The 71,592-nt window shown below is 52.2% G+C and overlaps 1 long non-coding RNA gene across 1 annotated transcript; it reads right to left on the bottom strand.

Moving 5' to 3' along the window:
• Positions 1–29,470: 29,470 nt before the first annotated feature.
• Positions 29,471–30,325, bottom strand: LOC122231841. The gene is made up of 2 exons (XR_006209096.1): positions 30,049–30,325; positions 29,471–29,572 (listed from the first exon to the last, which is right to left on the bottom strand). It is a non-coding gene; the product is annotated as an uncharacterized LOC122231841 (long non-coding RNA).
• Positions 30,326–71,592: the final 41,267 nt, after the last annotated feature.

Here is a 71,592-nt window from a genome sequence, read left to right as displayed (position 1 = left end):
AAAATAACATCTATTTAACTACTCTTTTTAAGTGGCTGTTATGTGCTTTAGTATAATTTCCCAGGAAAAGGCATAGCTAAAAAGCTTAGCTTTCCTTGAAAACATATCTCTCAAGCAACATCTTTGCAAAAATCCCCAGAATTTAATTCCCCCGACTGGAAAGCCCAGAGTGCCTGAATGTAAAAATAGTAGCCCTGTCATTTCACATTCATTAAGTGTGAAACTCAGAAATTAATAATGTAAAAATATGCTTTTTAATTAGTCTTACATTCTGCCCAATGTACTTAAATGGGATCAGCGGCTCCCTAATGATTTTTTTCTTAATAAAGTATTAGCCTGTGATGCACCGAGGTTGACAGGTATGATAAACTGGAAAGTACTTTTGGAGGCGTATGAATGATACCAAAATAGTACTCACCCATTTAAATGTAATTAACATCAGGGAGCTATATCACAAGAAGAGAAGCCTGGAAGATTTTTATTTCAGGGTTTTTTTTTTTTTCATTTCTTATTTTATGAGTAGTTTGATGATTACAGCAGTGATTTTATAATTTAATTACCTTTGCTGAAAGCTAAGCTCCCACTAAAAGCAGGTCAACAGGACCATAAAGCAGTCTTCAAAAATATTAAAAAGAAAGCAAATCCCCTTGGACGGGCTCTTCGGGCAGAATATATGCGTGTGCGTTGTGCGTGTTTACTTATAGGTGCACGTACACACCTGTACGTGTGTGTGTGTCTCTGTGTAAATATTTACATAAGAGAGATACACAGAGAGGTACAGGTGTAGGCGTGTGGTGCACCTACACGTGTCTAGCAGGGGAGTATTGTGCCGGTGGTGATGGAGACCGTTGGGAAGAAATTGCGGTTGCTTGTCCCTGGAACAGGCTTGATGTCAGGAATTTTTAAGCACTGCCGTTTGGGAGAGAGCAAAAGAAGACCCCAAAAAGTGTATTTGGTCAACACATCACAATTAAAAGTGACTGTTGAATAAGAGACTTGAGACGATTGTCACCTGACCCTCTGATGTGCAGCCTCCAAAAGACAGCCGTGACTTTGAACGGGTCTACTGTTTTAAGTCACCGAGAATAAGTGGGAAATAGACTCCTTAACACATGAGCGTGCTGACTGTCAGCGTTGTTTAGTCAAGGCCTTCCCCTCAGATCTTCAAGTTTCTGAGTCCCAAAAGACGGCCCCTTTCAGCTCGCTCGGTCGACGAGAGAACGCTGACGTGACATGTAAAATATGACAAAATCCCAAATGTCTTGAGTTTACCCCTTAAGCAAAGAGGGTCGGCTACAGACGAGGCTCCACACCCATTCTGGAAGGACCTCCGGAAGCCCACGAGACACTGGGGGCTTGTATGACAAGTGTCTGATGGACATCCGTGGGTGACCACAGCCCCGCCACACAGCTGAAGACGGCAGACAGTACCACAGAACCAACATTCACGACCATCCGCCCACGGGGCTGGCAGAGCCTCGGGAGTTTCTTTCTCTCTCAGCCTCGAGAGCAAAAGAGGAAACCACGCCACGAAGTGTTATTTGCCCCGCATGCAGGCAGCCTTTGTTGAGCCCCGATGGTACCTATATTTTCATTCGTTCAAGAAGCAAACCAGAGAAGGAAGACCACGCCAGTCAGTCGGCCACTTCCGTGGAACTGAGCTCAGTGGTCAGAAAACCTTTCTCCTTTTGCTGCCAGGGGACGTGACGCCGAGTTTCTCTGAATTTCCACGGAATCGTCTTCACTGATGCAGTCCTTTCCATGCACAGACATCAGTTTTCAATATTCGTTGGAATCCTTTAAAGAGAAGATATATACACAGGGAGATGTTTGAATCCTTGCTAGTGGGATGTGTTTTCTGTCCTTCACAACGACTGCATTACCAATAATTTCTCTAATGTATTTTTAGAAACATTCCCGGGGGGGGAGAGGGGAGGATTGTAGAAAGTGCGCTAATTTTCAGACTTCCTTAAATTCAGGTGAACAAATTCCAACTAGAAGCTTCGCGAGGACAGCGTCGCGGCTTTTCTTCTTGCTTACCGCAGGATTCCCAGCTCCTGGCATGGAGCCCGCACACACATGTAGGATGAATGCTGGATGAGCGAATACAGATGTCAGATACTAAGTTTTTTTCTGTGTCACCTCGGATCCACTCCAAACCTTGATAGGTATTGTTTTCTTGGTACTTTTCTGGCATAAACTAGCAATGCATTATTCAGCTTTTCAGCCTATTGTATGGAGTACCTAAAAAGCCACTGCCAAGGTAAAATTGCAGAGTCAGAAGATGAATAACTTCCGGGGACCTCCTGTACAGCATAGTGATTCTAGTTAACAATTCTGTATTATATGCTTCACAGTTGCTAAAAGGCTAGATCTTAAATGTCCTCACCACAAAAAAAGAGATGATAATTACGTGACCCTGTGGAGCAGCAATTGGTGGTAATCGTATGGTAATCTATAAATGTATCAAATCAACACACTGTACACTTTAAACTTATATAACATTATATGTCAGTTACATCTCAATAGAAACAAACTACAGAAAACCGCCTGTTTGAGGCATGATGGGATTGGACCCAGTCTTTATAGCCCTTAACCATTCAGACATCATCCATTCTTTTTTTTTTTAATGTTTATTTATTTTGAGAAAGAGAGAGAAAACACACTCATGAGCAAAGGAAGGACAGAGAGAGAGAGAGAGAGAGAGAGAGAATCCCAAGCGGGTTCTGGGCTGTCAGTGCAGAGCCTGATGCAGGGCTCGACCTCATGAACCGTGAGATCATGAGCTGAGCCAAAATCAGGAGTCAGCCATTTAACAAACTGAGCCACCCAGGTGCCCCAGAAATCATCCATTCTTAAAATTTTTTTATAACGTTTATTCATTTTTTGAGAGACAGAGAGAGAGAGAGTGCGAGCAGGGGAGGGGCAGAGAGAGGGAGACACAGAATCCAAAGCAGGCTCCAGGCTCTGAGCTGTCAGCACAGAGCCTAATGTGGGGCTCGAACTCATGAACTATGAGATCATGACCTGAGCTGAAGTCAGACGCTTAACTGACTGACCTAACCACCCAGGCGCCCAATCATCCATTCTTAAATCATCCAGTGGACACTGAGCCTTTCCTTCTGATACTGTCTGCTGGGAGTTTCATCATCAAGGTGCTTCTGGAGATTGGTGATAGACTTACCTAAATTCACGAATTATAGCTAATACCACAGGTTTCTCTTACTATAAAACAGATGGGTTTTTCTCTTACTGTGGCAGAGACGTTTGTCCTCACTGGTGATTCACTCAAACTTTGTTGGAGAAACACCAACGTGTTAATGAAATTTTGATGAGTGGTCATTTTAATTACATCCACTGTTTCATGACCGATTATGTCAAAATGAGTTTATGCATTTATTTATATGTTTTTGAGTTGCATAGAATGGATCATTAAAAGTGATTTAATAATCTGGAAGTCAGACAATGGAAATTACATTGAGTTCGTCCCACATTATTCTTATTGACTTCACTGCAAATTTCATTAAAGCAGCGTTACAAATCCAAGAAGTAGTGACTATTACGTAAAAAGGGTATGCACAAAAATAACAAAATATAAAATACGAATGTGTCTCCAGTGAGTTTCCCTAGTTCATTTGCCCTTCCTCTCTCCTTCCTTCCTTTCTACCCTCCTTCTTCTTTCTTTCCTTCCTTCCTTCTTTCCCTTCCTCCTCTTTCCTTCCTTCTCTCCTCCCTTTCTTCTTTCCTTTCTTTCTGATTTTTAAATCCAGCAGTGAGGTTGATCTATCTTCCTTATATCTGACTTCACTCTTGGAAAATGTGACTTAGACCATTCCCTTCAGAGGAATTCAATTTCTGTCTTCAATGAAGGACCTACCCTGAGGTAGATCGACATATAGGAATAGAACCAGAACCTTTCACACCATCTGGACAATCCTGGGGCCAGACAAATACTTTCTGGCAACTTTACTGTCAAGTCAATGGTCAACTTGACAAGGCAGACAGTCCAAGTGTCGCAGAAGGCTACCTACCCATCCGTCTCCCTCATGACAGACTCGGTGGGGCTATGGGTCCCCCTGCTCCCAGACCAACAAGACAGTAGTTCCAGGCAGGCAGGACTTGCCCACCACCAGCCTGGCCTGCAAGGCCACTCCACTTACCAAGGTGTGATGGTCTCAATGTGCACCCACTTCTTTTTGTGGATCTCCAAAGGATTCCAGTTTGCTTAAGTGTGAAACGAAATCGGAGGCATTAGTGGAGACTTAAAGACAAATCACTGAGCACAAAGGAATGTAGTTATAGCACACGTCACTAAAATCAAAAGACTTGCTTCTAAAGGACACAAGAGTCGTAACCCTGGGATGGCGGAGCAGGGGACAGCATACTGGGGATGTACTCCCTTCCCAGAAGGACGGCGACAGCTCCCATAACAGGTTTTCTTAATGGCCAATCCATGCACTGGCATTTGCGCAGAAGCCGGAGGGACCACATGTTTACCGACTGGCTGAAAGAACATTGCTGCAGAGCTGGGAACACGCAACCAAAAGAGACCTGGGAAATCCACCGGACATAAGTAAAATACAAACCATTGCAAATGGCCCAGATACATGAATTCCAAGGATCCAATCACCCTAAAGTTTTTTCTGCAATCTCGAGCAAACTGCAGAGACACAGGATAAAGATGCATCCCAGCCACCCTGGGTCTTTATCCAGACTTGCGTTGAGCTCCAGCCAAGGGGAGTGCCCCGCGAGCCCCCATTGTCAACCCCTGTGTTCTCCCATCCCACCCCACCCTAGACAGAACAAGGGAGAGCTCTCCTTGGCCCCAGATTTGGAAACAAAACCAAATTTCAGGTGGAATGTCAGTGGAATGCAAGATGACATTTAATCGAGAAAAGAAAACAAAGTCGTTATTAGTTTTCATAACTGTCTAAACAGTGCAGTAATGAACAGGAGTTATACAGTTGGCTCATTCAGGGCATATCCAGCAGGGCTCAGTAAACAGATTTTGTGCACGTGAAGACGAAGTTTACTGTTCTTTGGCAATCGGTTGACACAGGTATGATGAGTCCCCCAGAGCTGGGGTTGGCCGCGAGCATTCCTAGTCCCAGACAAATCACTGAGCACCCCTCCACTGTGTCCAAACTGTGTCCCCACTTCAAGCAAGGAGAGTTGGCTTAAGGAATCTCTCCTAAGATGCTAAACTCGAGGCAGGCAGAGTTTCAGCTACGGCCTGCTCCGAACAGGCCTGAGTCCGTGGGATGTGAAGGGAAGTGCTTGATGAAGTGCAGCTCTGTGGCCAGGACAGCAGGAGGTGGGCCAGAAGCATGGGGACCAGGAGGAAGGTAGCTGTCCGAGGGACGTCAATCTAAAGCAAAGTCCATTTAAATACAGCCAGAGGAAGATACGCTTGGCGATTTGGGCTGAATAATCCTGACTCAGCTGTTGGCCAACCTGGGGCACCGCATCCTTTGATCATCGGCATGATGGGCCTGGCAATTCTTCACACTCTTGGAAGAACTCCTGTGTCACTGTAGCAGGTGGTGATGGAGAAGCGCCAATGGATAGGGATCTGGAGCTTTCTGGGGTTCGCCTTCGGGAGCTCCCCACCCCGAAGGAGGCCCAGAAACTGAACCAAGAGCCTGACTGTCTCATGAGGGCCACCGAGGCAAGCTTGCCAAAGCCAATCTTTGCCCGGGGAAGGCAAGCGTTGTTTTCTACCCAAACGACCTCTAAGAGTAACCTGGAATAAAGGACGCCTTTGTGGGCTCGGGAATTCATTCTGATGACATGACTGCCAAGTGAAAGAAGGTGTCAGCCACAGGCTCCGTAGAGCCTGAAACCAAGAAGGGCTCGCATACTTGCTGAGCGGTACCCGATATTTGGGAGGCTCGGGTGATTTCCGAGACCCCCCTTCATACAAGCAGGCCTACCTCATAGCTGCCTATAGTTCAGTCATCGAAAGACACAGTCAGGGGTTTCTCTAGGTATGAATCTTCATGAAATAAATCCTAAATGCCGCCAGAAATAAGGGAAAAAGGGCAAACTTTTCATAATCCTTAACAATTCCACTAATGACCAGCAGATGGGGCCTGCAAAAATCCCTGGAATAAAGACTTGGGGGAGAAAAAGAACCTTTTAACCTAAAAAGCAATTCACTCAGAACCATTCCAAAATATAAACAGGACGTCTCTTTGTGGTTTAAAATGTCAATGAGCCTGTTTCTCGCTGGAACTCGTGCACAGTCTCCCCGAGATTCTCCTGAGTTAAAATTAACTAACTGCTTTAACAGGGTAGATTTTGCAAAATAACTCCTCCTCCCGTGTCCCTCTATAAGCAGGTTACCACACCATTCGCTGGAAGACAAAATAGTTATCTGCAATTCAGTGAACAGCAGCAAGCCCACGCCCCAGAATCTCCGAACAAAACACGCAGAGCCCTTCTGCTGGGTCCATGCACACACCCCTGCCCCCGGCGTTCATGCACACGAATGCTTCCAATCATTACTTTTCACTACATTGAATAACCTGCACCATCGCAGGCTGAGGACACTCAGGGATCAAGCCGCAGGCCACGCACAAGCTGGTGGGAAAACAGGACCTAAATACAAGGGATGGCCAGGAGCGTGTCCGGGAAGGGTCTTGTTGAACAAGGGCACAGACCCAACCAGGAAGTCAATTTCTCCCACTTGACTCAGCAAGCCGAGCAAACGAGCGCTGGAATTTCCTCATGGAGAAAAGAGAGAGCCGGTCCTGAGCAGTGAGGGGGCTGCAGCCGGGGCAGAGCTCTCCCAGCCTCACCTGGTTCCAAGACATTTTCTTAGCTGCCAGTCGAGCCCTTTTGGGGAAACAGATGAGCAAGGAGCAGATGGACAGATGCCACTGCTGGACAACTTTGGGCCACAAGCGCGTCCGTGACTTGGAGGCTGCCACATATGGCTGGGCACCGGGGTCCACTCTTAACCCCGAGAAAGAAAGAGAACGCTCCCGTCTCTGGCAAGGAGGAGCCACATGAAAGCTGGGATTTTATGCTTGCGATATAGATTGGAGCAATTAACAAGTATAAGTTGTTTCAAAATCAGCTTAAATCTGCATTTTATGTGTGCAAGTTCCCAGCTGTAATGGGATTATGATGTCAGCAGAGGGAAAGGAGTGCACAGCTGCAGCCGGCGATCGAGGTAGCAGGCAGCTGTTAAAATCGAGAACTAATGGTGATTAATTCTTATTATGTGTTTGAAGATTTCACAAAGAGTTCAAGATCCCACTCTTCCCACGGGGGATGAAGTGAAGGGAGAGAATTTCCGTGAAAAGAGACTCCGAGAAGAGTGTGTGCGTTCGCTGCGCTCCCCGGACCGTCGCGTCGCCAACCCGGTCGTCGTGTTGTCCGGCTTTTAACCCGATCCGGTGTTTTCCCCAGCCCACGTGCCCCTGGTGTCCCCGAGGTCACACTTCAAGAGGTCGGTGCAGACGGACCGCGTGTCCTGTCCCCCGCCGTGGCCAAGACAGGGCGTTCATCACATCCTCTACTTGGAACTGTTGGTTGCCATGCGAGCTGGGGACACAAGCCATACTCGCCGGTTCCTGGCGGGTAGCAGCTACATGTGTGGAACCCCAGAGCTCTAGCAGGATTTTAGGACACACTCTCTGAAAAAAAAAAATCTCTTTAACTTTCATCTCTGACCGAGAGTATATCTGGAGGGGCAGGTGCCAAGGCCCTAAGGCACTCATTCATTTCTGAGGTTTTATGTAACTTGCATTTCTATAAAAAGGTCTCTCCTCCTGTAGCTTTGAATACAAAATCAGATATTATGTTCTCAAGGGGGAAAATTACACCACCAACAACAGCAACAATAAAAACAATCTCCGATGCCACAAAATAAGAAAGTTACATACAATACAGCTAAGAAAGTAATGTCTAAAGTAACAGGATAATTTTACAATAAAAAACAATCAAAATAAGACAAAAACAATCTTGTAAACTTTTAGGTACAATATCTCTGGCCAAGTATCAGTTCGTAAAGATTTAAATTAAAGTTCAGAAGTAGGTAGTCTGAGAGTCAGAACACTCCGTTCTCCGGCCAGGTCAGCAATTAACCGGCTAGAAGGCACCAGAAAAGTCAGCTTCTTCATTTGTAAAACATTTCTATCACGGAGAGTGCCTCCAGCTTTAAAATACCTTCACTGTAAAGGGAGAGAAATGACCGGGCAAGGCTCTAACTAGACCCTGGGCTCAGAAACCACCCAGATCAAGCCAGACAGCTCACTGATACCTCCAGCGGCACTGGGTATTTTGTGGAAGCTTCCCAGGCCCCCTTTCCTGCACTTGGTGGAAGTCAGTCCTTTTTTATTTTTTTTTTTTAATCCAAGTGGACGTTGACCTACTACATGGGGAGGCAAAAAGAAACAACTCAGGCAGCCACTCAAATTGCAGGAGACAATGAGCAGAGGCTGGGAAGGTACTTGAACGTAGCTCGAAATCACCAATGTCGGAGGAAGGGACTGGGGAGATACCGCGTCTGTTCTCCGTCTATTTCCCCTCCCGCGCATTCTCCGTACAGCGGTGCATTCCTCCACACAGGTCAGAATATGCAGGCAGGCCGACATGCAAATGAGGCAGAACGATGACAGCACCCTTTGCAGCATTGGCCTTCTGGCATTGACATAGTCCTGGGGCTTCGGGATGGAGACAAAGAGCTCTTGTTTCCCTGCTTCCTATCTGGGGGAAGATCAAATTGCTCAGTCCTCCCTCCCCCTTGTATTAAAACAGAAAAAATAGGAGGGGAATTACAGAGTTGAAACCAGAAAAGAAGTTTAAAGCCCCCTAACAACACTTACTGCTGTGAAAGGGAGCAGGAATGAGGGGCGGAGGATTAATTTTGGGGGTGATGCAGTTGACCCCTAACCTATCAAGCTCCACGGAACTCACAAGTTTCTGGGCTTGGGGCCGTCCCTGCCCAGTGTCCCTGTAAAATGTTTGCGCTCTCCTAACTTTCCTTACAGCATTGCCTTGATAACTTGATTCTTACAACAGAGTGATGGTTGTTTGCTTTGAGTTCTTTCATCTTATTATTATTTTTATTTTTTCTTTTTTTAAATGGTATTTATTTATTTTTGAGAGAGAGAGAGAGAGTGAGCAGGGAGGGGCAGAGAGAGGGAGACACAGAATCTGAAGCAGGCTCCGGGCTCCGAGCTGTCAGCACAGAGCCTGACGTGAGGCTCGAACCCACGAACTGTGAGATCATGACCTGAGCCGAAGTCCAATGCTTAACCGACCGAGCCACCCAGGCTCCCTGAGTTCTTAAAAATGCAGCTGGAGTCAAGCCCTGTTCACGTTTCCATGTCCCCCTTCCTTCCTTCCCCCACGGCGTCTAAGGACCCTCCAACCCGGATCTGAGCGGCATCCATCCCAAGGCAGCGTCCGTGGGACGCCTCTTACTTGAAGGTTACAACTTGGCAAAAATTAACCAGGGGGGAAACAACAACAGAAGGCACACTTAACCTCCAGCTTAACTTGCAGGGGGCCTCGGTCCTTCGAGGCGGTGGTGACTCTGGGGAGCGGGCACCAGCGTGGGTGTCCGTGTCCTCCCTAAGGATGCCTTCCCAGCACAGGCCGGGTGTGCCGCTGGTCCTGTGGCCCCTGCTCTGGGCCGGGAGCTCACGGCGCACACAGGCTCCCCAGCGCATCCAGAGCTGGAGCATATGAGCTTTCCATTCAGCTCGGTGGCAGGGCCCAGCAGAGAGGCGGTCACAGCTGCTGTGCTTCGCAGACTCTAACAGCCAAAGGTAGGGGGTCCTGGAGGGGGGCCAGGAACTGCCTGAGAGGTCAGAGGAGGGGGAGGAGGGGGGATGAGAAGGGGGGAGTACGGAAGGAGGCTGTAATGGGATGGCAGGATGCCCGGGATTCATGGGGCATAAAGACAGGAGACGGCTGGGGCAGTGAAGGATTGTGGGGAGGCAGGGACACAGAGAAACAGGGGTGCGTCACAGAGAGCGGCCCAGAAAGACGGGTCGGATGGAATGGATTCGGGATTCAGGTCTACTTCCCAATCTGGTTCAAAGTATCAACAGAGATCTAGCGGCACCTCTGAAATAATAAATTGCAAAATGCTGATTGGATCCTGGGGAAAATGCACCTTTCTTTGCACAGACGGAGGCAAGCGTTTCTGAAATTTTCACGCTGAGTCTATGCAAATCTACAGATTAAGGCAAGATGACCAAGAGGAAGATACCTGACAAAATTGTATGGAATGTGTTTTAACAAAAACTGTTCACATTTCTGACTTGCATCATATCCATATGTAGAACCAATTACTTCTGCTTTTTAAAACCTGTTTTATTCCAATTTCCATCCCCTTGTTTCAATGAAAATAAACATTTGCCCCGGTGGAAGTATGCCAGTATGCCGCTGTAGGGCTGGTTCAGAACTTACTTAGGCTCCGGGGTCAAAAGACAGCCAACAAACAAAGGACGGTCCCAGAGGGGACCACAGTGGGTGTCCAGGGAGCAGAGAGCAAAAGAGGAAGAAGCCGGCCAGTGCGAGGGCAGGGGAGGAAGTTCTCAGAGGGAGGGAAAGCAGGGAGAGAAAGCACCGAAGAAGAGAAGCAGGAGACAAGTGGCTTCAAATGGAGGATGGCAGCCGTGCCGTCTGGGGACTGATGCGGAAGAAACTGGGACCCACCCAAAGGCCACCACCCTGCTCTTTTTTATTCATACTCACCACCTTCTAATAGACCACGTACTTCTCTTATTTATCCTATTTATTCCGTCTTGTCCGTCTGACTCCACTAGGAGGGAAGTACCGTGAGGGCAGGAATACGTCCGTCTTGTTCATGGATGGATCCCTCGTGCCTCAAACAGCACCTGATAAAGGGGGACCCTCCCTAAACCTGACAGTCCCATGCCCAAGGAATAAAGGAAGTAAAACGCGCGGTCCTCCTGGCCTTTTAAAGTACCACACTGCTTTTGTCTCTCGAGAAAAACCAAGCGTGCCAACTTGAGAGAGGTCAGCGATGGTTCCATCCACCCGGAAACACCAGGTGGCCACTCAAGATAACTTGGGAAATCTGAGCCGGTCAAGTTTATTGCCGTGTCACCAGCAACTACCTTTTGGGACTGAGGGAATTAGCAAACAAATTCCACAAACCACTGGCAGTTATTTTTAGCGAGGTAGTGGGAAATGAGAGCCTAGAGGAGAAATGGCAAGAATAGATGTGAGAGTGATTTTTTAACTCGAAAAGAAGATTGATCCTGATTTCTACCATCTGGGAGCCAACCCAAATCCCTAGGAAAATAAGGCTCCCTCAAGCCAAGGTAAAATTAAAGAGACATAGCAATCCATACTCATTAATGGTCCCATAAAGCATCAGGAATGGTGCCCTCTCATCCCGGCCTCTTGGCCAGTTGTAGGCTCCAGTCCTGCGAAGGAATATAGTAAATATATTTACATTGTTTATGAACATGTCCTGATTGCAGTTGAACAATTGATGGAAGTCACTCCCATTTGGTTTGTATAAAAAATGGTTGTTCAGAGCCTGAAAACATATCTGAGTGATGACAAATTGGATTTACTGATTTGGAGAGATAGCCTGTAGGGATGGGAACAGATGAAAAATACATAGGCAGTCGGGATATTGAAGTAGGTAAATGATTTAAAGCAGCTTTGGAAGTAGTTTGTTATAAGTGAGTTGCCAGGAGAATTTCCCACCCTACTTGTCGGCTGTCTCCTGCCTTCGGTACCCAATCGGAGCGAGCATGGGTGCCACCTCCCCTTTCCTCCTGCACCTCAAGATCCCTTTCTGCCTCTGCTCCTGACAGTCTTTACTTGTCCTGGACCTTGGGATGGAGTGCCACCAAGTTGCTCACGATGGCATCTTTGGTTCTGCCACCGGCTGCCCCTGGGACCGCCACCGTGACGGGGCAGGCAGGACCCGGAGAGCTCCCGCAGATTGCTGCTCTCTTCAGCTGCAGGAAGGTGCGGTGTTTCAGAGAGAGGAGAGCTCTTAGCATTCAGGAGGTGGCCCAGCTCCCTCAATTTACACGTGAGACTAAAGCCCTCAAGAGAGAGAGGAGTGAGAGAGCGCACTGCGTGCCCCAGCTCGTGACTGATGGAGAGAGAACCCAAACTTGTTGCCCTGTTCTCTCCACTCGGTAGAACTCTTTCCTCCAAAGAGAACGGGGTTATTCTGACCCACCCAGGTCCCTCACCTGGAATCAGAAGAAAAAGTATTCATCCATCACTTATTTTTAGCCTGCCTTGGAAAGTTTCCAGTTGCCAAAGGCATAGAGGTGACCTTCTATTTTGCTTCGACTGTTATACAACATTCTGAGAAAAGGACAAAAGAAAAACCCACATTCCACTCACCCATGGTTAATCTCTAAGAGCAATGCATTTCCCCACACGTTTCATTGCGGCTTGTCTGCTATGATAGATAGACAGACAGAGACTGGTGATATAGATGATTGATGATCAATATGGAGATAGATAGATGATGGATATAGATAGACACACAGAGAGACGGTAGACATATTGTCTGAAGATGCACAGGCCAAGTCACCCTGCTCCCTGTGGGTCACAATCCGCGATGACCGGTGGGACCCAGAGGCACCTTGGTGCGTTGAAAAGAACTTGGAGTCGTGGTCTGGGATCTCTGAGGCCCCTCTCTATCCAGCCTGAGTGAGCGCCCCACATGCTGGAACATCTCTCCCTACTTAGAAAACAAGGTATTTCACACGCGTTATACGGTTGAGCTTAGGAGATAATTAAAATAAGAATGCTAACCATAATAGTAACGATAGCGACAATGTTTCCATGATGTTCTGAGTCTTCATAGCACCCTTCTCGGGTGTATAGGCTTCCTAATGGATTCGTCGCATCCTTCCTATCAAAGGAAGTGGAGTCAGTGCTCCACGCTGACCACCGGCCCATCAGATATAGGGGCAGGGATTTAAGGGCAGTGCTCAGAGTGCTGGGTCACGGGAGAACTCTCAAGAGCCACGTGAACCACGACGTGCCTTCAAACAGCTCTCCGTTAGGTCAAGGAGACGGGTAACAGCGGGCTGTGATTGGAGCACCACTACGTGTTACCTCCAGCACCGTCCAGCCCTATCTCGGCTCGCAAGTTGACTTGACAATCAAAACTTAGCTCAAAACATCACATTTTTATCAGTTCCTTCCTTTAGCCCAAATACCATGTCCTGTGCTTTTCGTCATTACTGCATTGGACCCTCACACTTACTTCATGGGCTTTCACTTTTCGCCTTTATTTTCCTTGTAAGAAAACAGAGGAACAGGGAAGGTTTGCGATTGACCCAATGCCCCACAGCTAATGCGGTACTTGTCACACAGTAGACAGCAATAAGTATCATTGAGTGGCTAAATGAAGGCATCGGAATTTGAACCCAGAGCTCCCTGGCAGTCACAGACACAGCAGGGACCAGAGTAAAGGGACGGGGTGGAAGGCAGTGGTAAGACTTGGTGACTGGAGACCTCCTTGCCGAGAGGGGATAAAGGCGGAATGACTCTGGTGGCTTCCAGGCTGGGTGGTTGCTGCAGAAGGAAACAGGATGGTTGGGAAGCAAAGTGGTTTCTCAACACCTTTGACTCTTCTCAAAATGCTCTAAAACAAAGCATCTTTATCAGTGATTATCTTCTTACAACCCTCTTCCTGGGCTCTCTCTGCCTTCATGTGTCTCTCCTTCCTCGTTAAAAACTACCAATCTTATTGATTGTGAGGCATCTTTCAGTGACACCGGAAACTTCTGGAATCCTAACACGTGCACAAGGGGACACCTGCACACTGAAGATTTTGTGGGTTTTGTGGGGTGAGTGCATGATCTGGGTACTCCCATTTCCTATCAATGGCTTCCTTGGTTTCTTCGATCACTGGAGAGCTACGTTTACCTGGGCTGGGCTTTGGTGTAGCCAAGGAGGGAACATCTAGGTCATCTGTTCGCCCCAGGGAGGATCCTCTGCTCTGCCATGGCCAAAAGGCCCCAGAAAATGAGGACAACCCAGTTCCCTTGGAGAAGTGCTGGCTGAGTCAGCACCCAGGATATCTACCTCCTCGGGCTCAGTGTCCATAAACTAAGGGATTCCAGGGATAAATAGAAGGTGATTACTCCTTTTTTCACATTCCGACACCCCCCCCCCTTGCTTCTAGCCCACCGGCCTCTAGGAAGTGATCCAAGACCCCCACTTGGCCTTCAAAGGAAGACAATGCTCATAGCGTTACAGGCAGGAGGGGGGCATCTTAGGAATGTACAGAAAATGTGTCAGGCTTAACAATTATCAGGCACAAAACAGCTAATGGCCCGGTCTGCATTCTTATCCAGCCAAGGGGCCCCCAGGCAGTTACCCCCAGGCTGCTTCAAGCCAGGCTTTCTTATAGACTCACGGTCGCTAAAAAACAAAGTCAAACATAAAAGTCAAATAGCAGACCAAAATAGCAAGCAGCTATATTTTAGACGTTGGATAAAAAAGAGAAAATGCGCCGGCTGTGTGGAAGGTTTTGTGACAAATCCCACTTGGGGCCGCATCACGCTGGCAGGAAACTGTCCCACGCTGGCATTGGGACTCGCACCCTGCATTTGCACGTGACCTGGAGGAGGGTCTGGAGTGAGGCAGACGAGGGGCATCTGAGAGCTTGGGTCAGGGGAGCGGCACAGATGTACACGATGGACCCACTTGGCTGCATCCATCTGGGAGATGGCTTTTGGATGCAAAACAAACACGGAAAAGCTCCATTCTGCTGGGGAGGGACTTTTTAAAAGAATCGTTTAAAAAATTAATCACTTAAAATGAAAGTGTCGTTTCTATTCTGCAGAAATAAAAAAGGAACCGGAGTTGGAGGACTGGCCAGACTGTTCTTTCTTTGGACGATTCGGAATTCTTTCGAGAACCAAGTCACTATTTTCAAACTGTGGCAAAGAGGAGGAAGCAGTGTCGCGAGATGCTCCCAGGAAGTGTCCTCAGATGACAGAGAGGTCAGGTCAGCCCAGGAGGGGCAGGGACACAAGAGGAGCCACGCAGAAATTGACCTGGCCCTCCCTTCATTCGCTCATTCACTCATTTGCTCATGTGTGCATTCACTGACATTCATTCATCTTTCCCTTTCCCAAACTCCCCTCTTGGAAGCTCCCTACTTGCCCCCCAATATTCCATGCGTGCAGCCCCTCAAGAAGCAGGTGCCCGCTCTGGTATGACTCTGCCCCTGACTCGACGTCTGGCTCTTGGAGAAGCTCACAGAATTATAAGTAGTCGAGTGCCTTCTAAGTCCTGGGTGCTGTATCCATTTTTGTGAATATCATACCAGCGCAGACGTTACCGTGAATGTTATGGCATGAGGTGCCTCCAAAAACCGTTGAAGTGCAGTGGGTTCTCAGAGGACCAGGTGAGGACGGCCGCCCTGGGTAATGGAGAGCCTCCTTGGAGAAGGTCTCCACCCATTGCTTTTTCATTGAGGTAGCGTTTGTGGCCTCCCAGCAGCCTGTTAGGTGCCGATGACAAGGACGCAGTCCACACTGTGAGGCTCACATTCTGCAAGGAAACAGGAAGTTGCTCTGCAGGATTTTGGGGGCCATGATGGGGAAGAGCAGGGTGTGGGGTGTGTGCAGGGGCACCTGGGCCAGACCTTAGGGGGCCGGGAAAGCCCCCGGGAGGACGAACACGTAAGTGAAGAAGCAAAGTTCCGGGTGGGGGGAGAGGGGTTTTGCAAGATGAAAACTCACACACGCAAAATCGCATGGAATGATCTTGCAAACAAAACTCAATCACAAGTGTCAGTGAATAGAGCAATGAGGCTCACGTGTGGGCACAAATCATGGCAGGTGGGTCAGTGCTAGAAGGTACAAAGCCTGGGTATTTTAACTTAGTTCTTAGACATTGGGAAGCCCCTGAAAATGTCTGAGCAGGTACATTCCATAGTCAGACCCGGCAAACTTCAAAGAGGGAATGAAGGCAGGACGACCAGATTCTCGTACCAGGGCCTTTGGAAGAAGAATTGCCCCCGTTGACTGACGTAACAGCCAAGCAGACCCGAGAAGGAAGCCACCCCGTGAGATGTGTCCGTGACCGGAATCAGGCCCAAAGCACCGAGCATATCTTGGTGGCACTCCTGGCTCACGTTGGGGAGACTTCCCTTCTCCAAGCCTCAGCTTCTTCATCATCGAACAGGACAGAATGTTCTGGAAGGTCCTTCTCATCTTCCATAGGCTGTGATGGGGGCTGTTTCCCTGCAAGCAGCAGGTCAGCCGCGCCCAGAAGAGAAAGCAGAGGCTGTGGCCGCTGTGTGTGGTTCTGACATAACGTGAGGAGGGCCGCTCCCGCAGGGCTGTGGCGGTGCCCATGGCCACGGGTCTGATGCCAGAAGAGCCCGGGCCCAGAGGTGGCATGGGGCACACTGCAGGGGCTGTACCAGTGTCTCTGGGTGGGTGATGCTAAAGACAGCGAGAGTTCGTGGTGCAGAAATTGCTTTATGGAGTCAGTGACTCCCCAGAGCACGCTGGCATGCACAGTAGGTCAGCCAGTCAGTGAGTTCAGGGGCCGACGCGCAGAGACAGCTCAGGTGACTTAGGTGCCTGGCCTTTCGGTGATGAGGACGCTGGGGGCTGCACATGTGGATTATCTTTTAACTGTGACCTAAAGCGTTGCCGGTTGAGGGGCGTCCTTCACCTTCGCTGTGATGTGGCCCCAGTCCCCTCGAGCAGATGCCTCTGGCTCCCGGACTCCACAGTGTTGGGTTGTGTGGGGCTGGGGCTGGTTCCCATGGTGGGGGTGGGGAGGACTTGGGGACGGTGGGGGAAGAGAGGTCTGGAGGCAGGATCAGTCGGCCCCACCGTTGGCTGATAAACAAAACCGAATGAAAGAAGACAGAGTTCCGAGGCGATAATGTGCGTTCAAGCAGAGAAACTTGGAGAAAAAGCGGTTGCTCCTGCAATCTCGGGAGCGGGGACTCAGGCGCTAGAACCCACGCGCGGTGCGCTGTTCCGTCCCTGTGGTCACCCTCGTGTGTACCCAGGACGTACTTGGTACCGTTAGCGGGGGTCCAGGCTCTGCGTCAGGTGACCGCCTCGCGTGGCACGCACCAGACCCCCTGCGCGCTGCTCCTCCCTTGCCCGCATCTTCCGGTGGTTTTTCTCGGCCACGTGACCGCGAAAGGAATCACAGTTTTTCACTCGATGTCCGTGTATTTTTGATTTTGCGCTCCACGTGTATACAAAGCCCCAGTGAAAGCAATCGTGCGGAGAAATTCCTTGGAAAGAAAGCTTGCAGTTTGATGGCGCGGCGCCTACGCACGTCTTTCCTACCTCGCGAAGGCCGGGAGCGGGGACGCCCTCACAGCCTGGCCGTGCCGGACCAAAGCCCAGTCCTGTGCCTCGGCACCGTCACCAGCTCGCGACACTCGCGTGCGCCGATCCTCCTTGAGCAAAATCCGTGTCCTAAACTTTCTTGGGGCCACGCGGCCCGCAGGGCGAGACGCGCGGGCCCCCGCTCCCTCTGCGGGGGCCCCTCGAGGCGGCGGGGTGCGGGTGCCGGGAGCGGTGGCGCCGGGGCTCAGGGTAAGGGGCTGAGCAAGAGGCTCTGAAGACAGGCCCCGGGAGGCTGGAAGGGAAGCAAGGCGACCGGGCCTCACCGGAGACGAAGCCCCCGCCCGCCTCATGCCCTCTGGTTTGCATCATTTTCAAATATCAAAAGCAGGCACGAGCTTACGGGGAGCCCCGGGGAGAGCACTGTGCCTTGTGGACACTCCCCAGATGGCTCCAGCCACTAGACGTCTCTCTCTGGTGACTGTTTTACCAAAACCAAATCATCTCTGCCTGCGTTTTGTTATTGTTCACATTCTCCTTGAGAGCAAAGTGCGAGGCAGCTAAAAGCATTCCTTTGGAGATGCTATCTAATCAGCCAGGGACTTCCAGAGACCCCTGGAGCAGGGCGGGCTGTGCGCCTGCGTGGGGGCCGGCCCTCCCCTCCTTGCTGGACGCTCGTCAGGTGGCAGTGAAATTTCTCGGCTTGGCAACGTGGCCTCTTACGGGCATCGGTCCTGAATGCGTGACAGTGTTGCATTTTTAATTATGATGATGTTAAATGGACCTAATGGGTGACACTCTCCTGATTCGCAGAGCATTTTTATAACATTTATTAAAAAAGGCCAAAGTTTATTTTACAATCAGTAATAAACGGGAACACAAAAATGCAGCCATTGGCACAATGGCCCTAACACGTTCGTTTGATCCACAAACTGCATATTATTCTAGCCGGGTAAGTGACGGGAAAAACACAATTGAAGTCCTATACAACATTTGATCACCTTACTTAATAACAACAGATGCTCTGAGCGGCCGCGTTTTGAGAAGAGCCCTGTCTGCTGCTGGTTATGAAATGGCAGGACACTTGGCATCCTCTCACATCACACCATTTGAAAACCATAGAGTCACATAAATGGCCAATGAGAGGTAGGAAAATGTAGCTCCTGTCTGCACAGTACGAGCCATTTCATCCCAGCGATGCAAAACAGCAAAGCTGCCTTTCAAAAGAAAAGTCTGTAAAACTTGCCAGACTCTGTCGTGTGCAGCAGCAGAGGGAACACACACAGCCAACACCTCCATACGCTGTTGAAAAACAGACTTAATAAAGTGGTTTTAATAAAGAAATGCTGTTTTCTCATCTAGCGTTGTGTCGTGACTTGAACATTATTAAACGGGAGTAGATATACGTCCTTAAGCAGAGCAAGGCTGGACCGACCCGGGAGGAAATGCCTTCTCCCCGGCAGAGCCTATGCACAGACCTTTGATGAGGAAGGTGGACCGAGGGGCCGGGAAGCTGGGAGGTGGGGAGGGAGGCAGGAGGCGCAGCTCTATTTGCAGCAAAAGCCATCGGATGATTTTACGGTCCCCACAGTCCAAGAGTTGCCTTTAGGAAGGGAAAACATGACCAATTGGCTGCCCCCAGGTGCTTCCTTTTGTTAAGATTTGGGATGTCTCTTCAAGGTCAATGCTTAGAGATGCCTAAACCTCCCTCCAACGCCCTGTCCCTTCTGGCCCGTGGGACTCATTGCACAAGAGCCTGACGGAGATGCCCCAGCCCCACAAATCCCGTCCCTCTTCCGGATGACGGTCCCGGCTCCCCGCGCGACCTCCCAGCCAGCGGGGCTCCCATTGCGCCATTGTGTGGCACAGAGCGTGCCACCAAAGCCAAGACAGATTCTCCCCATTTCTCAAGGACAAATGGAGAGGAGATGTGATTATTTAGGCTATCCAAGCTCAAAATTGCTCGAACTCCAGCTGCTTATATGGAGGAGACAACAGATTAGAACAAGACTCACAGGCCCTGGGAACTGATCCTGCACATCTCGGGCAAGCCCGAGGGCCTTCTCTGCTGGCTCCTCCCCCTTCTTCCTGCGGCTGGGAAGGGGCCGTGTGGAACCCATCGGCCGCGAGCTTCAAGGCTTTGGGGGCCTTCAAGGCTTTGGGTTCTCCTGGGGCCCTCAAGATGCTTTGAACAGAATGTGAAAGAAACCAGAATCAAAATCCTGAAGGAAGGAATTTTGGCTTTGGAACACGGAGGGGAAAGTCACAGAAAAAGATTACTAGGGGATCTGGAGTGGCTTTGAATTGATCCCACCTGTTGATGGGCCCCGGCCTAATGTGGGCTTGCGGCTACGGGGGATGGCCGACACAGTTTTCAGCGAGGATCAGACACCGTGCCCGTTGTGACTAACGCACGAGGTGGGCCCAGCGAGTCCCAGTCAACTGGGCCAGAACCCTCTGTGACATGTGTAAGGCTGTCAACAATTTCGTCCACTTGGCCTTGAAGGATAGAAAAATACGAATATGGTCAGGTGCCTCCCTGCTGTTTGTTCACAGAGCCCAGAACAAAGAGAGAACTGACAGATGTTTGAGCGAGGTTCACCTGACTCTGCGACCCCCGAGTGGGGCCCAGGGTCCAGCCCCCTGGTGAGCCCCAGTCAAGGAGAGCAGTGACTCTCTCCTCCAACACGCAGTGCACGGACAGAGCGTGAGACCGAGGAAGGGCACCCACAAGGCCAGGTGAGTCCAGTCCTGCGGGACCACCTCGTCTTCTCTCCCCGTGTGGGTGGTTATCGCTGTCATTCAACATAAAACCACACTTGATGTTTGATTCAGTGAATCTGAGGAGAGAGACTGTGCAGCCACAACTTGGGGCAATCGCCACATGTTTTTTTCGAGTGTCATTGAACATAAACCTTCCTGGCTAAGAGCTGATTGGTTGGGTTTTATTTCAGCCCAGAGTGATTTTTTAAATGACTAATTTATAAAATCTTTGAAAATAAGAGTTTCTAATGGAAGTGCTTACACAACCATAACTCTGGCGTTGCAAATGGCACCATTGTCGTTAAGGGTGTGTTGTTGTTTGTTTTATGCTAATCTGCCTTCAATGCGACAGACTGTCACCTGCACGGGGGGTACCGTTCAGCACTATATTAGCCCATATGGCACAAGCTAAATTGTATCGAAGCTATGGGCTAATTACGGATGAGTTAATAAAGCCAGGCAGAGTGAGTCTGGCCATCCCCCACCCCCAGCCCTTGGAGGACCGCCCCCCACTCCCCAAAGTGAATTAGCCCTATTTGGGCTTTTCGGTTCTTCACAGTGCGGTCTTCGAGAACAAATCCATAGTTCCGTTTCCGATTTTCGTCCGTTTTTGTCCTTCCGTGCGCCCATGATTTTGACTTTACTCTTGAAAACAACTTTGGAGCCACTTGATGGTTCCCTCTCTCATCGCTGATTTTCTTCTGAAGGGTTTAGCTCTATTTCATCACAAAAGGACAAAATGCAGCTGGGGGCAGACACACGCGTTACTGAAGTTGCTCGGGTTTTGATAAAGGCAAATGAAACAACGCTGTACACATTGAGGCTGTAGGTCAGTCCCCCAAGCGTAGACGCTTTGGAGCCATTCACTGTAGTTTAGAAGCAGCAAGAACAAGCCAATTGTGGTAGCGTGTCCATCAGGTGTTTAATCAGAGGAAGCAAACACTTGATTTCGACGGGATGAATAATCTAGTTTGAACGCATTTCCTTTAACACCTTATTTTGGTTTCCTGGCGAGCGCCTCTGTAGGTCTTCACCCAAGAACTGGCAGGCTCTGCCTTCCTAGGTGGGGACGGCCACGTGTCATCTGCTGCTTCTCCGGGCTGCACCTTCACCGCCGGCCAGGGGAGCAGATCTCCCGCTCGCCAGGAGGGTAGGCCCCGCAGGCCTGTCCTCGGAGACCCACATCGCTCCCGCTCTGTTAATCAACTGGCACCGGGAACACGGGACACATTTGGCTTCTCCCTCCCAAATCAAGCCCAGGCTGCCTGTGATATGTCAGCCTGGGGAGTCAGATTTCTTGGGTGACACCCTCAGCCTCTCCCTGTGTACTCTTTAGACGCCTCAATTAACTGGGACAGTGACTCACCAAACATGACAATCTGCCCATTTATTATTATTTGCAAACAACCACACTTCGCATCCCCTGGAAAAGTTCAAACTCGGAGATGCCAAGCCGGCGAGGCTTCTCGATGCCTGAAATCCGTGTCTGGATCACCAGAAAAATCTCCTTGTCTGATATTTTTAATAAAGCACAACATTTGTTTTCATTCTCTTTCTATGTGCTCAGTAAGACCATTGGCGTCTAAACTAAAAAAAACATAAAGACCGGGAAGAATTTTTAAAAAAGGAAAAAAAAAAGGAAAAGGCAAGAAACTGAGTCTGGTTTGCTCACAAGGGGGGACAGAAGGAGCCAGCGCTCCGGCCACTGACCAGACGGCGTCGGGCAGGCAAGGTACCTTTCTTATGCCTCCACTTCCGGCCGGGGATGGCCGGGGACGTCCCCACCTGGGACGGTGGCAGGCAGGACCTACTTGAAGCTCAATCGAGTGGTACCATAGGATGTTATTGGTACAGTTTCTGGGCCATAAGAACTCAACAAGGAGTCGAAAACTGCAGAGACCAATCACAGTCACCAGGCAATGACCTGCGATGTCAAGACAGCACAAAGGATCCCTCCACAGGATCTGAGACAAAGGACTAGAACCGGAGCAGAAATGGCAGTTTTCTCCACGAGTCTGATCCACCCACCGCCCTGCTTCCTGAGGTTCACGCAGCAGGGAGAAGAAGGGGTCTGTTCTGCACCGAAGCCGGCATGGGAGCCTTTTCTGGTCTAAAGAAGACGCTGGCTGGCCGGTATTCTCGCCTGTGCGATGCAGGGGCATGAGTACCGAAGAACGGGCTGGAGGAATCCTGCCCTCACGCAGTCCTGGGGCTCCATACTCAGTGTCTGGGTGGCTGACATCGCTGTGTCTGGTGCTGGCACCGGGGGCACACAGGACAGGCGATCCGAGAGGGAGGACAGCCACGGAGGACGGGAGGCCAGGCCCGGCTGGCGCTGTGCACCTGTGCTGCAACCGTGGGTCGGACTGGGATCAAGTGCAGCCTCAACCCCTCTGGGCCCCCAGCCTCACTGTTGGGAGCAGCCTGTAGGAAAAGCGGGTGGGCACCCTCACGACGCACGACAGAAAATTCAGCAGGATCTGGGGACGCCTGTGCCCACTGCAGCTAGTGACGCATGTGTGAGTTGCAGGGGCGCCCGGCCACTCAGCCCCTCCAGAGCCTCGCCAAGACCGCACCCACCAGCGCTCCGTAGCTCTACACTGACCCACCCAAACCCACCCCGGTGCCCACGGGGACGAGGGAGCCGGACCACAGTTGAATTTCACAGACCGCTAAATCTCTCCATTTACACAAAAGCAAATGTTATGAGAGTCAATCAAACATCCCTGCTGAGCGCCGCCTCTGGGTCACATATGTCCATGCCCCTGTTCATTGGCCTTCAGGACTGTAGCTTGTTTGGGTGCAAAGGGGCTTCTGAGGGACAAAGCAGAGCCCAGCTGGAGATACATCCTGGGGGTGGGGGGGCCTTGGCACCCAAAGGTGAACTACAAAGTCAGGCAGTTCCAAAGGAAACTCAGACTGACCAGGATGAGAACACTGGACTGGTATCACGTGAAAAACGAAAGGCCCCTCCCTCTCCGTTCCCCGTGAGGGTGGCCTGGGCTTTATTCACCCCGGGAATTACCGAATTGCCCGCTGCATCAGCCACCCAGGTAACAAACTTCGCCCCCGAGTCTGGCACCCCTGGTTCCAAGTTTACAAACACTGGTTTATTTCATTGTCGCTCTGGAGGGGACCGTACCGTCCTAGCCTCTGTCCTTGGCCCACCATTGACACCTGTGCTTCCTCGTGACCCCTTCCATCCGGTGCAGCAAACCCACCCCAAGAGGCAGGGCCCCAGAGCCAGGTCAGGCACCTGCTGCGTGGGTAGGATTTGCCAGGGTCACGAAGTAAAGGCACTTCTTCCAAGTCAGCATGTACAGGAAGGACACTCAGCCCCTCCGGTCAGCAGAGCACGCAGGATGGTTCCGGAGTGCGCTTCAGAGGGGCGCCACGGGCATCTCATGTGTCATGGGCACTGTTGAACATCCTGTGATGCAGGGGACAGCCCCACAACAGGGCACGACCCAGCCCCAATTACTAATAGCACTGAGGTTGAGAAGCCCTGATTTATTGGGAGAAGTCAGTACCTCTACCTAATTCCAAGTCTTTACTTTCCCAACAGAGAAGCTGTCACGTCCTCCCAAAAAGGCATGTTGTCGAAGCTCAAGATGGAAAACACAAAGCCAACGAAAGGAAAGATGATCCCTGTCCCTCCCTCTCCCAAATACCCACAGAAGTAGCGTAAAACTCACTCCCCTGTCTGATCAAATACCCATATGGGAAACAAGGATGCATTCGTGTCCAGCCGGCACCTTCTGCCCACCGAGGCGGTGGCTGTCCTGCATGAGGACCACCATTTAAGTGCAGAGGCCACCTGCATTGTAAATCTCAGGGTCCCCAAAGACACGTGGGACCTAGACACACGGAGGACCAAAGAGGCAGCACCAGGCCGTAGTGCTCTGAAGGAGACCTGCCCTCAGTGCCTGGCGCGTAATGGAAAACAGGCCGGCGCACGCCAAGCAGGAGGAGGAAACCAGATTTACTGCCGAGCAAGATGAACCGGGGCCCAGGTCGCCATGGAGCCTCCGAAAGCACACCAGTGGCTCGCGTAACAAACGCCTGGCTGCCTCTAGCTCTCCACGTGGCCGGCTGCCAGTCACCCAAGACCTCCACAAAGATGGCTCTAGTACCTCTGGCAACGTGACCCTGTGGACGGGATCCAAGGCAAATCCCCGCCCAGGCCGGGGGCACCATTGTGAGGACACCCATTAGTGTTCCGCCTGGTTTGGCTGAAGCAAATGTAAAACATAATAGCTGTAGCCTTTACATGGTCTTGCCTGCGTGGGTAGCATTGTTCAGCATTTCGCATATGCTATTTAGTTTCCGCCCTTGAGGTAGAAACTATGAGCATCCCTGATTTACACATGAGAACACAGAGACTTAGAGAGGTTAGGTGACTTCTCAAAGGCCACACAGCTATTACGTGACAACCTGGATGGATTCAACCCCAGGGAGCCTGACTTCAGAGTCACTGCTATTAGCTGAGATACCTAGCAGTCTAGAAGGTCTGTATCTGGCAAGAGGCCGCTTGGCTTTCCAAGGCTCTGTTTTCTCATCGGCACAATGGCTTTGATACTCTCCATGGCACCTCGGAGGGCTCTTGGGTCACTCCACAAATGTGGCAGAACCCATCGAGCTCTATGACTATTCCTCCAAGGTATCGATCGCCACCCCGTCGGTCCTGCCCAGCTGGGGCCCGGAGTCCTCAGGGGAGCACGAAAGCCTTGTGTCAGATTCCTCCTCCTCCCTGTCCACACCTGGCATCTGAGATTCCGGACTGGGGTCCTGAGATTGGTTCTATCCAACAGGCTTTCTTGCAGCAGGAGGACCATTGGCTGAAAGGGGTGTACCTTTTAAATAAGAGATTCCCTTGCATTTATCTCAATGGGACGTCAGCCACGCAGCACGTGTTTTGTAACTTCCTCCAGAGACCCTGGTTCATGTAGGTAAGTGTTTCCACTGGCTACTTTCGGTTAGTTATTCCTACTACTTCTCCCTTTCTTCAAAGACATCTGAAGCCTGGACCATTTAACAGCATACTGTGTCCGCGATACATTTATTGATTGTCTGTTTTTAGACCGTTTTCTCACACAGCCTCCTGTTGTGAGTTGAGAATGGACTTTCGCTAGTAAAGTGCACCCTTTTCTCAAGTTCGACCACCAAAACACTTCTGTGTTACAAGACCTGTAGGATGTTCTTACCTTTATTTTATTTCTTCCTAGACACGCTGTTAGTCAGGGCAAAGTATATGCACTGCTTACTTTGCTCATGCTTTTTTACAATGCACCGAGGAGCACAGGCTATGCTGGGAATTTAGTGCCCCCCTAACATATATGATGGCCTTGACCTATTATGAAATAGGGATCCAGGACTGGAGAAATGATACTTGCTTTCACCTGTTATGAAAGCAGTACCTAGTGGCCTAATGGCTGGCAATCGACATAGGACAAATGTGTGGTTGGGTTTGGAAAATTCTCACAAACATCTTTTAATGTCCTGAGCGGAGACAGAGAATTTCCCAGAGGGCTCATCACTGACAACAGATTGATTTATATTTGCAATCGTAAAGGTAAAAAGGAGGGTAAACGTTGACGTCTGGGTTCAGCACCAGGAGCATTTGGGGATGGTGTGGGGAGCTTAGGGCGGGGGGGGTGGGGGAGGGCGGGTCACAGGCTGTAATGGCGCTGGGGCATAAAGGCCGTGGTTGTACTTGCCAAGCATTTAGAAGTTTACAAATATCCAGATGTTTTGAGTCATAAAGTTAGCTTAATGCTCCAAAGCTGCACTGAAGTTCACCATTGTCTCCAGAAGTTGGGGGTCCTGCAGCCCCAGCCGGAGCTATAGATGCCTTAGATGAGTATATCTGCATGGGATTTCTAGGTATCACTGGCTAATTTAATTTTACCATGAATTGTTATCATACCAAAAACATTACAGCTGGTGTTTTGCAAAGAAAAATAATATTTTAAACTATATTGGCTTTCCTAAGGTGGCATGTCGATCAAATCCCTTCAACTGTTTCACAACCTACTAATTAGATTAAGGCAATTTAATGACTCAGGCATATAAAATGCCTTACCTTAGCTCTCCCCCCTTCACTAATGCATACATAGACAGAGAATTAGGTGGGATAATTTTAAGGCCAGACCCATATAAGCTGGGAGATTCAAATTAAGGTTTAATTAACCTGCTTAGTACAAGAATCTCTGAACAGCGGGAGATTTTACACACTGTTACATGTGATCTGTAATAACCAGGCACAACAGGCTTCTCCACAGCCATTATGTGTACCGGGATATCCGCCTTGGCCTGCGTACTTGACCGAATGTCTGGAGCCTGCCGAAGCCAAAAGAAAAATATTTGGAGATATACTCACAGATCATCCTTAGGCTATGTGTACATACACAAAAGAGTCTGGGAAAAGAAGGTTGCGTTCAGTCAAGCTACCTATGATGTTGTAAACAGTTAGTTGGATTCGGCAAACGATTGACTGGTAAATACATGAGTTATCGATTGCCTGCTCAGACCGTTTCCCACATAGCAGCCCACAGCGAGTAGAGAGTAGAGTTGAATCTGTAACCTATACCCTTTACTCCAGTTTAACCAGCTGAGCACTCATGGGGGAAGCCAGATCATTTGCTTTCATCTCTGGGTTAGAAAAAAATATCTGGATGGGCTCAGACGTTGGTGTCTATGGGGATGAGCATTTTACCACCTTTTGGGAGCAGAAGGGCATGTTGGCGAGTGACTTACACAATAAATTATGGGGCTGATCCCTTCTTCTCTCAGCCACACTCCATATAAATGTGATACCAACAGTTTGGAATCAACTGATAGTCAAGGCATTTTCCCCCCTTTGCAGCCACACCTCTCTTTCCGCCTCTGAATGGTCAACTTTCAGATGCTGTTTTATAAGGAAATAATTCTGGGCAGACTGACACGCAATCTAAGTCGTATTGTGAGCGAGTATTGTGGACTAGGATGAAACGAATCCCTCATACAAGAAGATGAATGAAAAATGGCAGTGGGAAAGACCAGTCCATTGACTGGATCAAAGTCTCCTTCCTAGAATCATTGAAGAGCTCGTGGTGAGAATCCTCACATCTGTAGCTCTTCCTCCCCACCCATGTCTTACCACTACGTCTCCTCTCTTTGAACCGCTCTCCAAACCCAACATGGTAGATTCTCCTTACTGATGATGTCAAGTCCTCCAGTGGGATTTCCATAGGAATAGCCATGGACAGTTACCAAGGCTGGGTTTAGACCTATCACGCTTCCCTGGATGTGTCTGGAGAAGGCCACACAAGTTAGCAGGGCCTCTGGTATCCCAGCCTCAGGGGTGAGGAGGCAACTCTGTTTGCCTAAGTCAGCTAATCATCACTGGCTCTTCCTCTGAGCCCTAAAGAAGCAGCCAGATATGTAGATGGCAGGCTCACTGGGATGAATCCTTCCAGGTTTACATCGTGAGGATCTATGTAATAAATATAGCTGACCCTTGAACAACACGGGCTTGAACTGCACGGGTTCACGTATACGCAGATTTTTTCGATCAATACAGTACAGCGCTGTAAACGGATTCTCTCACAATTTTCTTAATGACATTTTATTTTCTCTAGCTTACTTTATCGTAAGAATACAGTGAACACTACATATAAAAAATGTGTTCATTGACTACTTGTTTTCAGCAAGGCTTTCAGTCAACAATAGGCTATTAACAGTTACGTTCTGAGGGAGTCAGAAATTATACTTAGATTTTCAACTCTGTGTGGATCGGCACACACGATGTCCAAGGGTCAAGTGTATATCAGCACTCGCATCTGTTCACTGAGCCGAAAATTCAAACAACTGCAGTTACATAGTGTGTAATGCGTTTATATGGACTATATTTTTGGAGAAGTTAAACAAATCTAGTTGATGAGGCAAAGCGTTCCTAGAAAAATCCCAGCTGATGAAATGGAAAGGATGATAAAAAAGAATAATCCCCAGTTTGCGAACCCCAAGAAAATAGCTGATTCAGGAAGTGATCCTTGGTATACGACACCTTTGGGGGAAAAGCTGCTGGGGAACTTTGCAATGGGGGCGCCATGCTGCCATAGGAACCCCTTGATCAATTTCAGTATCATTAAAAACGAACACCCAGACAATGTGGGCCTTGTGATGTCATGCTACGGGTGGTACTTGAAGGATCTCTGCTAGAAAAAGAAAAAATTGAACCTGAATCTAATTGAGTCTTGGAATGCACTTCCCGTTTACATGAAATATGGGGCTAGTATAAAGCGTTAAATGACACAAAGAGAAAAAGTCAGGCAAATTCATTCTGAAGGACAACTGAGCTGGCTTCTTCAACAAATCAAAGTCACAAAATAGAACAGAAGGGGAGGGTGATTCAAATTTAAAGAGACCTAAGGAGGCTTAACGCCCACATGTAAAGTGTGGACCTTGTTTGAGTCTGGATTTATTTATACAAAGTAACTTTCATGAGACCAGAGACCAGCAAAGACATTTGAGTAGGGGTGGGGTATTCAATGATGACTCCAAATGTATATTTCTCCTTGTTATTTGATAACAGCAATGTGTTCGTTTGAGAAAATGTCTGTTTTCTTTTTCTTTATTTTTTTATGTTTATTTATTTTTGAGAGAAAGAGAGACAGAGTGTGAGCCGGGGAGGAGCAGAGAGAGAGGGAGACACCAGAATTCAAAGCAGGCTCCAGGCTCCAAGCTGTCAGCACAGAGCTCGACATGGGGCTTGAACTCACAAGCCATGAGTGAGATCGTGACCTGAACCAAAGTCGGACGCTCAACCAACTGAGCCACCCAAGTGCCCCGAAATGTCTGTATTCTTCAGAGTTTCACAATGAGGTATGTAGAAGTACAATGAGATCACATCTGGAATATCCTTTTAAATAATTCAACACACACACACACCCACAAATGAAATAAGGCAAAATCCTGATAACTACTGATTCTTGCTGATGGGTATTAGGGGATTCATCATACGATTTTCTCCATTTATGAGTCTATCTGACATTTTTCTTAATAAAAAATTATGCTATTGCTATGGATGGGTGGATGGATGGATGGGTGAAAGGATGGGTGGATGGATGGGTGGATGAAAGGAAGGGGTTGGGCTACACCTCACATTTCATGTGCACACCCTCTCCGTCAGGGCTTATGGCCCATATTTACCAAACTATGGTAGCATGTCATACACAAAGGACCCCACCGTCAGGGCACACACTGTCAGCCGTAGTGCTAGTGAGCCTCGTCCTTCCCAGAGAGCTATGCCGGACGGCTCAGCAAAGCATCAAGCAGCTAAGCTTCTTTTGGGTGCAGCTTATGTCTAAGAATGCCCTTGAATCAGTTACAGCTTATCTTAGAAACACCAGGGGAGGACTCTAACATTTCAAGGTCTGTTCAATTATAAATGTATTTTTAAAAAAGCATATGGAAATTCACCTTTCTTCTGTACCCCCTTCGTCTCATTCGTGAGCCCTAAGAAATATCTGGAAGAGACAGAAATTTGTCAAAATGATGAGTGCTTTGCTAACTCTAGAACAAATGCTTTTCAAGTAGATGAACTATCAGTGGGCTATGAAATCAATTTAAAGGGTCTGACCAGCATTAAAAACAACAGCAACAATAAGCCGAGACAGAATAGATAAGGATCAAAATGCATTTCACATAAGCATCGTCTTCTCAAAGTTTTGTCTCAGTGATGTAAACATGAGTGCAGGGTCATGATGTAAAATATATTTCTTACTTAACTCTCTGGACTGCGCTTAAAGTGTTTGATAAGCACGTTTCTAGAAATACGCATGGTTTTGTGGACATACGTTTCACACGGTTTACTCTGTTAACTTCACGTGGGCATATCATGCTTATTCACTATTAAACGTCATTTCTAAAAACTGTGCAAGGTTTGAATAAGTTAAGGGAAAATACATAACACAACACTGGATTTCCCTGAAATTACGGTCACCTGTTTTGACTCGGACATCTGGAATGAATTACTGTCTCCGTCAGATGTCATTGTGAGGAACAAGAAAATTTCGTTGCATACAGGCGAGAAGGTAGAGTTTAAAATATTTGGCATTTCTTCAGCTATTATTAGGCAACCCCTCCCAACAGTGCAAGAGGAGCGTATACTGAACAATGGCCTCGAACTCCGCCCTTAAGGTCTGCGCCAGGACAGAAATGAATGTGCTCAGAATGGACGCACAAACGCTTTTTTTGATCAGCTCTCGGATGTGATGTCACAATGTGCTCTTCTGACTTCTGGAACTTCCTGCCATACCGCCTGGTTTTCATCTTGCCAACTTCAGCCATCTTCAGGACCTCCTTCCCTGCCTGTCCCAGGAGAGCTACCTCACAGGCGTGGGCACCTTGGTGTCAGAACGGCCTCCCTCGCTGCTCGCCCGGCCTGAGAAGACGCTGCCTCTTTATCCAGTGGCCAACCTGAGATGCTGCAGCACACCGGCCAGAGAGCGAGGGAGAGTCTGGAAAAGCGGCGGCCCACTGGGGCCAGAGGACAAAGAGCTTAGAACACACGCTGCCATGGCTGTCACAGCCAACCCGAGGAAAGCAGGAGGTGGCCTGGGCACAGCTGCCTGGAGACCCACCCACCGCCTCACATTTGGAAGGCTCTTACTTGGACATTTCTCAGCCCTTGCCTTTTATACCAACCTGCCAGACACGAGGAGTCGGTTGAGTCTCCACGGAACCCCGCTCTGCCTTCAGAGTTTTCCATAGGATCACTTTTAAACCTCAGTGTTTGTCTTTGCACTGGGTTGAATAGGGTCCCCCCAACATGCATCCACCAGGAGCTTATGATTGTGGGAAATAGGGTATTTACAGACGTAACCAAGGTAGGATGAGGTCATACTAAAATAGGGTGGGCTCGGGGCACCTTCGTGGCTCAGTTGGTTAAGTGTCTGATTCTTGATCTTGGCTCAGGTCATGATCTCATGGTTCATTAGTTCAAACACCGCATCAGACTCCGCACTGAGAGCATAGAACCTGCTTGGAATTCTCCCTCCTTCTCTCTGCCCCCATTCCACTTGTGTGAAAGAAAGAAAGAAAGAAAGAAAGAAAGAAAGAAAAGAAAGAAAGAAGGAAGGAAGGAAGGAAGGAAGGAAAGAAAGAAAGAAAGAAAGAAAGAAAGAAAAGAAAGAAAGAAAGAAGGAAAGAAAGAAAAGAAAGAAAGGAAATACGATGGGGCTCTAAATCGAATATGACTGGTGTCCTTATAAGAAGAGAGAGATTTGGACTTGGAGACACACACAGGGACAGGGCCACCTGAACGCGGGGGCGGAGATTGGAGAGGACCATCTGCCAGCCAAGTGACCAGGAGATGCCAAGAGCTATTAGCAGCCACCAGACGCAAGGACGAGGCAGGGAAAGATCCTCCCCTAGAGCCTTCAGAGAGAGTGTGGCCCTGGGGACACTTTGTTTGCAGACTTTGGGTTTTCAGAACTGCGAGAGAACAAATCTGTTGTTTTAAGCCACTTTATATCACCGGTTTGTGGCGATCGGTGGGGGCCGTCTTAGGAAACTAACACAACACACAGACTGACTCTAGATTTCAGAAGACAGGGTCAAGGAAGTCCCTAGGGAGTGCAAAATCAGCACTCACACACAAGAAACAGGGCTGCCGTGTTCTCTGAACCGGGGCTTCCAGTGAGGGAAGCACAGAAGATCTTTCTGTGTGACTTCAGGCAGGTGAGCCTGCTCTATTTGGAGAGTGGCCAAGCATGGTGTGGTCACCAATGCTTTTCTCGAACCACCTACATTTTACGCATTGGAGCATCTCCCAAGATGATGATCTCATTGGCTGTCAGTCTGGGGTTTGGAATTACGTTTACCGTGTGTGCGCGCATGTGTGTGTGTATGTGTGCGTGCACGCACATGTGCATATGCCATGCTCTTAGCTGGAAAATTAGAGAAATGAGTTGTATGAAAGAAATGAATAGGGGCGCCTGGGTGGCTCAATCAGTTAAGCATCCAACTCTTGATTTGGGCTCAGGTCCTGATCTCACAGTTTGAGAGATGGAGTGTGGAGCCTGCTTGGGATTCTCTCTTGCCCTCTCTCTCTGCCCGTCTCCCCCTACATTAAAAAAAAAGAAAAGAAAAGAAATGAATAAACAAGAGGAACGCAAGATGAACGTAATGGTTAGACCAGACCTAGACATAAATGCCCCAGGCTGCTGTTTCTCCACTCTTAGTGTCACCCACCGTAATGTGTGTACTTAACAGAGACATCTTGAAGACCAAAATATTTCCAGGACCAGATGGAAGCGGTCAGATGGTGAAATGGTGGCTGGTGGGCATTTACTTAAAGTCCCCTAATCCTATGGGCTGGGGAGGCTACGGAGGTCCAAGCATTCTGATGGGGGTGGGGGAGATATTCAAGCTCGCCCAAACTTAGTGGGCGTCCTGGAAAAAGCAGGAAAGGAATTTCATGGAAATCCGGAAACACACGGGACATCAGCAGGGGCTGAAGCCCATCAGGGCTTTTGGATTTCTAGTGATTTTTTTTTTTAACGTTTATTTATTTTTGAGACAGAGAGAGACAGAGCATGAACAGGGGAGGGGCAGAGAGAGGGGGAGACACAGAATCTGAAACAGGCTCCAGGCTCTGAGCTGTCAGCCCAGAGCCTGACGCGGGGCTCGAACTCACGGACCGCGAGATCACGACCTGAGCCGAAGTCAGACGCTTAACCGACCGAGCCACCCAGGCGCCCCTCTAGTGATTTTTAAAATGACACAGCAGGGGTCCCAGCTCCTGGGTTTGGTCTCCACCACTGGCCTGATGCACAGAACGTGAAAGAAGAAGCCAGTGACCACAGGACAGTAGCGCTATCCCCGTGGAGCATATCAAAGTTAGGATTTCCAAGGGAATAGTCTCATTATCTCAACTCAGCTAACCGAACCGGAGGTCTCTGGTCAGTAGAAAAACTATCTTTGAGTTCAGTGTCTATCCGGAGAAAACCAGCGACGGGCAGAGTGGTCGGGTTCCACGGCACGGTCATGGCTGCCTGGGAGAAGCAAGGGCTACAGGTAAGGGTCTGCTCCAGAGGGTCACGCGGGCAGGCAGCCCGCCCGCCCAGAGACGTATGGCTGACGCAGGTGTGAGATCAGCGCAAGCCCACACCTCAACCTGTGACTCACACAGTAACTCATTTCGCTGAGGCTGCGGGCACACACACACACACCCCTGGGCGGGTCGGTATACACACCTTGCACGGCTGCACCCAGACATCCTACATGAGTCCTTGGAACAGACGCCCAGCCACACGCAACCACCCATGGGTCAGCACTGTGCACACGCAGGCACAACCCCCCCCCCCAACCTACCCAATGCACACTCACTCTCAGGCCTGCAGACGTACACGCGTCAACCCTCCCCGGAGACATAAATGCAACAGACACGGCAACACAGAGACATCTGTTCTTGTATGAGTTGCGCCCATACACGGAGGCAGGAACTAACAGGTCCAGAAGCTGGCGAGGGGGCGCACACAACAGGTGCACGTGGGCGGGTCGAAACTGCGGGAGATTTCATTCGTTTGTGCATCTTTCCCCTCTCCCCACAGGTGGCTCTGCCTGGAAGATATTCGGCGGGGAAGGCAGCTTCTGGGCCTTGTGGGCACAGGAAGCCCGAGTTCACTATTGATTTCTGCCTTTCACGCGGCATCAGGACGGGCTCATGGCGCGGTCTGTAGGCGGTCCTGCACGCAGGAAGCCCAGAGCCCACAGGAGGGAGAGACAGAGGCAGTGGCTCCAGACAAGGGGTTGCTAAGAGGAACAGAAGTCCCTCCAGCCAGAATCCTGCCCTGCCTGGATGTGGGGCCGGGGCGGAGGGGTGCACAGCCAGCGAGAGGGGGCCTCTGGATACGAGCCTGGGGTCGGAGCCCGCATCCTGCCGTGGTCACAGGCTGGGCTCTGCACTCCGCTGCCTGGTTTGAATTCAGATCCACTTTCCCGTTCAGGGCTGGGGTGTGTCTTTCATCGGGCTGCCCGCACTTCCCTCATCTCCAAAAAGTGGGGAGCCCTAGGGTCGCACTAGAATTAGTTGAACTCATGCACGCGCAGCACCAAGCAGCAGAGGAGAGCAGCGGAAGGCGGCTGAGGTCACCCACGAGCGGGCCCGGCGCTTCACGAACTGTCTCCTACCCCTGGGCACCCTGCTTTAAATCTGAGATGCACTTCCAAATGGAATTTTTAAAAGTGAAAATCAATGCGCCCTAACAGAAAGCACAAATGTTCAATTACGAGATAAATGGAGCATTAAAGAACACATTACGTAACACGATTGGTTAATTGTGCAGGCGTTAAATATCTAGAAACGCCAGTGGACCTTCGGCTATGCAATGAGGCGTGGCTGCCTCCGACGAGAACGAGCTCGCAAGGCGACTCGGGGAATCTAGAAAATCAAATGCCTGCCACTTCTCAATCCTGTTTGCGGGAAGGGAAATGAATCCCCACGCTCCCATCCCGAGAAATCCCCCTGGGGGTCTCATTCCGATTACTGCTTACCTTAGTATCCGCTGCACCATTATAAACGGGCAGAGGCCACAGTCACAAAGTGTCATCAGTTACAAGAGCGGCCCGCGTGCCTCCCCTGACAACCTCGAGGTGCTGTTGCAGGTGGGGAGTTCGGGGGTCGGGCCGGTGAGGTCCCAGTGAAAAGGTGGGTGCTGCTTCAGGCCCAGAGTGGTCTCCCTTCGGTACTGCACACCTGACCCAGGCCCCCCACGCCCCACCGCAGGCCACACCCCTCTTCCTCCTTTGCTCCCGGTCAGAACCTCCAGGTATCGCACAGCATCTATGAAGCGCCTGTTGTCTGTGAGTGTCTGGGGACGAAGGCCAAAGCGTGCTGAATCTCAGCCACTCCGACGCCCTGGCTCAGAGCGCCCAGAGAAGCAGTGCTCACGGGCTGGCTGTGGGCTCAGGTTCCCGGCATGAGGACAGGTACCTTGTACCTCCTCCGAGCCCCCCACGCTGAAGGAGGCCGTGCTCTGGCTGCACGAGGGGCATTGCACTTGGTATGTCCCACGGGCAGTGGGACCAGAGTCCAGCTGCAATCATGGTGGCCGTCCCTGAGATTGCACCCTCCGGGCTCATCTGTACGAGCACACATTGTCCCCATGTCCTCTCATCTTTCCCAAGACCAGGTAGTAAGGCTCGCGGCACACTCACTCACCTAGGACCCCACCGGCTGCCACCCTCGCCTGGTCAGGAAAGAGAGCGCAGCCTTTGTGGGAAGCTACAGAACAAAGGGACCAATTGCCTGGATTTTGGAGGCAGCCAGTCTGCATTCAAAGCCCAGCCCTCCGATTTTACCGGTGGGGTGACCTCTCCAAGCCTCAGCTCCGAAGGAGCCGATGAGATGGGGCGTCAAGCTCTCCATCCCGCACAGGGGACGAGAGGCTGTCACCAAATGGTCTCCCCCATTGCTGTTGTTATTGCCAGAGTGTTCATCTGCTGTGGGCTGGAGCCCCAGCGGAAACAGGAAAGCTGGGGCCCCTGCTCTGGGGGGTGCTGGGTGTGGTGTCTCGTACCATGTCACCCCATCCTGGTGGTGAGAAAGGGCCCAGGCTGTCCAGGGATGAAGCAGGGACATCCACCGCCATTCAAGGAACCACCGAGAGATCCCCCGTGGAGTCAGGTGCCTGTCCAGAGAAAGCTCCAGTCCCCCCCACCCCCCCGCCGCTGCCCTGGGGCTTTTCCGCCCACCCATCTCTGCTGGGCCAGCGCCCCTTGTCTTCCCGCAGAGTGGGGTGTGGGGGTATGGGGGCGGGGGGCGGGCGGGATGTGGGGGGGCGTGGGGGATGTGGGGGGCGTGGGGGGTGGGGTGCAGCGATGTAGCTCACATGTGCCAGCTCCACACGCGCCCAGCTGGGGGTCTGCCGACTTCCCGGAAAGAAACAAATGACTTGGTTTCATCAACAAGGGTAGATGCTCATTTGAAAGAAATGATTCCCTCTTCACACCTTACTGTAATTTTCCAATTAATTGTGATTTAAATATGTAAATGTGGCTAAGTAGGCTGAGCAACACCTCACAGACGTCCCGAATAATGAAGCAAGGGCTCCTGGTGAACCCAGAGAAGGAAGTTTCCCACTGAACACGGCAGGATCCAGACACAGTGGCGCCTCTGCCCCAGTAGCCAGACTGATGTGCAAGCGGGTCCTGCGGTCCCGTGGGGTGGGGCCCAGGAGAGGGTCTCAGGAGCTTGGCCCGGCCCTCCCTCCGCTTCTGCGTGGCAGAGGAAGGGTGCTCCCTTTAGGGTGCATGTGAGGAGCTCTGGAGAGGCCCCTGACTCCAAAATATCCCTCTGCATAGCCCCGCGGCCTGATTAACCCCATTACTATTTCAACTCCTATTAATTCTGCCTCTGGATGCCCTGTCCCCAGAATCGGGTGCCCGGGGACGTGTCGACCTGGCCACTGCCAGGAGGGGGGCATCCTTCCCTCCGTGGATGGAGCCCAGGACAGGCAAAAGGATGCCAGGGGGCTCGGAGGCGCGGCAGACCCACCCTGGCCTGAGCGCGCATGCGCGTTCTCCTCCCTCCAAGTGAAACGAGCCAACGAGGAACCCGGGACAGAGAGGGGAGCTGGTTGGTGAGAGAAATCCACACGCGGCTCAGCTACCCGTCTCCCAGCCCAGGGCGGGTTCCGCAATCTCCGCTAGTCCCCAGGGCCGGATCGGAATGATCGGGTTTGAACCGCGGCTCTGCCCCTCCCCGGGATTACCCACAACACGGCGTTCCTCCCCCAGACCTCGCCTGCCTCCCTGCCTGTTACACACAGCGGATAAAGACGCTGACCTCAGGGGTGGTTGTAAAGATTAAATAGAATCAAGGACATGAGCGCGAACAAGAGTGACAAAGCCCTGCGTGTCAGCGGGTAGAGGGCGCTGTTCTGGGTGCAGGCCACCCCTCCCTCCATGGAGGACACAAACTTGTCCCTGAGTGGCAGGTGGGTGGGACAGCCCTCCTGGCATCCGGTTCGCCCAGACCCTGAAGTGCAGGTCATAGGATAAGAGGCCGTTAAACACCTTTGACATCACTGTATGGCGTTGCTTTTACCAGGGCATAGAAGCTCGGCTTCCAGCCCAAATTTACTTTTTATTCATTCAACATATATTTATGGGGTGCCTACACCACATCTTATTCCAAGCGATGGGACTACAATAGTGGGTAAGGTCGAAAAATTCCTACCCCCGAGGAGTTTGCATTTTCAAGGGGTTACTGCAGACCTATGCGGATGTTGGAACCCGAATCCTGAACTTGACCGTACTGGAGATGAGGTGATTAATTGTGGTCATAAGGGTGGAGCCCTGATTCTATAGGACTGGTGTCCTTATAAAAAAGGTGGGGGGGAGAAAAACTGAAAACCCAGATCTCTCTCTCTCTCTCTCCCCCTCTCTCTGCCGTGTGTGGACACAGCCAGAAGACGGTTATCCCCAGCTCTCACCAGAGAGTGAGTCTCACTAGAACCTCTCTGTCTTGGAGTTTCTAGCCCCTAGAACTCTGAGAAAAGTAACTTCTGTTAGTTAAACCAGCTACTCTGGGGTGTTTTGCTAAGGCAGCCTGAGCAGACGAAGACGGGGTCGGGGATGTCAGACGATGATTACATAAACAAGTACATAGTCTATCGGGTAACGCAAATTCTACACAAAAATTCATGACAGTCAAGGCGCTGTGTAGCCCAGCTCACTCGAGAAGGACACACCAGCCAGGCGGACCACGCGTGACCCCGAAAAGCAGCTCGCGTTTGGGCGTCCAGATGGAGGTGGGCAGGACCTCACCTCTTGGGACACCGATTCTGCCCCTGACAATTCTGTGATTCTTTCATTTATCAGGCATTAGTGGTGAATTCACCTGAAGTTTATCTTCCAGTTATAAATGGGAGAGCTAGGTGAGACATTGCCAGGCACCATCAATTTATGAAGGCAACTGCGATAACTGCAGATTAACGGGGGAGACTCACTTACCCACTCAATGTTAGACAGACTTTCAGTGGCCTCTTTACGTAAGAGAAGTAGGAAGAGTCTGTCAGTGCAGAAGGATATGTTTAGCTTTGCTACCCAAGAGGCAGACAGGGAGCCGTGGTGGCCAAGAGGTCACAGCAACGACGGTAGAGCCCCAGAGAAACTCTTCCAACACCCTCCGGGGACAGGTTGGAGGTACAGAATCAGAGATGTGGAATTATTGGACACAAACCCACACTGAGGGAGGAGCCTGGAACTCCCTGGGCCCCACCCATAGTGAAGCCATGAATCCTTTCCCCTCCAATCTGCAAATCCAGTCCTGCCTTTTCCAACTGGCCTCAGTCCTCTTGCCGTGGCTTCGTGTTATAGCAAAGGAGAAGGAAACCACCAATCTGGATGAGTGGCTGGCTCCCCTTCTGGCCCATATGGCCTTTTTGTGCACAGACTGGCCCACAGGAGGTTGGTTCTTCTTGCCTCAGAAAGAGCTGACGCCCAGCTGAGTCCCAGGTGCCCCGAGTTTGCGGAAAAGGCAGAATCTGCTCTCCCCGAGAGGCTGACCTCGTGAGGATTTTGGGTTCCATGCTGGGTGTGAAGGTGAGGACATACTCCTTGTGCTGAAGACGTCATTGTTTCCAGCCACCAAAGGGAAGACGGCTTCTCTTTGGCCTGACTGGTTTTTCAGCAGAACCCACAAAGCTTCTAATGAAACAGGTGACTCGTGTTAATGCCGTCAGACAGCCTAGGGAGGGGGGTTCCCTAGGGCATAAGCTATGCAAACGCTGACTTTTACTTCCCTGAAATTCCCTTCCCAGAATAGTCAGGAATATTCAGCTTTGGCTATAAACTATTCATTCTGGTTATTTCACAGAGTTTGCTGTCATCCTTTCCTGCTTGATGGACCACCCTACCCTGGCTAATATGGGCGTGCTCCCAAGTCCGTTCTCCAGAGACCGGAAGCACTAGGTAGGCTGGGACCAAGCGTGACTTCTCTTTGGGTCTGCCCCACTGCCCCCGCAAGGAAGAACTTGACACACCTGATGCGTGGATGATGCACGGATGGATAGGTGAGAAGGCGGCCCCGTGTAGTCCCTGCCCAAGAATGACGAGATGATGTCCCGGGTGAGCAGAGCTCAGGTGCCGTCATCAAAGGGGGACAGAATGATGTGGGATTAGCACTCGCAGGAAAGCACACAGCCCAATGTAAAAGATGGCCAGGCAAGCCATGCACCAGGGCTGCCTCCATAGACCAAGTCCATATTTACGGTGCCAGCAAAACCAGGTCTGGTTAACAACCGTGAACTGATCCAGAAGTTTCCAATAAAAAAAAAATTGAAAACACTGTAATTCCAACATATCAGTAATTTTTGTGTCAGAGGTCTTTACGTTGCTTGTATTTTTAAGTACATATTGGAAGAGGGATCCCTTCCAGGGCTCTAACATTCTAAAACACCCCTCATGCCCCCACAGATCGCTTTTTCTGTGTCGCCAGTCGGGCAATGGCAGGGACCAAGGGATCCCGCTGCAGAGACCCTTCCGAGAAGGCTTCTGCAGGCCTGGGTCTTGAGAACTGCACCTAGGGCACGCCAAGAGACCTGCCAGGCAAGTGTCTTCTCGAACATTAACTTACTATCGCCTCATAAGAAATGGGTCTATTTTATACATGAGGGAGCTAGAGGCTCAGGGAAGGTGGAGGATTTGTTGTGGAAAAGAGCAAGGGGGGGTTCAAACCCTGGTTGATATAAGTTGTCACACACCAGGCTCTGCCACTGTGCTAACACTGCCTCTCCCTCTCCTGGATGCTAGGCTGCCCTTCCTGGGAGCCTGCCCAACTCCGCATCTCCCCCAGCCTCCACCCACTTGCTGTCCACGAGGCTGATACACAACACAAGTTTCTTTTCCACGGCTCCGTAGGCTGGACGTCTGAGACCAGCATGCGACGGGCGGTCAGGTGGGCACCCTCTTCCAGGCTGCAGATCTCCTAGTGTCCTCACATGGGTGGCGGAAGGGGCCAGGACGTTCTGTGGAGTCTGTCCTATGAGGGCGCTAATCCCATGCACGGGGTTCCACCCTCATGACACAAGCACCTCCCACAGGCCCCATCTGCTGAAACCATCACCTTTGGAGTTAGGATTTCAACATGAGACTTTTGAGGGAACACAGACATTCAGGTCACAGCAGAAATGTCCCCAGGACTCCTGTTTCCAGTGAGTCTCCTACACAAATTCCGATGTGATGGCCGGTATTCTTGCTTTCCAAACTTTTGGAATGCGGCCCTCTTGTTTTCTTTGCACCTTTGTTATCCTCCGCTCTGGCCCCAAAGCTGTTTCTCTGCTTAGTTAAGCTCTTGCCTCCTGACTCGGTGACACTAAGCCCTTTGTTCCTGCAGTTTTTCTTCCTGGAGGGGCTACACGGATATGTCCCTCCTTCAGGCCCAGGATTAAGTGTTTGGCTGATGCCCATGGGACTCTCCCAAGGTAATTAGCAGGGATTGGCACAGAGTGGAGCCCAGTGTCTACTGAGTCATCTATGCCCTCACTCTGTTATCAGTTATTCAATAAAGTAGGTCTCTGTTTCAACGCCACTGCCTGACAGTTCACCTTTGTTTGTCTGTCACTTGATCCAGACAACTGTAAAAGAGTCATTATACATCAAATGCCACCCATTTCAGTCGGTGCTTTGGTGAGCCATCTTGAAACAAAATGGCAGCCGACCAAAACTTTGCGATGTGGGTTTGTTAGCCCAATGGGATCAGGGAACTGCACTGCAGAGAAGTGGAGTATGCAGCCTCCTGAAGAGACATCTCTGATCCTCTAACTAATCAGCCTGTCTCATGTCTCTGAGAGCCACACCAAGGCCACAGAGGAGGTAGAAACCAAGTGACTTCTCTTCACATCTCATGCACAGGCCCTCTCTTGGGAAACTTACAGACCTAGTCTGTTGGAGAGTAGTTGATTGTTTCACTCATCCGCATATTTAATTTCCACGTTTGAATTCCCTCAAGGCCTGTACCACTTGGCCACCTACTTTCGTGACACCACTTTTCCCCGTCCACCATTTTAGTCCGTGCTTTGTGTAGAGTGTGATGTCTTGTGTCTGTGGAATAATTAATCAGCTCCTTCTTCTTTTGGTCCTTTGGAATCTCCCCACCTTTCACCTTAGAACCTGCCCTTCCTTTGGCTTCACGAGTCACGTGGCCGACTTCTTCTCTCCCTGAAGGACCTGCTTAAAGCTTTCTTCCTCACTGGACTTCCTTGTCCCTCGGCTTCCAGACCAGGTTCTTTGGCCTCTTCACAACCTGTCCCCCTTCACACCACTGAGAACAGGGGCGATTTTTTGCTCACTGGCTTCCTCAGCAGATGCCGGGCTCCATCAGGGCAGGAGCTACGTGCAACCAGTGTGCGGCGTGGTCTCAACACATGGAGACTCTAGTAAATATTTCTTCAGCCAACGAATAAATGTTCAAATTAAAGCCATTAATTCAGTGTGATGATGCCAACAGCCCCCACTTAATAATCTGTCTGAAAGCCTTTCCTTCGATATTTTCCAAGAGGGAAACATAAAGAGCCCGGAGGCTCCCGGGGAGGCAACAGCCACACGCATGACAAGGCTTGTTAAAGAGGCCACGACTTACAAAAACAACCAATTCTGGTGTTACTTTCTTTTTTTCACTTTTCTCCACAGAACAAAAGTCGCATGGAATGAGGACCCAGGGTCTCCTCTATAAACATGTTTGGATGTTTCTCACTCAGGTCAACATTGACAGTCATTGGAAGTGGCACGTTGAAACACAAAAAGCACGAGGCATTAACAGATCCAGCCGCTAAGGGCCCTGCACCCTTTATAGGAAAAGTCCTTACATAAACACAACAGGCCTAAATTGTGTAAATGTCAGGGCTTTCGAAGTCACTCACTCCCATGCCCTTGATGGGCCTTTCTCCAGCATTCTGCCTCTGTGTCCACAGAGGACATGGGCCGGGCGGGCAGGAAGCGGGCATCCTGGCTCTCGAAATGTCTCAATCCAGGAGGGAAGCCAGGAGGGACTGGGCGCCCAACCCCGAACCGCACTCATGTGAATTACACCTGCTAAAAGGCTGTGCTCACACACTTGTTGGCCCTGTATCCACCGTGAGGGGGTCACATTAGACGTGTCCCCTGCACATCGTGGGTGTTTTTCTCCAGAAAACTACTTTGTCACATTGCAGCCCCCTCTGGGTGCGTGTGTGCAGCCGACTGGGCTTTCTACCATTCCAAAGCTCTTCTGTATGCACTGCCTCACTGTGACCCTCTCAGGGCACCCGTGGAGAGGCTGAACAGGTATGGACCGGTGTATCGATGGAGACATTGAGGCATAAACTGATCAGGGATCCTAGGTCAGGGGCTCCCCTCCAGATAGCATGCACCCCTCCATTTCCACCTGTCAGTCCTCTCTGTCAATGAAGACCCCCACTCCCTGCTCCACTCAAGCCACTCTTGAGACCCCGTGTCTTTGAATTAAGGTCTCGGTAGAACGTCATTTCTCAAAGACCCAGCTCACGTCTGGGAGTCTGGGAGCCATCGGGGTCTAGGCTTGAATGTGTGCCTCGTCCACTGTGGACACCCCTCTGTTGGGTCTGGAGGTATTGCGAGATGGACACACTGAACAAGGTTTGACACAGCGAGGTGTCTTTCAAGGCAAAGGGCTGTGATCTTGCCACCATGATCCTGAAGCCATGAGTGACTTCACTGATGGAAGCCTGGGTATCTTCTCTGGTGAAGCAGAGAAAGGGTATCTGTACAGGCTCAAGAGCAGTCCCCTGAGCAGCAGCAATGTCAAGTGAAGATACAGTCGTAGGGGTTCAGGGGCCTTAGGACCATATTTATGTGTTGGGTTGGTGGAGGCAATGGGCCCATCCTCTCCAAAGTCTATGAAAACCGGAACAGGAGCCTCTCCTCTCGGCCATCCTCTGCCATTTGCATCCGCCAGCTTCCCCCCTGACTGCCTCCTGCCGGCAGCCTGGCCTTAATTTTCCCGGGTCCCCGCCAGGAAAGCTGGAGAGGGTACAGCCAGGGTGGCAGGACCACCTTGAGGGTGGGCCTCACTCAACTCTCCCAAGCCACTGGGGGTGAGTGATGTTCACTCCGTGAGTCACCAAGGTGAATCTGAGAAGCCCCAGGAGACATACTATCCTCAGTCTATACGGGGGTGACTAGTATCTCCCAAAATTTAAGTCTACCTGGAGACTGTGTACCTGACCTTATTTGGAAATAAGGTCTTTGCAGATGGAATCAAGTTAAGATGAAGTCATACCGGATGCAGGTGGTTCCAAAATCCTGTGACAGGCGTCCTTGTAAGAAGAGGGAAGTTTGCACAGAGACCCACAGAGAGGGGAAGGCAATCTGAGTTCAGAAGCAGAGATCACAGTGACGCACCTGTAAGCCAGGAGCACCAGGGACACCTGGAAAGCTGGACGAAGCCAGGAAGTTCCTCCCGTGGAGCCGTCAGAAGGAGTGCAGCCCTGTGACGCCCTGATTCCAGACCTCTGACCTCTGGAACTGTGAGCGAATAAACTGCCTGTTATTGTTAGCTGAGCAGTTTGTGATATTTTGTTATGGCAGCTGCAGGAAACTAATACAGGGTCCTCGGCACTTCACCCCCCTTTAGGACCAAGCATGGGGCTTTGTCCAGGAACGCCTGAGGGCAGGTCACCTGTGCGTGTGTGTGTGTGTGTGTGTGTGTGTGTGTGTGTGCATGCGCACGTGCGCATATTCGGGCCACAGGACCACACAGAGGATCACAAAGGCCGGGTTGCCTGGTTCACATTTTCATTCATGTCACCCCCGTCCTGTCCTACATACAGTGGCAGGCAGGGTCACAGAGGTAGGCACTGTCATCTGGAGAGTGGCTCCACCCGTGCCCTCTTGTTCAGGGAACTGGCTTTTGAGCTTCTCCCAGATGGACCCGCGGAGCTCAGCTCCCTGCAGCTGCCTGCCCTGTGATGGCACGGGAGCCACAGCTGGGTCTCTGGGCCGGAATGCCACTCACGCTCATTTTGCAGAGGCAGCCATGGGCGGCCCCAGACCCAAAGCCTGAATTAGCATGATGATCTTCCAGAAGGAGGAAGTTCGGAGATGGGGAGACAAAGAGAGCAGCAACCCTGTGGCCGAGCCTGTCCTCCCCTCTACTGCCGGCCCTGCCCGGCCCAGCCTAGGAAGGCTGGTGCTGTCTGCCACCAGGGACCGGCCACTGTCCCGAGAGGGCTAGGTGCTCCAGAAAGCAGAAGACAGACCCGAACTTCAGGAAGCAGAGTTCCTTTCAGAGAGCGCTCTGGAGGCCGCCACCTCTGGGCTGCTGAGGCTTCCTGTGTGGAAGCTGTCAGGCCCTGAAGCCACCCTCGGGGGCTGGCCTAGCTGGAAGAGCCCAGACGTGTCCCCTCTGCTTCTTCAGAAGCTGTTTAGACAGCGACCACAAGGCTGCCTTGCTGGACGAAGAGGCTGTCCTAATACAGCTCAACCCCACCCATGGGCCAACCATGTGTCGGGCATTTCCAGGGGCAGGAGCTCCAGGTAGGAGTCTGTCTGCCTCTGCAGAGCTCGAGCCAGGCTGGCGGAGCCTGAGAGCCAGGGCAGGGACTTGGATGTGGAGCAGGAGACAGCCCTCACCCACGCCACCCTCCCGAGGGTGCCGGCAATGTCCCCAGCCCCGTGCAGCGCCCCGAGCAGGCTCTGCAGAATCCTTCCCACCTGGGGGTGGGGTGTCGGGGCAGAAGTCAGGAGGAACAAGCACATAGGGACAGAGACGAAGTTCTTCACTGGAAGAGCGGCCACCACCATTTGGGGGGAGCCCTGGATCATGGGGTGGAGCAGGTGACCTCTAGAAGGTCTCCCTGCCCTCCACCTTCTTTCCATCTCATTGTCATGTGAGTCACAGTCCGTATCTCCGAGAACTGACTCCAGGCCTGGCCATGCCCACCCGTTTCTGAGTCCTGGAGGGCAGGGCCCAGTGCCCCCGAGCCTTGCCCCCTGGGGCTCTGAACATCCTCTGGCCCAGGGACCCCCCTGATGGCACATGGAGAGAGGCCACAGGCCCTGGCACAGTGTGGGCTTCGTAAACATATGATGTTTTCCTAAAAGCTGCTCTTACGGACTGAAGGTCTGTGTCCTCCCCAGAATTCATATATTGAGATCAATCCCCAATGTGACCTCTGGGACGTGAGTAGGCCATGACGGTGGGTTAGTGCCCCTATAAGAAGGGACACAAGAGATTGTGTCCTGTCTCTGCTTTCCGTCACGGGTGACACAACCATAGGTCGGCCACCTACACCCGGGAGAGGTCTTCACCGCACGGCCAGCTGGGCCGTCACCCTGATCTGGGACCTCCAGCTTCCAGAACTGTGAGCAGAGTGTCTGTTATGGAAGCTTCTGGCCTCTGACGTCTTCATGCTGCCCACGTGGGCTCCGGCAGCCCGCCCCGCCTGGGGAGCACGGAGAGCACAGGATTTGGCATCAGGAGAGTCACCGAGGCTGAGCCTCTGGGTCCCCACGGGACACAGGGGACAGCCCGGGGCAGACTCTCTGGGGAAGACAGCGCAGCCTACAGTAAGCGTGCTGCAAGTGTCCCCACCTCTCCCTCCTGCCCTGCTTGCCACATGGGACGCCTGTCCTCTGGGTGACTGGGAACCTACCCTCGTGTCGCTGCTTCCCGGCCGGAGCCTGCTCTTTGCCGGGGCTGCTGAGAAGGAGGCCTCGTCAGGGGGGCTTGTCATCCGGCAAAGGCCCGAGGCCTTCGTCTGTTTCCCAGGACCACGGGCACGATTCAACAGTGCACAGTGGTCCTTCCACCTGGCGGTTCTCCTTTGCTCCTCCTTCTGGGGCTCGAGCAAATTCAAGTCCCTGAATGTCCTCTTCCTCGGCCCAGGACAGCCCGGGAGGCCTTCACTTCCCGTTGGGACCATTGACTCATTCTAGGGACCTGTCTGTGTCCCGCTGAATTTGTGTGTTGAAGTCTAATCCCCAGGGTGATTGTATTTGGAGGCAGGGCCTTTGGGAAGTGATTAGGGTCGCGCGGGATCATGGGGTGGGGTCCCCATGGTGATAATGGTGCCCTTATAGGAGAAGACACTAATGCAAGCCCTCTCTCTGTCTCTCACACTCCCTTTGTCTCTACTATCCCCCACCCCCCACCCCACCACACACACACACACACACACACACGTACGTTGAGGAAAGGACCCAGGGAGATGGCAGCCATCTAGGAGCCAACAGAAGAGGCCTCAGAACAAAACCTACCGTGCTGGCCCCTTGATCTGGGACTCCCAGCCCCCTGAGGAGTGAGTCCGCTGCTCATCCCCGCCCCGCCCGTGGCACCGTGGGAAGAGCTGACCGAGGCAGGACCCTCTCTCGGATGCTTGCCACCCAGGTGACTCGATCCCCTGCACCCGTTCCGTTTCTGTGAGGTTTGCCCATCTGGTCCTGAGAGCAGCCAGACGCTGGGTCTGATCGGAGCTCTTTGGCCGTCACGGCTCATTCAGGCCTGAGCAGCAATCCCGGGCCCGAGCTCACGGGGGCACACGCGGGCACCCCCCCACCCCCGACGCCAGCCTGTGGGGGACCCCAGCACTCCTGCTCCCTGGGGCCCAGCCGGCCCGGCTGGGTCTCCTTCCAGCAGCAGCCCGGGCAGCGGCCCCATGGAGGAGAGGCACGGGCTCCTCGGGGAGGACGGAGGACATTAGCGCAGGCAGAAGGCGGGCCGGGCCCCTGGCACGGGCTGCTGTACCAGCTGCAGCTGTGGCACCTGTCATCTGACATCCCGACTTGGATGAGCACCGGGTGCCAGGAGGCCCCGGCGGCCCACTGCCCCCTCCCCACCACGCCCGGACCCCCAGGCCCAGCCTCCAGCCAAACAGGTGTATGCCAGCCTGTTGCGGGTCCTGGGAGAAGCCGTGGGCCCGGGAGAGGCCTCCGAGGGGAGGACAGATGAAAAGAACAAAGGAGGTGAGGCCTTGGGTTGACAAGCTCATTGATAACAGTTTAGGGGGAAACAGGTCTGCCTAGTGACAACAAATTGTTCCTAATGGCTTCTGCTGCCCGCAGGCCCTGGTCGGAGAGAACAAGCAGGGAGCCTGGTCCATGGGAGGCAGCGTTCCCCACCACCCCCCGCACCGCAGGACAGCCACCTGCCTGCCCCCTTGTGCAGCCTGTATGTGGTGAGAAGGAGTGACAGGGCGCCCAGCCCCGGGCGGATAATCACACATGTGACAATAGCTTATCAGGTCCGAAACGCTAGCCTTGCGTGGCCACGCTGAGTGTGTCCAGGTACGCCCTGCACCTGCTGGGCACGTGGGATTTTTTTTAACCCTTTTTGCACATGCAGGAACTTGAATTCAGAAAGCCCCAGTGTTCCCAAGGTCACATCAAAGGAGAAGGTAACACCCCAGATCTGAACCCAGATGGTCCAGCTCCAAACCCCATGCACCTGTCACCGGGCAGCTCTGTCTCATGTAGAAGGAAGGTCCCGGGGGCAGTTCCCCTGCCTGTCCGGAAACTGAGAGGTGAGCCATGGACCAGGTGTCTCCATGAGGTGCCACCAAAAGCCATCTTTAAGGAAAATGATGAGGCAAAGCCAAACTATCTTAAAGTGTCAGAGGCCACTTTCCAAAGTTCACTCTGATTGATCATCGTGCCAGCCCCACCAGTGTGGCCAGGTGCCTCCAAGGAACGTCCGCCTGGACTCTTGTCCTTGTCGCAGAAAAGGAAATCCAGAACAAAGTCGTGTCCACATAATAGGTACCCAAACCTCTCCTTGGAAATTGAGGTCAGCGGCTGCCATTGTCTGATGACCAATCGGTAGTTAGAGTTGTCTCCACTGTGTGGGGGGAGGCATTCACTTGTGGGCAGCTGTGGGGAGGCGTGGGGCCAGAGGACCCACCCCCAGCTGCTCCGCTCCCCACCTAGCGGCACTGGAGGCACACAGGCCCCCGTTAGGCCACCATACCAGCCAGAGGCCGCCTTCTGTCGCCTCTCCCTCACCTCACTGCCTCTGGATGGGATGGAGGGGGCAAGAGATGTGGGGTGCAGGGACCCGAACCTTCAGTGACTCCCTGGGCTCTAGCTCAGACGGGACAGGAGTCGGTGGTGAGGACGTAGCCACGGGGATGTTTACCTGATCAGTCATGTTTGCGTGTCTGGAAATAAATCCCTATGCTGAGAATCAGCAGCACAGTGGCCGTGGTTGACTGGTTTTGCCCCACGTGAATTGTAACCAAAAGCCCCTCCTTCTCTTTGACTTAATCATAGTGCATTCATTCACTCGTTTGCCGGCCACGAGGTCTACCCAGCGAATACCCCACCCCTTACCTCCGTTCAGCATGGATTAATAAACACGTTCACCTGCTGTATTTGTTTCCTGGGGCCACTGTGACAGATCGTCACAAGTGTGGTGGCCTAAAACAACCAGGAGGTACCATCTCACGGCATGGCGGCCGCCACAGTCAGCCTCACTGGGCTGAGGTCGAGGGGCGGCAAGGCCGTGCTATGGCGGACACTCAAGGACGCACCTGCTCCTTGCCGCATCGGGCTCCTGGTGGCCTCCAACACACCCCGGCTTGTGGCCGCATCACTGCTGTCTCCGGCTGTCTGGTCACATGGCTTCCCTTCCTCTGTCGGTGTCAGGATTCCCTGCCACCCTCCTACAGGAACATTTGTGCGAGCGTTTTAGAGCCCACCGAGGTAATCCAGGGTAATCTCCCCAACGCGAGACCTTTAATGTAATCACAGCTATAAAGTGTTTGCTACATAAGGTAATGCACAGGTTCTGGGGATTAGCAAGTGATGTCTCCAGAGCGATTTGGTCTATCACAGCCAAGAGTGTAGGGTGGATTAATGGCGGTGCAGACGGGATGGGGTGAGATGCACCTGTCAGGTACGGTGCTTTTGAGGATTACGTTACGTTACGTGTGTTTCCCAGTCCTTGAGGACCAGGAAGACCGGGGCGAGAGGGTGGTAACTCCGGTCTACGTCCGGGTAAACCTACTGGTCCCTGAACCAGAGTGCCTCCTGGTGCTGGGAGAACAGACAGACACATTCGTTTTCCTGTTTGTTCTTTTCTATAGTTTCCAACGTTTCACTCCAAGCGGGTGTTACGTTTTTCTGTTTGTCGTGGTCTGGTCGCATCACATCCCAGCACACGGGCCAGGCCCGGCCGGAGCAGGTGTCCCACGTAGACGTTGAATGAATGGACCTTTGTGATGAGGAAAGGATAAAGTACGGTTAATGGTGACAAGAGCTGGTGGGTGGCTCCCCATCTGGCCCCAGGGTCTCCCTGCCCACCCCCCGCACACTGACCCCGCTGCTGGGCCCCTTCCTCAACATCTACACATTTGCGTCCTGTTGCTTCCTTCTGTGCTCTTTCTCTCCCTCCCTCCCAACCCCCCTCCCCCAGGCAGGTGCTGTGGAACAGCTGCCAGATCAGGACAGGAACTCAGCCTCTGCGCCCCGGGCTCCCCAGGAGCTCCTGAGATTTGTGGTACGAATGACAAGGACAGAGAGGCCACACCCTTGGTGGCAGCTGGTGTTTGTTACACGTGGCCCATAACCCAGCTCACGTCCCCGTGCCTCTCAGGCTTCAACGTAGGAGGAGGGCTGTTTTAGTCCCCATGTGCCGCTGAGAACAGGGACACCGGGAGAATTGGGTGGCTTGCCCAGTTGGGCCTGATTGGGTCACTTAGCCGGCAAGGGGCCAGGTCCGAATTTGAACCCAGAGCGGTGTGGTTCCTAAGCCTGGAGTCCTCCAGAAAACCAAGGCAGGCGACAAATCTTCGGCAGACCAAACTGGGCTGCGGATGACATGTTCTCAAAGTTGTGTTTTCATTCTTTTTGTCTAAAACCATCAAACAAGGGAAAGAAAGACAAAAATCTGTTCCAAATGGCACTAGCTCACCGGCTGGACTGTCTTCAGAGTCCTCCAGATGCTGAGCTGAGAACATTCCAGCCACACCTGCGGCACCCACCACCCTGCAGGGCTGCCCACCCGGTCTCGGTCGCCCTCCTAGTGCTTCTAGATTTGCTTGCCAGCTTCTTCATTTAATCTGATGCCAGATCTTCAGGCCCCGCAGTTCCAGGGGCTCCGAGAAGTCCTGGGTCTGCATGCCGCACAGGGCAGGTGGCGGATGCATCCTTCCCAAGCCTCCGTGCCCCGACAGCAGCGGCCCCTCCTGGCCGGTCCCATCCCCGACTCGGCCATTTGGCACCCGCGATGGGGCCCCGGAGCACAGCGTGTGCCAAGCAGGACAGGGCATGGGCCCAAACCTCCCTGGCACAGCCCAGACTTCTGGATGGAAGCTGAATGTATCCCTTTGATGTTCTTTCACTCACACCCTTTAAGAGCACTTAATTCACCCCGAAAGCGAAGTGGGTTATTTACGACCCCAGCCACCGTGCGGTGGTGAGGGGATGCCAGCACACAGATGATTGTTCTGGCATCGCCATTTCTCGGTGATGTTTGCTCAACAGCATTAAGCTGAAATATCGTTTGCAGGGATCACTGCCCATCAGGCACTTAATTACATACAAAATTAGATTTCCTCGTGGGTTCGCTGAAAGCCCAGGGTGTTAGGATAATTACTAAGAGAAAAGATAGAAATGCAAGCTTACCCCCCAGACGGTCCCCCCAAAGAGCGACGAGAAGAAGCACGAGCTGACGCACCTTAGACGTCCGTCCTTTCCAAAGTCAAGGCATTGGGTAGTTGGCAAGTCGCTCCGGCCCTCCCAGGCGGGAAGGCTTGTGTCACGAGAATCTCCGCCCTTCCCAAAGCCCCTTGTGGTCCTTCCTTCTTGGGTTTCCAAAGGAGGCCGCTGCGGCTCTCTAATTTTTTTAATGGGTAAAAAGAGGTTAAGCACAGACCATATTTCTGGAATTTGGAAGCAGAAAGACCTGGGTCTGCGTCCTGGTGCACCAGCTAAGCGACCTTGGGCAAATCTCTCTGAATCTTAGGTGCCTCTGCCGGAAGATGAGTAATGTGGTTCACCTGCCAGGATCGCTGCAAAGCTTCCCCGAGACCATCTCTCAGGGCGAGGCTCAGCATCTGCACACAGCAGGTGCACGAGAGGTGGGAACAGTTATGACCAACGTTTTGTGAAGGATGTTCTAGGAGCGAAGGACCCTGCGCCTTCCTCCGGGTCCCAAACACTCGTAATTCAGTGGAGGGCTCTGTGCCCGGATTCCTTGCTTGTTCTGGGCTATGGCTCTCACTCCCTTCCATGAACTGGGACAACCCTTTCCAGCTTCCAGCTTTGAGACTCCAACTCACAGCTCCTCTGCCTCTGGCTGAAGCAGCCCCCCTGTTGGGGAAGCCACCAAGTGATTGATTCCTTGCCCCACTGGCAAAAGGATGCCATGAAGAAGGGAAGAAAGCGTCTGACGTGGAGGAACGGGGCCCATCCCCCTGCCCCGAGACCTCGTTTTCTGCCTCTTTCTATTACCTCCCAGAAGTTTCCCCAGACACAGCCAGGATCCCCTGCACAGAGACCTTCCAGCCCTTCCCAGTCCAGTCCCGAGGGTCCCCCTGAGGGTCTGTGCTGGCCTGCAGCTGATTTTAGGGGTGCAGGGCTGCGTTCCCAAGGTGCGTATGTCCCGCACTCTTGGCTGAGGCCAGATGAAGCTGTACGCTGTGTAAGGGCCAATCTGGGTAAGCAGGAGAGCGCAAAAACATGCTACCTCTGGAAGGCTGGAGGCAAGATTCATTTAAACAGCCCGTACTGTCATCGGCGTCACCAAGCTGAAGCTCGTCTTGTTTACCGGATGAAGGTTTCACACTGTGTCAACGTTCTGCCAGAAGCCGGCATTAAAATGAGCAGTTAGTACAAGTCAGTCGTAAACATGGCAGATCCGTGAGACGGGCAGAAGCCACTCGGAGATCCCCGGTGCAGCTTTTAAGCACTTGGCATGCTGCTAGCTCAAACTGGAGAGGGGGCCGCGTGCATCATTTGGGCCCGAGTGCAATGCACTTGAAATAATTACTTTAATCAGCAAAAGTTAATTACTTTAAATCATAAATTAATGGCGGAGCATTTGGCAGAGTCTGATGTGTGTGATGAGGCTGTCAACTGAAAACTCAGGTGAACCTGCGACCCTGTCTCAACATCGCGGGCAGGAGCTGGAGCTGGGGCCCACCTACTGTGCGTGCCGCTTCTGCGCCATTAGGAAGAACTCTTGGTAACCGGAGAAGAGCCACCTTAAACTGTCACCTATAAAAAAAGGGGCCATAAACAAGCAGACTGCTGCTAAGCAGGTGCTACTGGAGAAGCCGGCCCTTGACAATAATAAGATCTTAAAATGGCATCTGCCTTTATTTTATAGCACAATTGGAAAGATGGTTAAAAGTAATAAACCCGGCTGATATGTTTTATGAGTTGGTAGTTAGCGGTGTTTACTGTGGATGAAGATTTTGGAGAAGATACTGTCACCCCCGAGCGCCCCCCTCCCTCCCCAGCATCGAGATGCCCGAGCAGCTGGGAGGCGGAGGGTCCTCTGCACAGAAGCGCTGCTCATTCCTTGTTCTGCTCCCTTGCACTGGCATTTCAAAGAAGCCAGAGTGATCTGGAGAAGAAACAGGAGGCTCTTTCGAAGAAACGGGGGAGCCTTTATGAAAACATCCTCTGCCGGAATTAGCTAGGCGTGACCGCGTGTCGGGGGCGCAGACGCCTTTCAGAGCCTTGCGGACGTTAGGGCACCTGGCAGGCCAGCCCACGACCTCCTTCCAGTGTCGAGGGACATTTGTAAGATTTACACGAGGGGAGAAAGAGCCTGCTGGGAACCGGGTCCAGCGTGTGACTGTGGAGCCCCCGTCCCTCCCGAGAGCCACGTCTGGGGAACGGGAAGGGCAGGGGCAGAATCCCACAGGGTTTGGGGGCACGGATTCTGCACGGAGCCCTCGCCCACGGGGGCCAAGCAGACGATGGCAAGGCCTGGTCTCCGCCTCATTCATCAGGGACAGGGAGCGAGCGCCCCGTGCGTAGGCTCATTCCAGACACTGAAAGTAGAAGTCGAGGCAAGCCAGACCCAGCCCAGCCTGGTGACGCTTAGGGTCCGGTGGAGGAAGCAGACGCAGTGACAAGACAGGCCGTGATAGGAGAAGAACAAGGTTTGGGTCCCAGGGACACACGTATGTGACTCTGCACTGATTTGGGAGGGGCGGCACATAAGGTCCCCAGCCAAGTCCCTGGGGCGCAAAGAATAGGCAGGATTCGCTCCGAAAGTGCACTTTCCACTGATGGTCAACAGGGGTTTGATTTCAAGAGTTGCCGGTGACCAGGACCGGCTAAGAGCCCTGGAGGCACACGCAGGGTACGATGATCCTTCTGGCAGGGTGTAATTCCAAATAAAGCTAGAAGGTACAGCACAAGATGTGTGCAACTGTGCTGCGCTGAGACCAGCTCTGTTTCTAGGTTCCCCCGATGGTGAGAGCATGCGCAGAGCCTGCCATCGGACGATCCAGGGCTTCTAAGCACTCCCAAATCTCGCCGGATTCCGAGGGGTTGCAGGGCACACCCCACCCCCCGTGTCCAGGTATAACCCCTTGCTCTTGCAGGTAAAATCCAACCGGTCCCTGCCATTCACTCTCCTGTGAGCATTGCCTCCAGAGCGAGGCAGGCGCTCAGAGCTCCCACTCTACGGTGCAAAGTCCACCAGAAGGGGCTGGGATGTCCATGCTGGCAGGTCATGGTTCCCGGGGAGACCCCAGCAGGCCCTGAGGAGCTCACTGCAGATTAAGAGAAGGGTATCTTGGCCGTGGGGCTGGACCTCTCATGGGCTCTTAGGTGGGGTGATGGAAGGGGCCTGGACTTGGCTTCTGGCTCTGAACGACATTAGCCAGGTTTGCCTTTGCTGGCCTCAGGAAACTCATCTGTCAAGGGGATTGGATGGGAGGTAATGGAGGCCATCTCAGGGCTCCCAGTCTTGGAGATAAAGACTGGCTCTCCAACCCAGAAAGAAGCAGCCCCTCGGCATGCTCTGTGACGAGCTCGGGATTCCTCGTGCCGTTTTCCAAGAACCCACAGTAAAGTCCCGCGGGATGGTCTCCATCATTCATCTCAGGTCTTGGGAAAAGCTAGTCCTCATGATTTCCTAGACAACCAAACACATCCTTCGAGGTGGCATGCCACCGCTTACCACCGTGAGACTTGGCTTTGGCATTAAGAAGACTCGGCCTCAAGTCTGAGTTCAGCAGGTCTTGTGTGATGTGACCCAGGACGAGTAATTTCACCCACCAGCTTCCATATCTTCATCCGCATGTTGGAGATGACAGTACTAACGCCAAGGCTATTTGTGATCACTGGAAGTTAGAGACGCAACGAGGTGCCTAGCACACTTCCAGGGATATGGCGGGTCCTCACTATTCGCTAACAAAAAAGTAATCAGCAAGCGAGAGCAAAACTGCTCTCATGACTTGGCCTCCTCAGAACCTGCTGTCGCGGCCAGTACCATGGGCTGCGAACGTGGCACATCCCACCCAGCGGCACCTGTGCCACCATTGCTTGTTATCATGGGGCTCGGCTGGGCTGGGCATGTGCTGACAGTAGGGGGGTGCCTGGCCTGACCTAAGTGTACTGAGGCAGGTGACAAGAGAAGAGTGGTCCCTAGAAGCTTGAGCCACTGGGAAAGCCATCATGGGAGGGAAAATCCAGATACTGGATCTGGTTTGTAATATTGCCTCCATTGGGTTCGTTGGCCTTTGAAGGATACCCAGGGAGCTGGGCGTTGCTGATGTGTGTCTGTTGCAGTAAAAACAAAAATAATCTCTCAGTACAGACCCCACGTCTTGAAAGTGTTGACCACGGGGAAAAAAGCATTCTCTCGGCGGAGCACAAGCATGGGCTGCTGTCAGAGGTGGGCTGGAGGGGCCCATCACCCAGCCTCAGTGCAAGGTGCTCAGAAACCACAGAGGGGCGCTTCCCTAGATGCAAGACATCCAAGAGTTACTAAATAAAAGATAACATTGCCGAAAACGAAGATCATTAACGTCGGGGACTGGAGTACTGGATGACTCGGGCTACTGCAACTGCTCAAAATTCCATTCCGCTCCTATCCGTCACAAATATTTTGGCAGAACCATCGTTAACCCAGCTCATCTTCCAAATATTCTGGGTCAGATTTAGTCTTTGGTCTCACATGGGAAATTTCTACTTTCATCGAAGTTTGTCCACAGCTCACAGATTCCCTCTCACACGGCAGGGTTTCAATTAAATGTGGCCTGGGATGAGAGTCCATCTTCCTCCTGATTTTCTTGGGATCGTGATAAAACTCTACCCCTAATAGGATTTTCTGCCACGATGGAAATGCTCTAATGTGCGCTCTCGGGTACAGTGGTCACCTGAACACTTGGAATGTGGGAGGTGTGACAGGGGAGGAGGATTTTAAAGTTTATTTAATTTTTATTAATTTAAATTTTTTCAATGTTTATTTTTGAGAGAGAGAGAGAGACAGACAGAGACAGAGACAGAGACAGAGACAGAGCAGGAACAGGGGAGAGGCAGAGAGAGAGGGAATCTGAATCAGGTTCCAGGCTCCACTGAGCTGTCAGCATAGAGCCTGATGTGGGGCTCGAACCCATGAACCGTGAGACCATGACCTGAGCCAAAATCAGACGCTTAACCGACTGAGCCACCCAGGCGCCCCTAATTTTTATTAATTTAAAATTAAAGAGCCACACGCGGCTAGTGGCTCAGTATTGTACTGATGTCACCATAATCCACATTAGGGATGGAGACTGGAGTCTTGGATTTTGAATCAGGGCTTGAGGGCGACAGGTTGTGAATGAAGTCAGGTCTTCAAATGACTGGGTGGTCCCTGTCACAGGTAACTTCTTACCTCAAGGGCACACACTGTACCATGCACCTCACACACAGCGTTTGGCTCTAGAGAACACCTGCTGATGACCAGAAAAATGCCTTTCATCCCAACACATGAGCATAGGTTGTCCATCATGTCAAGAAATGGGCTTTAGGTCCGACGACATACTCAACAGGTGTGGGTACATGTGCGATCCACATCCTTAGACCTTTGTTTTTTATTTCTTTTCTTTTTTTATATTTATTTTATTTATTTATTTAGTGTTTATTCCTCTTTTTTTTAATATGAAATTTATTGTCAAATTGGTTTCCATACAACACCCAGTGCTCATCCCAACAGGTGCCCTCCTCAATGCCCAACACCCCACTTTCCCCTCCCTCCCACACCCGAAAAATAAATAATCCGGTGAAGAAATGGGCAGAAGACATGAATAGACACTTCTCTAAAGAAGACATCCAGATGGCCAACAGACACATGAAATGATGCTCAACGTCACTCCTCATCAGGGAAATACAAATTAAAGCCACAATGAGGTACCACCTCATGCCGGTCAGAGTGGCTAAAAGGAACAAATCAGGAGACTCTAGATGCTGGAGAAGATGTGGAGACATAGGAACCCTCCTGCACTGTTGGTGGGAATGCAAACTGGTACAGCAGCTCTGGAAAACTGTGTGGAGGTTCCTCAAATAAATTAAAACTAGGTCTACCCTATGACCCAGCAATAGCACTGCTAGGAATTTACCCAAGGGATACAGGAGTGCTGATGTATTTCTTTTAACATTTTTTAATGTTTGTTCATTTTTCAGAGGGTGGGGGAGGGACGAAAGAGAGGGAGACAGAGGAGGCTCTACAGCAGAGAGCTCACCACGGGGCTCAAACTCATGATCCTGGAGATCACGACCCAAGCTGAAGTTGGACGCTTAACGGCTGAGCCACCCAAGCACCCCCACATCTTTAGACCTTTAAAACCAAAACACAGGCCACCGAGTTATCCTCAGGTGAAAAGCAACAAAGGCAACAGAATTTCATCCCAAATTAAATGCATAAAAACTATGGTCATGATTCTGAAGAAGATCAGAGGAAATTAAATATGAATTTTGCATATAAAAAAGGCAACATTTGCAATCCCACAAAAACATGTCAAAATGAATTCATGGCTCCCAGCAGCGCCCAATCCCCCAAGGGTTTAGGTCCATTTTCTCCCATTGAAAATCCCATAATAGCTTTGGACGAATGCACGTTGGAGGATGCCATGTGAGACCCAGCAACTTTTTCCTCCCTGTCATCAAAGGTTGGGGAGACTGTGGCCCACAAATGGAAGCAAGAGAACGCATCCACCTTGTCAAGGAAACCTCAGAAAAGTCAGATAGTAAAAGCACCTGTGGCCCATTAGCCCAGTGGTTAGAGCAGGGAGGGTGAGGGGGCTTTGTAGCAGGTTGTGTTGGAAAGATCATCCAATTAAATTCCCTCTCCTTAATCCTGGGGCGTCCTCTTAAGAATGTGGCCTGGGGGCTGGGGAGCAGGGGAGAGGTGAGAAGCTGCAGCTGACCCAGCGTGATCCCACCTCCTGCTGGGGAAGACCAACCCAAGGTCAGCCCAGAGTACACGGCTGACCAAAAGGAGGGCATCCCCGGGGAGGAAGTCGGGGACCCCGGAGCCCCACTGTTACTACAGTCGCAAACACAGGATCCGAGCCGAGAAGCCCAGAAAGCAATGCAACCAGAACAATCCGCACAAAATACAAGTTTCTGCCTTGCACCAAACTTTAATCTTTTCCCCCAGGCATCTACTCAAGGAGCATGATTTTATTTAATTTTTTTTTACTATTAATATTCTGCTCTCGATGTTCCTGCAAAGCAACTTCCTGAAAGAAAGAATGGACTTACCAGGAGGACTCATTTGTCTTCAGCACCTGGGCTGTTTTAAATTAGAGAGCACCCAGCTCGGGGAGCCGGTGCTATGTTAATCATTCCAATGTGTCCAGTGCTGGAGATGAACTCAAAAGGTGAGTATTAAAAGTAGTTGTGGAATTCAGTCATTTCACGAATGAGCACGTAATAGCCAAAGGCAAAACCGGAAGGCAGCTTCACTTCCAATCAGTGTTCCCATTTTATTGAAACCAGATTGGAATTCCTGGAAGGAAGCCTACAGATCACATCTTTAATACTCATTTTCATATACCCCAGTAAAACTGTCAGGGAGAATCAGTTGTTGAAGAAGGCTTCCTGTATAATTTACAGATGTGCCTCCCGTAGCCCATTATTTAGACCCGAAACAGAAATATGTTTTTGATCAAGCTCGGAGACTTCCTCCCACCTGCCCAGGTTTCTGCGGCTTTAATTTGTCGATTAATACTGGCCTTTGCACACGGCGCTGACCCGCCACACCGGGGACATTAATCCCCACACACGCAGCAGAGATGCTGGCCATCGCCTGGGCTTCTCGGGGGGGGGGGGGGGAGGGAGCACACGGTCCGGGGGCTCTGCGGTTCCTTGATGGAGAGGGTGGCCCTGGGGGAAGTCTGGGGCGCCCGTGGCTCGTGCTGAGACGCGCCTCGCCCTTCCCTCCTTCTCTACCGGGTCGGGAAGAGCTGTAGTCAGTACCCATCACTCCTGTTTTTCCCTTTTTTCCTTTTTAATTACCAGAAAGTCCAGTCCCTCCCATGGGCTGCTCTGGCCGCAGGGCCTGCCCAGACCGCCCACAGAAATGCTCAGCACGCCTGATTCTGACTCCTACTCCGGCCTCCTTTCTGTCTTCCATTCCTGCCTCATAAGACACCACTTTGGAGAGTGGGGGTCTTGGGGGTATGGACAGGGAGGCAGGGCTCCAGGAGGTCCGGAGGCCTCTGGCTGCCACTGTGGAGTGAGGGCCGTGGGACAATGGTGCCCGGGCACTGTCCCAGCTCAGGTACCTGCCCCGGGGCCCTCCTTTGGAGTGGGGGAGGTCCGGACTATGACCAGGCGATTTGCTCAGCCTAAGGATTTTGGTTTCCAAACAGCAGATTCCTCACTGTTCCCAAACCATGGTTTTCTTCTTTTCTATCTTTTGTTTTTTAATGTTTATTTTTGAGAGAGAGAGAGAGAGAGAGCAGCAGACGGGCAGAGAGAGAGGGAGACACAGAATCCGAAGCAGGGTCCAGGCTCTGAGCTGTCAGCACAGAGCCGGATGCAGGGCTTGAATCCATGAACCGTGAGATCATGACCTCAGCCAAAGTTGGACGCTCAACCGACTGAGCCACCCAGGCACCCCTTAACCTTCAAACCCTCTATTTTCAACCTCTAACTTTCAAAACCTCTATTTTTCAAGGAGGGGAGAGACTCCACATGAAACACAAATTCGTCTAAAACAAAAGAAGCGTGAAGGGAATAACTAACACCCAACCTCCCTCCTTCTGAGATAGCCCGGCTGGATGGGGCCAGCTTGCCAGGGTTCCGGGACTAGCTCTGTGACACACAGCTATGCCACCTCGGACAAGGACTTTCCTCACGTGCCTTGGTTTATTGATCTGTCAAATGGGAGTGAATATGGAACCACCTTACATGATTGTGGCAGGGAAAAAACTAGACGGTGGACAGGTGTGCTTAGTGCTTGGGAGATACACGGCTGTTGTCACTGATGCAATGGTGTCCCACAGAGCAGGAGGGGTGGGGCTGGCCCACAAGTTCAGGCAGGTCACTAGCTCATCACCAGACTAGTTCAGCCTGGGCACAGCCAATAAGAAGCACCCAAGGCCATTGTTTCAGGGGGTAACAAAAGACCAAGATGCTGCCCGTGCAATCCTATAGGAAACTTACGGAAAGGTAGGGAGACCTGAGTCTGGTTTTGACCCGGCCGCTGAGCCTTTGGTTTGTCATTATGAGATGGAATTTATGATGATTTCTCCCTGGCCTGGATGCCACCATTGACATGAGAACATATGTGAGGATGCAGACGACAGCCTCACTGACCAGACACACTGAAGGCCCAGGGAAGGGAGGCCCAGTGTGGGCCGAAAGGGGGCTTGGTTTCCCTAAGTCATCTTTACAAAGGGCTGGGATAGTCCTACCACGACATTAAGAATCTTCTCACACACACACACACACACACACACACACCCCAAGATGGTACCTCAGGAAAACAACTTGTATTCGAGCAAACACTGAGAGACAAGATCCTGTCTCTGAACAAAAATCATTATCCAACACAAGAAAAGCAGAGTGATATCATTGCACACCTGTTAATGGGACCCAACCACCTAAGGGGACTTTTCCTATGAACGAAGCCTAGAAAAGCCAGTGAAATCCCTACATCCAGGCAGGTCTGCATGGAGCACTAGAGGAAGGTCCCCCGCATCAGATATGTTCAAGTTTGGTCTTGAAAAGCAAAGGCCCAGGAGGTTCTATTCACTCACGTGTCGTATCTTCCTCACCTGCCTCCGAGAGGCCAGGAGCTGTGCTCAGTGTGAGGAAAGCCTCCCTAGCTTTTGTTGAAGGAGGCGTGGTGTAAATACAGACATGCTCCTGAGAAACAAAAACAAAGCACGGTTTGTATACCCTGCTCGTTCCAACACCTCAAGAGAAGGTAGACTCTTACTTGCCAAGTCAAGACTTCCAAGAGCAAGTCACGTGTCCCCACACCTAAATAGCCAGCGGTTTATGGTGGGGTCAAGATTCTGTTTGCCTTTAACCTTCCTCATCTCCACACTGAGCTCTGTGCCAAAGGCAAGAATACATCTCACGAGAACTCTAGTGACGCTGCACGCTTCACCTTAGGTCGAGATTGCCGTCTGCATCGTCACTGCCTCCTGCAGTCCCCCCTTCCTCAAACCAAGTTCCCAATATGGTGCCTCCTTGAGCTGAATGTCCCATGAGCAGAAAGGCCTTGCTCACAGAGCACGATGGCTAAGCAAGAAAGAAGAGTGATGTTGGGTAGACTTTCTTTCCTTAGGTCCTTGACAAGACTCCTGGAAAGTCAGAGGGGCCGTAGGCATCGGGGGGAAAGCAGCTTTTGAGTCTTTTCACTTGTCGCTCACGCACACACTCGTGCACGCACGCTCCACGGGGGCGTGCGTGCCTGCGATGGCTGTCAGGGTGTCTCTCAACCGAACACGTACCTGCTGAATTTCAGAAGGCCACAGTTTTACTCTTCAAATGACTCTGATGTTTTCCAGACAGACAGGAAGTGGGGGGAACAGACAGAAGGGAATCACATAGAAACTGGGTGTGCGGAGGTCAGAAGGAAGTCCGGAGCCACCGAACGATGCGGGGTGGGGGCAGGGGGCACGTGCGGAACACTGGAAACTGCTTCCTTAAAGGCCACTCACACTGAGATCTTCCTGCAAATCCCCTGTCATCATCCCCAGACATCACCTTTCCCTTTAGGCTTTGGGCATGCTCAGAATTCATCCAAACCTCAGCCTGAGTGGTAGAGGGTGACCCCCAGAGAGCCCTCTGCCCGTCAACCTACTTCTCTCCACGTCAAAAGGTTAATACCTCAAGGTTACAGACAGAACAGTCTGGTAGTCCTCACCTAAAGCGCTCGGGAACTTCACCTTCCTTTTGAGGACATAATGATACTCTTCAATTCATGCTAAAATGTAAATGACTGATACTGGATTCCTTCCTGAGACCAGGCCTCATAAACAGAGATGGCTTACCTTGAAAGGAATGGGTGTGCCTGTTTATCGAGCATCTATTATGCCCTTTGTTTGTGTGGTCTGGTTAAGCCTTCACAATGCCCTTGGGAGGGAGGTAACTGTATCTCCATTTATACAGGGAGGAACTAAAAGGCCAGTGAGGTGAAGTGACTCACCCGAAAATTCACAGCCAGGAAAACAAGTCAAAGGTGCAAGTCAGTGGAGGTCTGCCGTCTCCCAACCCCGAGCCTGCCCCTCTGCGTGATCAGGAAGCCTCTATGTCAGCAATGCATTCATCACCACCAAGCTCCTGCATATGGCTGTGTGGAAAGGGCTGGGAAGTCCAAGCTGAAAGACACAGCCTTGACCCCCCAAGAGAGTGCACAGTGCTTGAGGACGAACACCGAGGTGCCCAAGAAAGAAGACTATGGCCCTGGGCAGACGACAGTCCTACTGGACTAAAATCAAGGCAGGAAAAGTGGTCACTGCAGGGCGTGCCCGGGAAAGAAGGGAGCAACCCTCCCCGAGCACCTTCTGGCGGCAGTGGCTTCCCCAGGAGGGAGCTGGTTCCCCTTGAATGACCTGAATATTCCTTCTTTCTGGGTCCCAAAAGTCTCACCCACACCCCACCCCCCACTGCCCCCGGAGGGGAGCTGGGCTTCTTCCCTCCATGGGCTTTTCTGGGGAAACCAAAGGACTGGTTCCAGAGCCATCACAATGGCCCCAGGCCCCAGATCCCAGCCAGGGCCAAGGTGGGCCAGGACAAGCAAACAGGAATCCAAACGAGCAATCACAGTCTTCTCCCGAGCTGGGCATTTTCTGGCTCACAGATTGGCCGAGGCACAAAAATTCTTCAAGTAGAAGGAAAAAATGGATGCGTGTGCCTGCGTGGCTTTGAGGTCACCACACAGCTGGGCAAAAACAGGCCAAGGAAGCCCGGAGGGCCCCTGCTTCCCACCAATGGCATTTATGGTTTGTGAGGTCACTGGGTCCCCGGCCACCACCAAGGCCGCCCCTCTCCTGGCAGCCAGGGCCCGGGTGGGCAGGCCCAGTCTCCGTCTCAGGACCCTGCCTCTGTCTAGAACGAGTTGAGTCTCCCCGGAGACGGGGACATCACCTGTGCCCAGAAAGGAAAAAAGATCCCCGGTGGCCCGCAGCCACGCACCGGCCCTTGCCGACCCCTCCCCGAGAAACCCCGAGAAGATACACACCAGCGCTGCGTGACGCGGGACGGACACTGAATATTTCACAATCGGTCTTCATCGTCACAACGGTGCCGTTTCTGAGGTGAAGTTGTCGTCTCACGCTTCGTTTTTAAACCCTTAACATAATGACTGAATGGCTAATATGCAACGGATGCATTTTTAAAGGGCTTCTTTGAAGAGCCATTCCGAGCCCGACCGGAGCGGGGGGCCACGGGAGGGAAGGGGGCCACGGGCAGAGCTGGCAGAAGGCCGCCCCCCCTCCCCCGTGCCAGCCCCGCGCACTGACGGAACAAGTGTCGTCGGAGATGTGAAGGATGGCTGTGGCGGCCGGCGCGCCCCGGAGCAGGTGCGGCTGGTCCTCATTTGCAGTGAAGCGTGGCCCCCGCTCAGCGAGCCGCAGCCAGCGCCTGGCAGCTGCCCATGAACCTGCGTGTGGAGAGGCGCTAATGATAATGGATGCGGGCCGATTAGCCAGCCCATTTGGAGTGGCACCCGGTGGCCTGGCGCTGGGCGACTGTAGGCGGTTCTCGTGCGATGGGGGGCTGGGAGGGGGGCAGCGAAGATGCTGGGGCCCCCGGCGGTGGGGGGGCTCCGGGCTGTCCTCGGCATCCCCGCGCCCAGGGCTGGAAAAAGCCAGGGCTCTCACAGAGTGGGGGAGTCTCCTCCGGACTCTCCAGGGCCTGCGGTGACATTCGTCCCTATTTAATAAACTAAAGGACATGTGGCTACCTGCCCCACTCCTGCCCCCTAAGCCCCACTGGCCAGGGCCGTCTTGCTGGCTGTTGAACTTCTAGGACCTTCTCCCTGTTGCTGTGTTCCTCCCGCCCGGTGGCCTCCACTCGAGTACAGAGTACTCACTTTGATTTAGGACACAGCATGGCCACCAGGCAGCCTGCCTTGGTTCAGATTCCAGCTCCTTCCCTTACTAGCTCTGCCCTCTTAGTGCCGTCCTGAGCTCTCCGTGAAGGCCACACAGCCCTGAAGTTATTGTGGGGCTGGGGATAAGTGAGGTGCGGCAGGTAAAATTCGTAGCACAGGGTCTGGCACTTCTGTGATCGATAGATGTCAGTTTGCATAAGCTAATAACATAATAAAGGGCGGCAACGATTGTCATACTGCTGGGGGTCAGGCAAAGGGGACACAATGGGGAAGAAGGCACTCGTGGTCTTGCTCTCCCAGAAACCCCTTTCCAGGGAAGGAGGGGGTCACGTAGCTGATCGGGTGCTGCGGGTTCCCAGAGAGGCAAGTGACAGCAGGAAGAGAGGCCAGAGCCTTAGGAATCTAAGAAGGCTTCAAAAAGGAGGCACTTTGGAAATGCACCCCAGGGACCCGCCGGTGCTCACCCCAAGAGGAAGTAAGGAGCTGGTGTTCCCAAATGGGGATACAGCCTTGTGGAGACCTCTGCCAAGCCTGGGGTGTTCAGCCCACATGGACCAAATGGAGGGCAGAAGTGGGGCATCCGAACAGGTGAACCAGGCAGGGAAGGGGTCTCTCACCACGGCCAACAGTAATGACAAAACACACCTGTTCCCTCCCCCAGTGCCAAGAGGCTCCTCAGCCCCGGAGGTTGAGCAGGGACTGCCCCCTTTAGTGACACCCCAGACCATCCGCTGTATGTCCGGGGCCCCTGCAGGCTCACCTTCCCCCTGTATAGAGTGAAAGGGTCCCTTCTAGGCCAAAACTGGTGGTCAGTAATTGGGAAGTAATTACCTAAGCCTTTAACCAACAGGATAGGCAAGCTGACTAATCAGAGATGGGCCAATGGGGAGCTTTGAAGAAGCCCCTATAAACAGTGATGCAGGTAACTCATAAATTCTGGCCACCAAATTATTTTGTAATAATTAGTGTAATTTTGGCACAATTTATTGATTTTCGTTTTGCCTGGAAGAACTGGTCTGGACAAACTCACCTGCTTTAAGAATTTTCCAGATGCTGGGGCGCCTGGGTGGCTCAGTCGGCTGGGCGTCCGACTTCGGCTCAGGTCATGATCTCGCAGTTCACGAGTTTAAGCCCCACGTCGGGCTCTGTGCTGACAGCCGGGAGCCTGGAGCCTGCTTCGGAGTCTGTGACTCCCTCTCTCTCTGCCCCTCCCCTGCTCATGCTTCTCTCTCTCTCTCTCTCTCTCTCTCTCTCAGAAATAAACATTAAAAAATTAATTTAAAAAAAAAGAATTTTCCGGCTGCTAATAATGAAGCAACACTTTTGAAATGCTTCTCAGCTCATCACTGTTTCACTTGAAGCTCCCTTGGGAGGGAGGGAAGGAGGGCAGGCACAGCCAAAGCTCTGCAGTCAAGAATCTGCTTTACTTGGAGTTGGGGGAATTATGTGAGCAACCAGCCCTCGTACTGGGTGCAGAGGATTCGCCCTGATGTGGAAGCCACTCTCCTGAGTTGAGGCCCTACTTGGCCACTGGCCAGTTGCGTGGCCTTGGAAATATTCATTTTACCCAAAGGATTTGCCACCCTCTGGATTTCTTGGGAAGGTAGCTCCCTGCTTCCAACAAGTTCTTCTAATTCAGGGACAAGTTGATGAGGATGTCGCAAGTTTGGGAAGAGTGAAATCTAAAGCACGTTGAAAGTCAAACAGAAAAACGATCGCACAGCTCAAAATAGGCCCAGGCCCTGTGGGTGCCAAGCTGGCATATTGATCTGGGTGTGCGGAGCACCCCAGCCCCCTCTCCAAACCAGGGCCCGGGAGCATCAGCCTTTGCAAAGACGTGACCCGTATCTGGCCGGAGGTCGCTTTTCCACCCCATTCCTGCCTTCCTTGAGCTCCAAGTCTAAGGCTGCCCTCAGCAGCCTCAGCCAAGCAGCCTCAGCCAAGTCCAAGGCCCTTCCCTCTCTGTCCCTCCTCAGTGGTTCACAGGCAGGGCACCTGTCCACGTGCTGTGTAAATGCATTTCAGAGAAATGTTCCCACCATGCATAGTATATCAATACCCGATGTGGGAGCAACTTCACTTCTTAATTTATAGCTGCAGCCACGACATTGTCAAGCTAGTCATAAAATATCCCCCTCGTCCACTAATTTGGGGTCTCAGAGTTCTGTACGGGGAATTGGGCCCTGCCAGGGGAAGCGCAGTTTGCGTTAAGGAGCCTCTCTGAGGGAACAGCGTGACTGCAGTAAAAGTTAGGTGGCCAGAGAAATAAAGATGGCCGTATTTCGGCGACAAAACTCCAGATAGAGAAATATACCTGCCCTCCTCTATATGCCAAACAAGCAGAGTTATCATCGCTGTAGTTGTTTTGTGGCTTTGTTCACGGAGGAGACAGCATTATGGTCACCCAACGCAAGAGCGTAATTATATATGACTGTGCAGAGGCCACTCAGCAGCGTCTCCCCAGGATGGAATGTTCCAGAACCCGTTGTCAGATCCACAGGGAGTCTCAGCCCACCCTGCCTGTGCCATCCCCAACTCTGGATCTGTTGGGGTCCTCCCGATCAAGCCCAAGCAGACAGAAGAGGCCCAGCCCCTGTCCCCAGCCGGTCTGAGCTCACACATGCTGTGGTCCCTTGAAGCCCCACGGCCCCGTCTGGAAATGGGGTTATTCCTGAGGCTGGGAGCCAGGTCCCGGTTCTCAGCTGAGGCACATTCACCCTCATGTTCAGGTATCACTGTAGAAGGAGCAAAGGTAACCCAAACACGCACGCGGAGAGCAAGGCGCCCACAGTCCACAACCACGCCCGACCTCTGCCCTGCTGGAAAGGCAGCCGGCTTCCTGCAGCCTCCTCCCCTCGTGCCATGCTCTGCATAAGGCAGTGACTGTCACCCTGGCTCTGGGGACTCTGGACACTGCCCGTGCAGCTTCACAACCACCTCCTGCTGTCGACTCCGTCACCTCATTTTTTAGATGAGGACGCTCAGCTCAGGGTCTGCCTGGGTGTCCCAAGGCCAGGGAGTCCGTATGAGACCGAGTGGGGACTTTAACTCCAGCTGCTCTAGTCCCCGAGACCACTGGTTCGGGCCCTGGAGCCCTGGAGCGTTGCAGGAACGGCCTCGACACTGACCAGCCCGTGGGCAGCCCCCCACCCGCCTGTGCTCACCTCTCAAGGCGGCCAAGCCGAATAGCCCTGGCTGTTTGATTTTCCGTGGTGGACACCACCGTCACCCCCTCAGTGCGTGCGACAAAGATGTCGGACGTGACCGGACTCGGCCCCTCACCTTGGGAAACTTAAGGTTTAACACAAGAACAGACAGAACAAAAACTGCTAACTGAAATTGATGGTTTTGTTAGCTCACCAGACAGGAAGGCGTTTCTCCAGCTGACGTGTTCCGTCTAAAGAAGTCGGAAAGAAAAGTAAATTAGGGCGAAAGCTGCAATCATCCGTGAGGATGACTAAATAACAAATACTGTGAAGAACAAGAGATTTCTTTGGAAACACAGTTGGCAGCACGGGCGGAAGACAGAGATTTCCAGCACATGTAAGCCCATTCTGCAGGCAGGGACCAGGAGGAAAGTCACGGGCACCTTTCAGATCAAAGCCGGAGGCAGGGGTGAGTGAGAAATCCCTGGGAGTTCGCACTGGATGGCCAGGGAGGAACAGTGGCTCCCGGAGCAGCCAGAACCCAGGGGGCACGGAGGTTACCGGCTGACCCCAGAAGCCACAGCTGGACCTAGACTTGGGCTCCCGCCAGCCCCCGAGACGTCCGCATCGAAGAACAAGGGAACCGTCCCAGCAAGGAGGCAGCAGGCGTCCACAAGCCCTGCAGAGACCCCTCGGGGGTGTTGAACAGGGCAGCTGGGCAGGGACCCGCCGGGTCACAGAGGGACGCCCCAGGGATCAGGGGGCCATGAAGAAATCCATCCCTGTGCGGGTGACCTACCCTAGTCAGGAAGGCGCTTGTCCATCCTGGGGACTTTGCGAAGGAGGCAGAAGACGACGGGGAGACGAGGGGATCTTTGTTTGCAGGGCAGTCTGGGCGCCGCGCCTGGTGTCTCCTCAAGGCCTGGAGCTGAAGCAAACGCAGGCTGTTTGCAGGGCCGGCCCCACACGCCCAGGCCCTGCGGCCTTGGGCAGGTCACTTCAGGTCTTGAACGCAACCCTCCTCATGCGCCAAATAGGTCTGGTACCACGGACACCCCGGCCGCGTGGCGGTGACGGCTGTAGCCATGGGCGAGCCACAGAAACGTTCGTCGTCGTCAGGGTCGCCCTCGTGATCGTTCACCACAACTGTGCAAAGGCGCCTCAGCAGCCCCGCGGACGGTATTTTCCAGTCTGATGAAAACAAACACCCGTGTGATTGTCGCCCACCCTCGTGGCGTGGACTCTTCCATCCGTCGGTACGTGGCCGCCTTCTGCCTGAAAGGCCTTGAGGAGTCGATGCAAAGCTTCCCCATCGGTCTGTCTGTCGGCGGCCGTTTGGCCCTTATCTGCTGCCTGTGTGCACAGCAGTGACCTTGACACTGGGCCTATGTGGGGAAGAAAGACGGAGCCCGTCCGCAGGTGCTACAAGCTTGGAAAGCTGCTGCAAACGAGTAGCCCCGTGAGCACGTGTGAGGTCCCAGCAAAGTTGCGCGGAGAGAGAATCCCCATCAGCCCTGGTGGCGCATGACGCCCGATCCTCGTGTCCCCCACAGTCCGGGAGGAAGAGGCCCACGACGGGGGGTCGGGCCCGCCAGCATCCCATTTCTCACAGTCTCACCATCTCCCCGTATGTTGTTTGTTGTCCTGCTCTCTGCGTCGACCACGTGGGTTTTCCTCCTTAGGAACCGCGAACAACCCGGCTCGCCACGACGTGCCAGCAGGTAGAAACGGGGTGAACCCACTTCCGAACGTGCAGCTCCAACAGCTGGTCCCTGTGCGGTCACGACCGACGCAGGACGCTCCTCTAGCTCTGAGCCGGAGGCTGTGCTTGGGCATCGGGTCAACTCGCACAGCGAGCTGGGATCTGAGCCTCAAAAGGACCCGCGGTACAAACAGGAGCGAGGACGGTTACAAGGGAGCGCAGGCAATTTCGCAGGAAGTGCCACTGGAAAAGCATGGGGACACATCCCCGTGGCAACGAGACCTACAGCACAGGAGGGGCAGAGCCCTCCCGGGCGGGCCTCTCTGGCCGCAGAGACCGCCGCGGTGGCCCTGATGGCTGCACCCACCAGCCCCCACCCTGTGCCACCCTTCCCCCTCCACGCGACTGCGTTCTTCGTTAATTAATAGAAAAGAACCCTTTTTAACACCGCACATGCATCACTACGGCGGGTTTAATTTCACTCAGCTCTGACTGGCGTCTTCCGTTAGGTACCAATTAAGGGATGCTAAGTCAAGGCAGCCGGGTTCTAATGAGGAGGGAAGACAGGGGAGGCGGGAGGAGGAGGGCGCAGCGGAGGGGAGGCGGGAGGAGGCCAGAGCAGGCGGGAGGCCCACCTAGAACAGGGGCACGTCCAGTCTGTGGTTAAAATCACCTCCTTGCCACTCCCCACCGAACACTCTCATCGCTGGCCTGCTCCGAAAGGGCACCTTGATTCGCGCGGACCGCAGGGAACGAAGGAGAAATTGTATTGTAGGCAGGGGCTCCCTCTTACCGCCACTGGGTTCACTTGTTTGCATCTAGAGACCCTGATGTGTGGGTCGGACGTTCACGGACGATGACTTTACGAGCACAAAGAGGGGGCGATGGGCCCAAGTCACGAGGGCTCCTGGGGCTTGTCCCCCTGCCTCGGCCTGGCTGTCCTGGGGAGGCGCAGCCCTTCCTGCCCAGACCCCAGACAGCAGAAGGATGTCTGCCGTGGCCACCACGAGGCTGCTCCAGTCACCGAACCCAGCGGTGGGCAGGCCCTGCTCGTGGAAAGCCCTGATGATACCACGTCCCCTTTCCTGCTGGCCTGTCCTCCCCACGAGGCAGCCGCCTCTCCCCACTGGCCGCGTGTCCCGGTCCCGAGCCCCCCCCCGCCCCGCGCTTCCTCGTAGCTCCTGGTACATTCCGCCTAATTATTATTTTGTGCAGTCTTTCACAGCGGAAGGAGAGAAGATTAGGGGAAGAGAAAAGAAAGCTGAAACCTCTATAATGAAATTTTTAAATCACAGAGCTCCTGCTGTTAATATTTTCCCAGCCTCCAAAAGCATCAAATATTGTTTTATCCCACAACTAATCTCCAACGTATATATATATTACAATATTTGGACACGTTAACTCGGGGCTGAGTCCTCAGATGACAGTAATGGCAGCTGAGCGTGGTGGCCCCATCACCAGGCTCTACAGAGTTAATTGGTCACTTTGTCCAGCCGAGCAGTAGGGGTTCCGGTCCATTCCAGTCATTAAAAGCTGCCAAAGTCCCTACCACTTTGAATCAGCGAATATCCTCCTGTTCCATGTTGCTTTTAAGCACCTGCTTACCCAGCATCCTGCTTCTGCCTGAAAAGCTTCTGGTTCTTTGATGAGGGTTTGGGATAATTTAATCAAGTTTCTGTGGTCCTCTCCGTAAGGAAGAAGTGCGCAGCTCGCTTTGGGGAGAGTCTCCTGGCTGCACACGCTCTTTCCAGTCCTTAATAAGCCTCCCAAATGTGTCAGCACGACAGGGTGTTTATCTCAATTAATGCATTAATAGCTTCGCCAAACTGCCAGGAAAATGTGACACAGACTTGGGAGAACAGGGTCCCGGTTGAGAAAGAAGCTGGCAAAGGAGAAGTCACCAAATGTAACATCGGAACCACATTTTCAACAGCAGACCCACCATTAGCTTTTTTTTTTTTTTTTTTTTAATTTTAGTCTTGGTTGATCACACACACACACACACACACACACACACACACACAAGGCTCAGAGCATAAGCCATTTGAAGGATTGGTAAGACCGAGGAAAGCGGGTGTGGGGGGGGAGAACAGGACAAAGGTCGGGGTGCACACCAATGCCAGCTGGTCCCTGGCAGGGGGAGGGGTTGCCCCTGGAGCAGGTCCTCGGGGGTCCCGCGGTGGGGGTGGGGGACAGAACTGCTTTCCCTCCCCTCCGCTGCTCTGGCTGGAGGGGCCGAGGCCCCTCCCCTCATAAGCACACAGGCTCAGAACCATGCTGGCAGCATTTCTGGTTTTGCCACGTAATCAAGACGCAGAGAACATGCTTTTTTGTGCTTTGCAAGACTTTCTGTCGTGGGCCTCATGCTCTGACACCCCCCTCAGGGATCACTGTGGCTGGTGGCTGCAGGATGAGAAGAGGAAATTTCCATTTCTGAGCTTACGATCCCAGGCTTTCGCGGGTGGTGGGGATGTCTTTCTGCATAATAGACACAAATAGGCCCTGAAATCTCACACTTTATATAAAAGAAAAACAAGTCTTTAGGCCCCAGGTAGGCCGCCGAGCCCCCAGGGACTGGTTTTGAGGTGGCAGCCTCAAAAAGAAGCAGTTTCTAGCCGATAGCTAAGAAAAACAACCTCTACAACCCGCACATCCCTGGAAAAGTTAAAACCTTTCTCTTGTTTGCTTCTGACAAGGGCCTCGGCAGAATCCCCGTCTCCTTCGTGACATTTGCTATTCCCCGGGAGATGAATCCATGCCATACCTGGTTGTGAATATTAGCTTGAACCCAGTGATGCAGAGGCTAATTACTCATTTTCACTGCCCCATCTGCCTTGCTCGCTGGGGTGTGGACGCTGGGCTGAAGCTTCGTGGTGAAGGTAGGGAGTGTATGGGCCACGCCTGGCCCAGGGCAGCCTTAGCACCTGGGAGGGAGTCGCCTAGTTTCACCTGTTTCTGTGCGATGATCTTTGCTCCCAGGTGCAGCCCATGCAGTGTGACGTGAAGACAACACGCAGGCTGGACAAGGGAGGCTCGTGGCCGGAGAGAGGACTCCCCAGAAGAAAGGCATAGAAGTGGAGGCAGGAGAGGACCGTGTTCCCAGGGGGAGGAATGACAAGCAGGAGACCTCAGGGAGGAAACTGGTCAGTGGGGACAACA

Source organism: Panthera tigris, chromosome D2 (genome assembly GCF_018350195.1).
Source record: "Panthera tigris isolate Pti1 chromosome D2, P.tigris_Pti1_mat1.1, whole genome shotgun sequence".
NCBI classification, from domain to species: domain Eukaryota; kingdom Metazoa; phylum Chordata; class Mammalia; order Carnivora; family Felidae; genus Panthera; species Panthera tigris.
This window is presented reverse-complemented; position numbering and strand designations above follow the sequence as displayed.